This window comes from Scophthalmus maximus, chromosome 22 (assembly GCF_022379125.1).
Source record: "Scophthalmus maximus strain ysfricsl-2021 chromosome 22, ASM2237912v1, whole genome shotgun sequence".
Classification (NCBI taxonomy): Eukaryota; Metazoa; Chordata; class Actinopteri; order Pleuronectiformes; family Scophthalmidae; genus Scophthalmus; species Scophthalmus maximus.
Window position 1 is genome coordinate 14305407 of NC_061536.1, and position 69451 is coordinate 14374857.

At 42.4% G+C, this 69451-nt stretch overlaps 6 protein-coding genes across 16 annotated transcripts in view; 1 reads left to right on the forward strand and 5 right to left on the reverse strand.

The window, feature by feature from the left end:
* Positions 1-2945, reverse strand: part of LOC118292253 (B-cell receptor CD22-like) — a 21154-nt gene extending 18209 nt beyond the window's left edge. Inside the window, exons 1-5 of one of the 4 annotated variants that reach the window (XM_047330338.1) lie at positions 2797-2945; positions 2615-2667; positions 2117-2170; positions 1557-1750; positions 360-510 (exon numbers count right to left, since the gene is read on the reverse strand). In XM_047330338.1, the coding sequence (XP_047186294.1) occupies positions 360-510; positions 1557-1750; positions 2117-2165 (394 nt within the window). In that variant the 5' untranslated portion in view covers positions 2166-2170; positions 2615-2667; positions 2797-2945. Of the gene's footprint in view, positions 1-359; positions 511-1556; positions 1751-1900; positions 2091-2116; positions 2555-2614; positions 2668-2796 lie in introns of those variants that run through there. The other 3 variants (XM_047330339.1, XM_047330340.1, XM_047330342.1) reach the window with 3 other exon arrangements.
* Positions 2946-5456: 2511 nt separating this feature from the next.
* On the reverse strand, positions 5457-13369 carry si:ch211-171h4.5 (sialoadhesin). 4 transcript variants are annotated; one of them, XR_007030346.1, is made up of 13 exons: positions 13239-13369; positions 12773-12826; positions 12318-12556; positions 11484-11634; positions 10534-10691; positions 9473-9620; positions 8482-8618; positions 7968-8106; positions 7420-7525; positions 7236-7254; positions 6503-6580; positions 6297-6394; positions 5457-5730 (listed from the first exon to the last, which is right to left on the reverse strand). XR_007030346.1 is itself a non-coding variant. In XM_047330368.1 (12 exons), the coding sequence occupies exons 2-12, from the start codon at positions 12819-12821 to the stop codon at positions 5635-5637; spliced, it is 1320 nt and encodes a 439-aa protein (XP_047186324.1). In that variant the 5' UTR covers positions 12822-12826; positions 13239-13368; the 3' UTR covers positions 5457-5634. The 4 variants fall into 4 exon arrangements, 2 of the variants coding, with proteins under 2 accessions (XP_047186324.1, XP_047186325.1); XR_007030347.1 differs by having other exon boundaries at positions 6293-6394; XM_047330368.1 differs by lacking the exon at positions 6297-6394 and having other exon boundaries at positions 13239-13368.
* A 3110-nt stretch (positions 13370-16479) lies between these two features.
* On the forward strand, positions 16480-22554 carry LOC118292264 (C3a anaphylatoxin chemotactic receptor-like). 3 transcript variants are annotated; one of them, XM_035621052.2, is made up of 3 exons: positions 16480-16621; positions 19532-19712; positions 20116-22554. In XM_035621052.2, the coding sequence occupies exons 2-3, from the start codon at positions 19539-19541 to the stop codon at positions 21010-21012; spliced, it is 1071 nt and encodes a 356-aa protein (XP_035476945.2). In that variant the 5' UTR covers positions 16480-16621; positions 19532-19538; the 3' UTR covers positions 21013-22554. The 3 variants fall into 3 exon arrangements, with proteins under 3 accessions (XP_035476945.2, XP_035476946.2, XP_035476948.2); XM_035621053.2 differs by having other exon boundaries at positions 16533-16707; XM_035621055.2 differs by lacking the exon at positions 16480-16621 and adding an exon at positions 17349-17752.
* A 2255-nt stretch (positions 22555-24809) lies between these two features.
* On the reverse strand, positions 24810-37294 carry LOC118292251 (chitin synthase chs-1). Its single transcript, XM_035621018.2, has 22 exons — positions 37142-37294; positions 36030-36165; positions 33871-34059; positions 32870-33749; positions 32508-32691; positions 32170-32271; positions 31687-31848; positions 31424-31598; positions 31092-31193; positions 30835-30976; positions 30379-30579; positions 30016-30131; positions 29355-29523; positions 28929-29108; positions 28550-28828; positions 27988-28168; positions 27389-27426; positions 27184-27248; positions 26773-26883; positions 26465-26679; positions 26293-26371; positions 24810-25520 (listed from the first exon to the last, which is right to left on the reverse strand). Exons 1-22 carry the CDS (start codon positions 37165-37167, stop codon positions 25416-25418), a joined length of 3837 nt encoding a protein of 1278 aa, XP_035476911.2. The 5' UTR covers positions 37168-37294; the 3' UTR covers positions 24810-25415.
* Positions 37295-45923: 8629 nt separating this feature from the next.
* Positions 45924-55961, reverse strand: LOC118292256 (chitin synthase chs-1-like). Its single transcript, XM_035621037.2, has 22 exons — positions 55744-55961; positions 55117-55249; positions 54727-54915; positions 53742-54621; positions 53260-53443; positions 53029-53124; positions 52557-52718; positions 52254-52428; positions 52054-52155; positions 51807-51948; positions 51518-51718; positions 51290-51405; positions 50588-50756; positions 50269-50448; positions 49890-50168; positions 49620-49800; positions 49505-49539; positions 49352-49416; positions 48569-48679; positions 48262-48473; positions 48076-48166; positions 45924-47477 (listed from the first exon to the last, which is right to left on the reverse strand). The coding sequence occupies exons 1-22, from the start codon at positions 55767-55769 to the stop codon at positions 47325-47327; spliced, it is 3882 nt and encodes a 1293-aa protein (XP_035476930.2). The 5' UTR covers positions 55770-55961; the 3' UTR covers positions 45924-47324.
* Positions 55962-67900: 11939 nt separating this feature from the next.
* Positions 67901-69451, reverse strand: part of slc39a7 (solute carrier family 39 member 7) — a 6634-nt gene continuing 5083 nt past the window's right edge. For all 3 annotated transcript variants that reach the window (XM_035620628.2, XM_035620631.2, XM_035620630.2), the window contains exons 7-8: positions 69250-69446; positions 67901-68308 (exon numbers count right to left, since the gene is read on the reverse strand). In XM_035620628.2, the coding sequence (XP_035476521.2) occupies positions 68054-68308; positions 69250-69446 (452 nt within the window). In that variant the 3' untranslated portion in view covers positions 67901-68053. The remainder of the gene's footprint in view (positions 68309-69249; positions 69447-69451) is intronic.

Genomic DNA, 69451 nt, shown 5'->3' on the forward strand with positions numbered 1-69451 from the left:
ACAGCCGCAAATACATCTTGGTTATGAAGCTCATCGCAGGGTAACGGAGACACATTCTGTTCCGAGAGGTCGACGGACTTGGCAGCTGCTAATGTTAAACATGTTCACCGTGCTAGTGAAGCTTGTTAGCATGCTAACATTTGCTAATTAACACGAAACACACACTACACTTGAGGAAGATAATATTGTTACGTCTTACTGCCACAAGGCCAAAGACGAAACGAACAACCAAACCTTTTTCTGTCACCAAACACGAAGGCTGACCTTCTCCTGACCAACTCATAAGTTCGGTCAAATATTTGCACATTCGAATGTGGAGCCACAACAATTAGCTGGAGGCTAATTCATCTCTGTCGTACCTGTCCGAGGGGTGATGAGGATGCTTGAAGTGTATGTGTACATGACTTTGGGACATTGGAGTCTGAAGAAGTAGAAGTTCTTGTCTGTCTCCGTGAATGGATTGAATATTGTGGTGCAGTTCTTTTTCCTTATATCGCCAACAATTTCTCCCTGCGAGAGTTTTGAGAGAATCAAGCACAGCATTTGTATCTTTATCTATCCATCGAGATAAGACACATAATGGTCTTTCATCGCTTCACACTCGGTTGTTCACATGTACGTTAGGGGGGAAGGAGCAGGACCCAAATGCAGGATTCTAATTAAACAAAAAGACAGACTCTCAGTCTCTGCAGATCAGGAAGGCAAAAGAAAAGCTGGAATCCAAGCTAAAAAAATAACCTAAATTAGGAAAAACAGGAACCGAGCCGACAACTGACTCGGACATACAGACTGGAAAACCTAAGTGGAGACTAACAGGCTGGAACTCAACTGGCTGGAAACAGGCAGAAACTGGAATCATCACAGGAACAGATTGGAACTGACAGAGGCAAAGGGAAGCACAGAGTCCAGAGAGACACGAGAGGACACAGGCAACGAGACACAGAGGGACAGGTGTGGACGGGAGACGGCAGAAAAGTCAAGACACCAAACACAAGAGGAGAACAGGAAGTGCAGAAGAATGAGGAAACAAAGAAGAGACAAAGAAAAATGACAGAAACAATTGTGAAACAAATGGAAATTAATTATTATCAATATAAGTTCATTTCCCCCAAAATGTTGAATTATTCCTTTACAGTAATTCCTAAATTACATTAAAGGCAAAAGAAAGAAAGAGAAAAGAAAATTGATCCTTTTCATATCGTTTCTTAGATATTACCCTGCTGACTTTGACCTTTGACCTTGGTAACCCAAAATTGATGTGAAAACGATTATACATATTAAGTCATGCCACAGGTTTCATGAAGATCAGTCCACGAGTTATAGTCTAATATTGTAGATGTCGACAGACACGCCTCGTCTCGTCACACTTCACCATTTTAAGATTTAATAAATGCACCTGAGTATGATGTATTTTCACTTTGATTATTTCTGATGCTACAGGATGTAACTTTTTAGGAAAACTTTCTTTTTCCAATCCCACTTTCAATCAACTCAAGTGATGCTCACGAGCTTTTGGTCGCCAGGTGAAAACAGAACAGAACAAAGACTCAACCTACTTGTGCGACATCCACACCAGTTGCTGATCCTTTCTTCCACACGGCGCTGTGTTCCAAGCAGGACAGGAAGTCAAAGTCCTGAGTGCCTTTGACTTCAAATGCACACGGGACAGTGACGCAGGATTCACTGATGCTCTCGATTTTTTCAGGCTTGCTCACAACAAAATCTTTTTTTAATCGCAAAGCGTCGACAGCTGCAGAAGAAAAACACAAGTCTTTAGATTGGTGGCATGTAAATATACAGCAGAGTAGAAAGAAGCTCGTCTAAAATATCTTTTGAAATCATCTTTTTTTTCCTTTTCAACATTTGAGGTTTCCACAGAAGCGACAATGAATAGTCTCACCTTCAACCATCCACAGCAGCAGAATCCTGCCTCCACATTCGTGCATTAACAATAACAGACTGATGATATTGTCAAAGTAGGTCTTGTAACAGAATTATTTTTCTATACTCTCATATTAGTATTTTTCCACCACTGTTGATTTGACTGAAAAAAACTACGACTATACTTCTGCATCTTACAGACGCCTGCGGTGTGAAAAATCCAGGAAGTACCGACCTTGCATCATCACGATGAGCCAACCGATGGCCGCCAGACCGACGGCCATCGCAGCTGAAAGTGAACAAGCGTTTGAATCCCAGACGAACCATCGCACATAAAAATAAAAATAAACAGACAAGGAAAAAGAAATATCATGACATTAAAAATTACAATTTATTTTCTCAGAAAATGGATCAAAGTTCTGGAGAGCAAATTAAAACAAGTGGTATTTCTGTGGATGCTGTCGTCCAATTCAACGAATAGCAAGACAACTAAAATTGAGAAATTGAACCTACATCCCTGGCATTTGGTTTTCATATTAATAAGAGACATGTGAACAGCAGCAAATTCTCCTGAGATTCATCCAAACTCGTCATCTTCACGTCATCAACATTTAGTGATTCACTCACACAAAGACACTTGTGATTTTACTCCACAAACACACACACACACACACACACACACACACACACACACACACACACACACACTTATTCATATACATTGTAACTGTACCTGCTGAGTGATTATGAGCAGTTCATCCACAGCAGTGAGTGTTATTGTAAATTCTGTGAAAGAGTAGAGAACATTTTTTTAAAGTAAGTGTTGTTGGCAAAATGGCGAAATTCTGACTCGCTTCTGCAAAACATGTTGTCACAGTTCAGAGAGAGTTGGTTCGCCCACGTCACCAAACTCACTTAGTCTGTTTCATTCCCATGACTTCACACGAAGCGTCGCAGGGAGACGAAGATGTTGAAGATTCATTTCTTAAATTTAAGATTTTCTCTGCTGCGTTTGAAACACACACAGCGGAATTCCTTCCACCTCGATCGTCGTGGAGATGCCACTGGAGGGGAGAGGCATTTCAATTTTTCCTAGTTTGGTGGAGCTGGTGCCTCAACTTAACTCAAAGCTGATTCCAAAGGACAGTTTGATGAAAATCGGAGGAATCACAGTGCAACAGATTCACTATGTGCCACTAGATGGCAGCAGAGCAAGGACACACATTTGCACACAACTGTTTCACACAGCTATGGAAGAGTATTAGTGCCATGCACGAGAAGAAAATGAGCGGGAAGAGTTTGAGAATAAAGTCGAAATGTCGGGAATAGAGTTGAAACAGCCCTAAACGTCCGTGTTGTGGTTCCAGTTCAGCTGTCACACATCCACGTTAACTAACATTAGCAGAGCTACGCTAGCTTCGCTAACTGCGCGCCTCTCAAAATTCATTAACGGTTGTTTGCAAGTGAACGTTATCGTGTCAGGACACACGTTGACCCCTTGTCCTGCATCCTTTCTTCCAGATTCAGCCTGTCAATAATAATATCGCAACTTTCCAACTTGGTTAGCACCTAGCGTTAGCTAGCAAACTGGCTAACAAAACATTAACATCCGGTTGTCTGGTGCTGCCAGAAAGTCCTTTGGGGTCACAATTTGTCTTCTCAATCAACCGCAATCAACCCCGCCACTATCTACTAGCTAGTAACTACTGTTAGATGCCATCTAAGATAGTGCTGTTGTTTGAATTTCGTTGTAACTATTCAGTTATTAAACTTGATTGTGTAAAGCTTATGTGACTCTTTCATATGACTTTATAGCATAAGAACACCGGTTCCCTGGACCTGGCAAAAGACCATGTCAATCAAACATTTCAACTTCATTCTCGAAATGCAAGATAAAAACAAATGTACCTCCTCTCATTTATTTCCTTATTCCTGGGCCTTATACTCTTCCATAAACATCAGGTGAAACACTGATAACTTGAAATCTATCTGTCTGTCTGCCTGTCTCTCTATCTAAACTCTTATCAAACACGCAACGACCTAAAAAACGGCGTGTGTCTGTATTAATTTGAAATGCAAAAATGAACAGGAAATCTCTGTCTGAGTCAGGGGTCAGCGAAAGGAGGAACTGGTTCCTCATTCATTTCTCTTTAGAGGGAAGGATGAAAAACTGATTTGCGGTGCTGAGGAGCAGCGAACCTCCTTGTAGTAGGACGCAGTTACTCAAGAGGCAAAGTGTTTTAATCTTCTTGTTATTTTTTAAATGTATGTTGACAACAAACAGCAGGTTCTGCTTTCTACCTTTCATAAAGGGTCTTCTTAAACGCAATTGTAGGCTCCACTTAACTGACGCTTTACAGATCAGTTATGAAACATTTCGAGCTCCTCTCCCTTCGGCACATTGTGATCTAAATTTGCACCTTCCCCTGAGCAGGAACCTTTCAACCTTTCAGGGGTAAATCTTCCCTCCGAGGATTCTGATGTAGATCCTGGTTCGTCTGGTAAAAACTCTGTCAGCTCCTCCTTCGTCTTCTGGAAAGAAGAGCTGCAAGATCTTCAACCGTCAACCGAAGCAGCTAAAGCGCCCTGTACCTCTCGGTCCTCCAATTCCCTTTTTAAAAATTGAGTTTTTGTTCATTTACCCCTTGCAAGACTGGCCTTTTGATTAAATACATTTTCCTCCATACCTGCATTTTGGGTCCTGCCTGACTCACTCTTTCTTCTTTAGAGAGATGAACTTCACTCACAACCTCAGTACCTTGTGTTTGTCGTACTTCGTTCTTCTTCTTGTGACCATCCATCGTTATGGAGCTAGGTGTTCTTACGAATGTGGGAGCTGAGATCCATTGGTTTCCTCAGGTGGACTCGTGTACACTAATAGTCGTAGCGAAACGCTTCACAGTACTGAAACATTTATTCCACAGTTTGCGAAACCCCTTACAGGAGCATCCGAAGCTGAGTAATCTTCGTACAGAAAGGTACAGGTTCCTGAGTCTCAACTGAACTAACTAGTTAATTTATGAGATTACAATCTTCAAAGGCACTAAGGGACTTCAAAGCCATGCAAAGAGCTCTTTCTCTTAAAGCGACAGTAACATGCCTACCTGTTTGAGAACGGGACATGGTGAACCTCAGACCTGTGCACCAGATTTGAAAAGCTCCTCTCTGCTTCAGCTGCAGTGACTGAAAGTGTCCAGTGACCGAACATCATAGTGTCACCTGATTATCGCATTTCTTGATTAAAGAACATATTCTAACAGGTACTCTTTAAATTGACTATTATGGTTATTACTGTTTGGGCAATAAATCAACACATGTCATGTCTTTCATCCATTACACATCAAATAACAACCATGGACTCTCCAGCCTCAGATAATAATGACGCTCTGATTCATGATAAAAACAGAAAAATAATTGAAGTTGCGAGAGAGAAGCATAGTGTAGATTCTATATAGATCTGTGTCTAAGTATAACTTCACAACGGTGGTGCTGGTGCTGATCAACCGTCAGTACCGGTAAAACCCCCGACAATGTGTGTCACATGTCAAAGAAGCTGCTTGATGAAGCAGACGTGGTTCAGTGACAAAAAAAATATTGTTTTTAATAGAAATAGGATTCAAGAAATTCTTGTAAGAAGAAGCTAGATAATGTGGAGTCAATATATTTGAATCTGCACAAAATCTTGTTATACCTTAATTGACAAATGCACAATGTATGTTTAAACAACTTGAATCAAATCTTCGTCCCAGGCCTTCAGGTCCGATTTGGCTGTGGCTGATTTTTGACTGTGGTCTCCATGGCAATGCTATTCTCATAGTCGGCATCTTCAGGTGGCGGCTTCGGTTTAAACTGTTGAGATGAAACATGAAGACACAGAATAGAGTAATGCATATGCATATTTCTATGAAAATACAAACTGATCAGCCAAGAAGTGTCTGTAGCCTGCATTCCCTGGAATGACCAGCAGAGAGCGACACCTCCACTAATTGTTTCTATAGAAGTCAATGAGAAAATACCCAGGGGAGACCCCAGATCGGAGTCAAACCGCCAATCACTATGTGTAAACTCAATATGGACGCGATTCAAGAGGCTCACTGACACATCGCCTCCTTCGACTAGATTTCTTGGCAGCTATATATCTACATGGATTAGCGACAGCCAATCAGACTGCAGGACTACAGTGTAATCTGAGGTTTCACCTGACATGAAGTCATACAGTGACTGAACTTGGCATTAAGAGGCGTTTTGACAGGATGTGCCCTCAGAGCAGATGAAATGTTCTCGAAGATGAAGAGGGGACGCCCAACAGATGAGAACCCTCTGGTCTACGACTTCCTTTTACACAGGGACGGCATTGCCAGACTGACGGACTCAAGGCTTGCGTGATTGAGTTCAAACTGGAAGCAGAGACCTACACGTCGCTGTGTAGGCAAAGATTGCATGAAGGGAAGTTCGCCGGGAGGGCAATGCAGTCAGTATCTTTGACTGCATTTTAGATGGCGTTCCAACAAGCCTGAACACGAATAACAGATTGCAATCGGTTAAATGAGTCTTGTCTTCCTGCTCCAGCTCGTCTTGTTACGCTCAGTCATGAAAATATTCCGCGAAGGTTTTCAGATACCTTGAGATGGTCATAGTCGGAGGTGAGGCTGAAGGTCTGCAGATCGATGTAGGTGTGTTCCCCCTTCTGCTCAATCTTCTACAAAAATAAATTAAAATAAGATCTTATGAATCACAAAATGACATACGCACAGGCTTAATATCACTTCATGGCATTCATGTAGATAAACTATGTTTGTGAAACAAAAATCAGAGACGACCCACAGAAAGGGAGGGGAGACAGGTGTGACATCTTAGCCTTCGGTAGATGTTGTCAACGAGACCGCGACGGCCGAAACCAAAATGAGACGGTATGGTCTATGGCGGATTTCCTATTTGCCCTCACCAGCTTGTTCCGCCCTTACCACTGTCACCTAGCAACGAAGCTGCAGTTGCCCACAGATGTCACCAACCCGCAATGTATTCTGGGATAGGTGGATCCATCCGCTGGATCCTTCGTTACTCGGGAATGGAGGGACGAATTGCCGCTGTGACGCAATCGCAATATTGAGGCATGTTGTGATGAAGCGACTCGCTCATTAAAAGGGTAAAAGACGTGTCATCATGTTTAACGTTCAGTCGGTGTTAGTCAATGCGACTTGCTGCCTCAGTCGGACGGAGAAGACGAGACTCTGACTCGGCTGTGACGTGCTCAGGATTAAATAAATCCTTATCATGTCTAGTCTAGTGTGTTCACACCGTCTCTCGTCTGGCTGTCACCTTCTCTGTTTAAAGAGGAAGAAGGAAATTCTTACCTTCAGCCTCTTGGAAAGACTTGGCAGGAAAAGAAAAACAAACAGAAGGAAAATGAGTCAAAGCTACGAGGACGTACTGAGGAGATACATTGTTGTGTATCTTGAACATTTTAAACTGCAAAAACTGTTATTTAGGCACGAAAGGAGAAATGAGAGCGTTACAAACTGTACAATGTTTTCTGACCTTTGATATTTGTACAAATCGACAGCAACAGTCAGAACGTAGAGAAGCAACACGGCTCCACAGATAATGTAGGGAATCATCACCGAACCCTCACTGCTGCCTGTGGCTGAAACAGAAGGGAAGACACCTTTCATTTTGCAATCGAGGACTTTCTTTTCTACAACGTGCCTTGTTTGCACAAGTTTGTAGTTTCCTCCATTTCCCAGAATCCCGGCCTTTTTCCAGGCAAAGTGACCGGTGGAGGAAAGATTTCACTATTACTTAAAACTCAAAACACAACATCGACAGTGGGATTTAATCTAGTTGCCAGATGCTTGTTTCGTGTCTTGTGGATGTTTTCTTGTTTGCAGATAGATTTAAATGGAATACATTAGATTTCCTCCACTGTTCACTAATCTAACCATCCGTCTCTGAATCACACGTCACAACCTGCAGCTCGATTCTGAGAGTTAGAGCCTGATGGTGCGGCTTTAAAAGTTAATTCATACAAATATATATATATATATATATATATATATATATATATATATATCGTGTTATGAGTTTACCTTGAATGGCGGTGACCTCCAAAAACACAGGTCTGCTCCTCTGAGAGCCCCTCAGACTCTGAGCTTCACACAGATACTCCCCGCTGTCCTTCGGGTTCACCTGCAGGACCAGTGTTGCTCCTTGTCCAATCCTGGTGAGCTGTGATGAGGACAAGTGTGACAAGGCTTCAGTTAAAGTAAAAAACAAACAACAACTATTCATTCAATCGTCAGTACATTTTTTGGTAAAAATAGATTTTTCTCTGTTGTATGTCAATGGATGGAAGAAGGTGAATAAAGATGAATGAGTATGAAGTAAATCCTTAGAGAGCAAAACTCTGGGTTCGCTCAAATAGAAACATAATGTCACCCTCCCGCCTGCCTACCAGGCATCATCCCTAGATTCTGTTTCTCCTCCTGATTTTAAAACCTGTTCTGAAGTGGTTTCTTTTCATTCAGCTACAAGAACAACAACTCTTGTAGCTTGTAACTCAAATTAATGAATCAAATAAGAACCGGCAGGTTCTGTCGTCACCTTCCCGCGGTCGCCTCTGAACCAGCTGTATCGTCTGACAGGAGGGTTGGCGTCGCTCGAACACGCGAACGTCACAGTTTCTCTCTCGGAAACGGGACCGGACGTGTTGATCGTTGCCGTAGTGAATCTGGGAGCATCTGTGGGACGACAGACAGATACCTGGTGTTCAAAGCAGGAATAAGAAACTGAAAATGGGCGGCCTGTCTGGATCGTCAGAGTTCCAGAGTTTCAGGGTTTGTTAGCTGGATCATCCCTCCAAAAAACTACTGAACATTTTCCCAGTAAACTCAGTGGACGGATGGAACATGGGCCAAGAAAGGATCCGGAAACAAAGTCGCAGATCCAAGATTTCTTTTTTCTTTTATTTGTTTTTGTCTTTGTCTACTGACGATATCCATCAAGTGAGGAGTAGAGTCATTTCCTCAAAGACTTCTATAGAATAGTATAATGTATAATATAATAGAGTAATGTGCATTTTCTGCCACTTTATTCTTCAAGTTCAGGATTTTATAACATACTTAGATTACCGATACAAAATAATCTACTGATAAAGTGTAAATTATTATGAAAGTTCTATAAACTTCACAGGCTACGCTTTGAAAGTTAATGAAATTAGTTCCCACTTTTTCCAGCTGCAGCATGAAAGTGATACATTAATACTGTTGCTGTAAGTGACTTATACTATTGACACTTTGCACCAAAACTTTATTTTCAATTAATGCCAAGTAACATTGTTACCTACTGTCACTGTCGTGCTTTTACTGTATTGAATGTCACTTATTATTTCTCTTGCTTGCCCTTATTATTATTATTTTATTTTTGTTTGAACTACAGAACTGCTGCGGGCCTCGTACTAAGTATTCGATTGCCCAGTGTAACCTTGTGTTCTACTGTACATATGACAAATAAACTGGAAACTGGAAACTCAAGGTTTCTCCTCTGCGTGTTCGCCAGCAGAGGACGCTGTCTGTTCGGACAAACTGAGTCTCACACAGGACGTTGAGTCTCCGGGTTCCTCTCGACGTCCTTCTGCCCTCCGACAGCAGGTAGGAGGCGGAGCACATGACGCTCTGGTTGTGATGGTCGGCTGAGGCCATGAAGGTCATCGTGGATGTCAAGGTCGTCTGCCCGTCTTCGTTCTGCTCTTTCAAAAGAGAGAGGAAATAATGAGTAATGAAATAAAAACAGTCTGGGCGAGTCTTCCTTTTATCCCGTTGCATTAACAGTTACATTACTTTAGTATATTGTTGTAAAGAAACAACATGGAGAGGAACCCATCACTGTGGACTCTTTGTTTGAAGAAATCTAAACAAAAGTTTTATCAGACAAATTATCATACACTTTATGCTCTATTAATATCATAATAGTATATAATGACTCATGTCCGTGGAGCTTATTTGAACTTCTTAATATGACATTGGGAGTTTTTTAATGCGTGATGATATGTTGTAATTGATATAATTGCGTTATGACAAATTGTACGTCTGAACGAGTGAGTCGCTCTCTCACAAACAATAACACCGATCTTCGTCTGAATCATTTAAAAAAATATGTAAGTAAGGTGTCCTAAAAGACAAATAAAAATATTCTGCATGTATTTTTATTTTGGATATGCTTGTACAGCATAAAATAGCATGAAAAAATTAAAATAAGTATTTTTTTTTATTATTGCTTAATCATCAATAAATCCACTTAAAAAAAGTCCAAAAGCATCAATTCATTGATGTTTATTGATTATGTGTGAATGCAAAGTCTGATACTTTATTCCTCTAAACCATAGAACTCTACACACACACACAAACACATACGCACCAAACGTAGATTAATCTGCAGCTGAAAATAGTCCCCCAAAAATGCCTTATTTAATACATTTTGCATTACAAGGCTCTGTTTTTTGGAGAATAATTTAGCCATTAAAACAATATAATATTGATAATAATAAATTTGTGTCAGAAAAATATTAATATAATAACATTGGCCTTTAGCTTCAGGAGCCTGAATGTATTTTCCCTCTAGCGATGAAACCGAATGAGTAGGTGAGTGACACGTCACCTGCAGCATCTGTGACTCCTCCCGTCTGGAGCTGTCCTGGGGGGACCAGGTGAGGGAGGGGGGCAGGGTGGAGCAGGACACCGGGGCGGAGCACTGCATCCTCACCTGGTCCCCCTCTGGCAACTGATCCACGAAGGTGAGCTGGGGAGGGGGCGGCTCTGAGGTGGAGGACGCAGACGGGAAGCGACAGTTGTCAGTCGTTCAGAGTCGCCTGATGATGTCTCCGACTGATGTGGTGCTCACAGGAGTTTTTAGCGCCTCTTGACTTCCAAACAGCAGCTTGTTGGGGAGATCGTTAGACTGGCCCCTACGCTTCCTGTCTCTAAATCCCGTCTTGAAACACATTTTTACTCCTTGGCTTCCAATTCAGTATAATGTTTTTTCGTCCCTGTCTCTTGTCTGTAAACCTGGTCCTTGTGTTTCATCGTTTTGTTTGTTCTTGGGTTATGAGCCACGTCATAGCTCATCGCAGGGTTAACGGAGGCAAACTCTGCTTTTTCAGTTTTGTCCCTTTCCTCTCGTGTGTTACACGTGTTTTTTGTGGATGTTCAAGTTAAAGACGAGTAGTCGACGGACTTGGCAGCTGCTCCGTGAGGACGTGAGCTAAATGCTAATGTTAAACAGGTACGTTTAGCATGTTCACAATGTTAGTGTAGCAAAATCTTATAACAATCCATCCCATAGCTGTTGTGATATTTCACAGACGACTACAATTATCAACGTGAAGCTGGGTGGAAGGTTCAAGGGGTCGGATTCAGGAAGATTCATCCTCTGGGAACCATGAACGTAGCAAAAACTTCATGGTGACACTGTACATCCTGTAGTTTTTCTGTCGCCAAACACCAAAAGTCTGATAATCACGTGACAAACTCACGACTTCGGTCAAATATTTGCACATTTGAATGAGAAGCCACAACAATTAGCTGGATGCTAATTCAGCTCTGTCGTACCTGTCTGAGCGGTGATGAGGACGCCGTCGCTGAAAGTGAACTTGAGGTTGGGACAGTCGAGCCTGAAGAAGTAGACGTCGTTGTCGCTCTTCGAGAAGCGATGGATCATCGTGGTGCAGTTCTTCCTCTTCAAGTCGCCGACAACTTGTCCCTGCGAGAGTTATGAGAGAAACAAGAACAGCATTTTATCTTTTATCCACGACAGATTTGACTCCATGAACACATCGAGCTGATGAATGAGGACTGCTAAAAAAATATTTCGTCAATTTCTTTATGGCCATTCAAAAATGGTTCTCAGAAATTGCCACTGTGACCTTGACCTTTTACCTTTAAAGGTCAAATGCGGTATATGACCTCAGAATTGGCTATCGTTTCCATACGTGTGGTCACGTGGTCGATAGATCACCTGTAAATGCATTGTTCACCGAAAGGTCAAATTTGATGAAAACTTATGAACTTTGAACAAATTTTTCTGCATGAAGATGACATCAAATCAAATGTGACTCACCTGCCTTTTCAATAAGCATTCCAACGCCACCCGTCCCATCTCAATACGAACTTCGGTTCATGAGTTATGTGAGATAATATATTTTGAGGGTATTTGGTTCTGGTGACCTTGACCTTTGATGCTTGGTAACCCCAAATGTATTCATGTGCAAACAATTATCAATATTAGCTTATGCAGCGAGTTTCATAAAGATCTGTTCGCGACTTATAGTCTAGAAGTCCTGAGTGTGATGTATTTTTACTTTGATTATTCTGATACTTTAGGATTTGAATTTTTTTTTTAACTTCCAGGAGTCACCACCTTCAACCAACTGAAGTGATGCTCACAAGCTTTTCGCCGACAAAGACTCGACCCACTTGTAAGACGTTGGCGGAAGGATTGAGTGAGTTCAGGACGATCGGACCGCTGAGGCTTCCCCTCCTCCACACGCCGCTGTCGGAGCAGTTCAGCACGTTTGCTTCCTGGTTGCCCGGGACCTCGAAGCGACACGGGACGGTGACGCAGGAGTTACCGAGGCTCTCGATGCTCCGAGGCAGCGTTATTTTCCAGGTTCTGCTGAAGACACCTGGAGAAGAAAAACATGTAAATATACAACAGCAGATCCTGTACTGCCCCACCCCTCATGGGCGGGACACTGTGAGGGTGTTTTCACTTTGTGCCACTAGAGGGCAGCAGAAGCAAGAGTATATCTCCCTCTCAATACATTTGTGTATTTCTCCACCACAGTGGCTCTAACTACAACTATACTTCCTACGGTGTGAAACATCCAGGAAGTACCGACCTTGCATCACGGCGATGAGCAAACCGACGTCCGTCAGACCGACGACCATCGCAGCTGGAAGTGAAGAAGCGTTTGAATAAATTAAATTAAAGATAATTAAAAAAACAGACAAGAAAATAAAGGATCAAAACATTATTTAGGAACAAAGATCACAATTTATTTTGTCAGACATTGGTTTTTAAAATTCTGGCGAGCAACCTTTCTGTGGATTCGTCGAATGCCACGAATAACAAGACGACTCAAAGTGAGAACCTGCACCTGCAGCGCTGCCATTTTGTTTTCATATTTTAAGAAACATGGAAAAACATGTGGTGCAGAAAAGTAACAAATTCTCCTGAGAACATCCAAACTCGTCTTCTGCACGGAAGCCAACAAGCACCGAAGATTTATTAGCAAGAAAAGAGATTAGGTGATTTGTTTTTTAACACCACAAACACAAACACATATTCATGGATCATAACTTTACCTGTCCAGTGATTGTGAGCAGTTCGTCCACAGTCGGCGTCTGCGAGTGTTTGTGTATTTACTGTGAAAGACGAGAGGATATTTTTAAAAAGGAAGTGTTTCTGGAGAAGTGGTGAATTTAGTGATGAAATTCCGACGGCTTCTGCAACAGATGCTGTCACAGTTCAGAGAGTTGGTTCACCCACATTACAAAAGTCCCACTTTGTAAAGGTTTTGATTTTCCTCACATTGTTCTGCCGCCAGATTGCGCGAGGAGAAAAAAGATGTTGATGTTTTAAAAAAAAGGCCTCTGGGCCAATAGCTGAAATCTATCTATCTATCATCTATCTATCATCTATCTATCTATCTATCATCTATCTATCTATCATCTATCTATCTATCATCTATCTATCATCTATCATCTATCTATCTATCTATCATCTATCTATCTATCTATCATCTATCTATCATCTATCTATCTATCTATCTATCATCTATCTATCATCTATCATCTATCATCTATCATCTATCATCTATCTATCTATCTATCATCTATCTATCATCTATCTATCTATCTATCTATCTATCATCTATCTATCATCTATCTATCTATCATCTATCTATCATCTATCTATCATCTATCTATCTATCTATCTATCATCTATCTATCTATCTATCTATCATCTATCTATCATCTATCTATCTATCATCTATCTATCATCTATCTATCATCTATCTATCTATCTATCTATCATCTATCTATCATCTATCTATCTATCTATCATCTATCTATCTATCATCTATCTATCATCTATCATCTATCTATCTATCTATCATCTATCTATCTATCTATCATCTATCTATCATCTATCTATCTATCTATCTATCATCTATCTATCATCTATCTATCATCTATCTATCATCTATCTATCATCTATCTATCATCTATCTATCATCTATCTATCTATCTATCTATCATCTATCTATCATCTATCTATCATCTATCTATCATCTATCTATCTATCATCTATCTATCATCTATCTATCATCTATCTATCTATCTATCTATCATCTATCTATCATCTATCTATCATCTATCTATCTATCATCTATGTATCTATCCATCCACCTGGGGGTTTATCTGGGGGATCAGGGAACCACAGCAATGACCTGGGAAGGGGTGGCTGCTTCCCCACATCTCATACAGAGGCAGGGTGCTTATCATTAACAACTTGGTAGCATCCAGCCTCTGGCACAAACTGAAATGTATGGAGCCCCCTGCTGGTCTTTTAAAGAGTCTCCAGTCGATCATTCTAAGGTTTTTTTGGGACGATCTACACTGGACTCCTCAATGTGTTTTGTACCTGACAAAGGAGGAGGGTGGGCAGGGATTGGTGGACTTAGTGAGCCGGACTGCTGCTTTTAGACTCCAGTTCGTACAGAGGTTTTTATTTGGGACTGATGATGTCGTCTGGAGGCCGGTGGCCAGCATCGTTCTGAGTGGGGTGGCAGGTCTGGGTCTCGATGCTTCATTGTTCTTAGTGGACTGTGGTTTTGTCCCTTTGTGTAAACTGCCTCACTTTTATCAAGGACTTTTTACAGCGTGGAGACTTTAAAGTTGTCCAGACTAGGACCTGCAGCGTCTCTGTTCTGGCTCCTGGAGGAGCCTCTGGTGTGGGGGGCCCGGCTGGATCTCCACGACGGCAGCAGACCCGGACTCACCGACAGGCTAACGGGAGATGGAGTGACGACACTTGGGGGGATTGTGGAGGCTGCTGGTCCTGGTCTCCAGAACACGGAGGCAGTGGCCTCCCTGCTGGGCCTGAGGTCAGCCCGCCACACCAGGACCATTCTGAAGGAGTGGAACAGACTGGACAGTGAGGAGAGGGAGATGCTGCAGGACTATTCTGATGGAACTGAAGCAATAGTACGTCATGCTGACCCACCGGACACTGCTGCTGACTTTCACATGCAAACTGGGAAAGGTTTGTACAGACACTGTGTTCTGGACCACAGGAAGTCGCTGGGTGGGAGGAAGGACATGGTGTGGAAGGACAGACTCCCACGGGACAGAGCCGGTGTGGAGACTCTTGTGAACAAGAGGTCTGGAGACCTGCAGTGGAGGATCCTCCACGGGGCGCTGGCGGTGAATCTCTTTCTGTCCAAGATGAATCCCACGTGTCCTCCACATGTCCATTCTGTCCACACCCGGAGACCATCGTTCACTGTTCTCTGGACTGTCACAGACTCAAACCTCTTTTTAACTTGTTACGGACCGTGTTTTTCGGAGACTGATTTTATTCTTGGTGCTGGCTACAGAAAACAAGACGCAGAGAAGTGGCAGTTGTTGAATTTTGTGGTTGGTCAAGTCAGACTGTGGATTTATAAAAGCAGGAAAGACGAGATAGGAAATGTGTCCGGACAGATTGTATCATTATTTATTAACTTATTACGCACTGAGACCTTAAATGAATTTCATGCTCTCGTGTAGCTGCAGTCGAGGGTTTTGTTCATAACCAGGCAAACCAAAAGGTTTTCTCATTGATGGCTAATAACTGATTTATAAAGCAAAAGTACAAGATTTATTAACATTAATAGTAGTTAGAAAATGGTGCCCAATTTGAAAACGTTTTTTACTTTCACTCTTCATTCGTGTCAGAGGCTTTAACCTCGCCGCTGTTTCCTTAAAAGTTTCCTCGTGGTGTCGTTCTGTGGAGTCTGTCAAACTTCACCACATTCAACAGAAACCGCAGCACAAAAAGGGCGTTGAATGTTCGTCGTGGGGACAGAACCCGCTGCAGGGACGAGTTCGTGTGGGAAAAGGGAGAAAAGCTCCAGAGAAGCTTGTGAACTTTTCCTTAAGGAATAGTTGTGATTATGTACGAGGTCGTTGACCCAGTTCAGAGAAAACTAATCGGAAGTCGGTCATCAGCTGTGTGTGTGTGTGTGTGTGTGTGTGTGTGTGTGTGTGTCTGTGTGTGTGTGTGTGTGTGTGTGTGTGTCTGTGTGTGTGTGTCTGTGTGTGTGTGTGTGTGTGTGTGTGTGTGTGTGTGTGTGTGTGTGTGTCTGTGTGTGTGTGTGTGTGTGTCTGTGTGTGTGTGTGTGTGTGTGTGTCTGTGTGTGTCTGTGTGTGTGTGTGTGTGTGTGTGTGTGTGTGTGTGTCTGTGTGTGTGTGTGTGTGTGTGTCTGTGTGTGTGTGTGACAAGGACAGAGAGATAAAGTGAGTGTGAGAAAAAGAGGAAGGCGAAGCCAGACACACATGACATGACAATAAAACGAGGGGGAAGAGGAAGGGTCACACACACACACACACTTGCGGCTCATGATGCGTCTTCACTTCTGCCTCTGATCACTGAGACTGACGCCGTCGACCTCGGAGTTCTGATCTCGGTCAGACATCTGCAGGTAAGTTAAACCGCTGGGAGGACCGGACATGGACCAATTCCAAAGGACCAGTCACGTCGGGACCAAAGGGAATTCTGGGATGCTAAATTTCCCATTCTGTAAAATTGTGTTTGTACTTATTCATTTACTTTTGGACAATTTCACGGAATAATTCATGGATCTTGGTTGGGAAAAAAACACAAACAGTGAGACGTGTTTAGTGATCTGATTCTACGAGTGTGTGAGATTCTGTGTGCAGCTTGATTGAACTTCTTGAACACATTTATTTTTTCTTGCTGATTTGAGATCTTTAACACGGCGTCTTGCTGCCGAACAGTGGTGGAGTTCCACTGCTTTCAGTTCGCCGTAATATTAGTTCCCAGCACTGTTTCGCACTAAAGCAGCTCACACAGCCAAGGTCGGAGGTCGGAGGTCAGAGGTCGGTAGGTCGGAGGTCTGAGGTCGGATGTTTGTGGCTCGTGGTTTTTTCTTCTTCCGATGGAGCAGGACTCTGAGATGAATCTGTTTGCGGTGCAGATTAATGAGCAGCTCTGGGTTCACAAACCTTCTCATCCTGTGTTGTTTCGATGAACTTCCTCTCAACATGTTCACAGACGCTTCCCCTTTGTCTCCGTTTTCATTTTGGTTCTTTAATTAAATGTGCTCGCGCTTCATGAGAAAGACTCCTCTGGTCGAAGCAGCCGCAGGATCTGCAGGATCTGCAGGATCCAGCTGCAGGGTCCAGCTGCAGGATCCAGCTGCAGGGTCCAGCTGCAGGGTCCAGCTGCAGGGTCCAGCTGCAGGGTCCAGCTGCAGGATCCAGCTGCAGGATCCAGCAGTGTGGCACTGCTATTTTTACTCAAACGTACTCCGTTCTTTCTGTATCTACATTCGGTGTTTCTCAACTCAACTTGTTTTTCATCCCTTGGTCTGTTGACCCTGACGTTCGTGTCACACTTCATGGTCTCCTGGGTTCCTCATCAGGTAACTGAGATCATCACACCATCGGCTGCTGCAGGGCACAGGACGGCTGGAGGTGGAGGTTTCACTCATCTTCTGCGTTTCCCCTTTGAGGGCAGCAGCCGCCTTCCTTCTGTAAACTGCAGAAAACTACAGAAAGACCTTTTCTCTTCAGTGCATTCGCCGCTACTGGTGAGGTCACTTTAGACTCATGAAAAACATCCCCCGCTTGTTGTTCTCGGCCTCCTTGAACAGAATCTCTGTATCTCCTCAGGCCATCTTCTTTTTGAGGAAACTAAATGCAGGTTAATTCTGAACTCCAACATCTATTTCAGACGCTGGTGTTTTTAGGTTCATGAATGCAGCGTGAGCTTCGGGTCACTTCCTCTTTTCTTCTGCGCTTCACGCTGAAAAAATACTCGTCTGTCCCCTGAAGGAAAATAACATAAGTCAGTGCAAAGTAAAATTTTCTGATCACAAGATTTAATCCGAGAATAGACACGAATAAAGGCATGCAAGGTGTGTGTGTGTGTGTGTGTGTGTGTGATGTTGACAAGTCAGATGTACCAGCTGAGTCATTGTGCTTCAGTGTCTGAGAGCGTGTCAAGGTGTGTGTGTGTGTGTGTGTGTGTGTGTGTGTGTGTGTGTGTGTGTGTGTGTGTGTGTGTGTGTGTGTGTGTCTTCTGAGACTCCAGATGGATTTCTGTGTAGAAAAAAATCAATTAACAATCACAAACTTCCACAACAGCTTAAACAAGGTTCTGGGTTTTATATTTAAGATGTGTATGTGGAGTAAAAGTCGCTTTATATACTTTATTTTCAGATGAGAACAAACAATTAAATTCTAATGATTATATGAAGTATATAAGGAGTGTTTGAGCATTGTAATGGACATGAATCACTTTGTCAAAAATGTAACTTTGTCTGAAAGACAACTAACTTCCATCTGCTGATGACGATCATGTGATAAGGTCGAGTTTCGTCTTTGGTGAACATCGAGTACATGAGAAATAAATTCTGACTCAACTTGGAAACAACTTAATTATTGTTTTCGCCTGATGATGCATCACAAACATTCGTCATGAAACACAACAGGTTCAATGAGATTCCGTGTGTCATTGAAATCAAAGTGAAAGCCGAGTTCACAGATTCTCTCAGACATTCGAGGTCTGAGTAATAATTTCATAATGTCTTAATGACCGATGACTGCTCAACATAGACTATAAATAAAGATAGACGACGCCCCTCCACTCCCTCCCACTGTACAAAAATGGAGCCGAAATGTCTCAGATACGGGCCCTGACGACATCGTTACACTGAAAAATAAAGTAGCTTACCAACACTTACTTCAACTGGCAACACAAATTAATAAGATGTGTTCAACGTAACCTTTTTTAACTTGTTAATTTGTTAAATTTGAGTTGAACAAACTTAATTCATTTGTGTTGAAGTAATTGTTTTCAAATTGGTGAGGAAGTCTGAGTCTGAGTGGTAGTGATAGTTGAAGTCCCGCCCACACACGCTCTCGACCAATCACGAGTCAGTGTCCGCTATCAATCTTGACGTCTCGGCAAAGTGATCATAAACATGAACACGTGAATAAACATCAGTGTGATCAGAAAGACCTCGTCTACATGTCCGTTCTGCTAACATGGAGGGGGCGGGGCTTATTGCCTGTACCGCAGCCAGCCACCGGGGGGCGATCATGATGATTTGGCTTCACTTTTGGGAGCTGTCATGTCATGGAGTCTTTCTCGTGAAGAGCGAACACGTTCAATTAAAGAACCAAAATGAAAACAGACAAAGGGGAAGCGTCTGTGAACCTGTTGAGAGGAAGTTCATCGAAACAACACAGGAGGAGAAGGTTTGTGAGCCAATGTCAACTACTTTGCTCAGGAATCATTCGGGGGAACATATTATCGTAGTAAATGTATTCCTTTCGATTTTTCTTTCTCCTCTCTGTGTTTGCAGTCGCACAATGTCTCCCAATTCCTCGGTCCACGTCCTGAAGTCCTCCGAGGACGACCAGGCGACAACGGCGGACATCGACGCCATCATGGACAACGTCAGCATCGTTCTCTACACGCTGACTGTGGTGCTCGGCATCACAGGGAACGCCGTGGTGATCTGGGTAGCTGGATTCAAGATCAAGGTGGACACAACATGTCAAGTCTATGAGCCTTTACTGCACAGGTGTACTGATGTTGAGATGTTTGCGTAATATACCCTTCGATATACTGTATACAATCACAGTCTAGCATTACTTGTCACTACAATACTGAAACTGCTTTTACTGACGAGCTATACAAATGTTTGGATCATTTGTGATTACCCAGACGAGGAACGCCAGTAAACACAATTTCTGAATATTCACCAGTTCTCTGTCTGACATGGAGATCAGCGACATCGGGGGGATCTCAACGCTAATTGGCATTTGCGGATTCTTGTGATGACAATATTTCGCCGTCTATTTGCGTCTCTGCGTTGATATTTGTGAAACCTTACGCATCTCTTTGTTTGTTCTCGGTTGTGTTTGCTCTGTTTTCCCTCCTCAGCCAAAGGTGACCAACGTGTGGCTGGTGAACCTGGCGATAGCAGACCTGATCTTCTGCTTCACGCGAGTCCTCTCCCTCACCAAGAAGTTATTCTTTGACCACTGGCCCTACGGCGTCTTCCTCTGCAAGTTCAACGGCTTCTTCAAGTACGCCAACATGTTCTGCTCCGTCTTCCTCCTGGCTGTCATCAGTCTGGACCGGGCACTCTGCGTCTGGCAGCCCGTCTTCGCCAAGCGACGGCGCACCCTGTGGGTCGCCAGGGTGGTGGCTGTCTGCCTCTGGACGATGGCGATCGTCTTCAGCACGCCGTACTTCGTGTACCGCCAAGTTTACCAGGGGAAGAACAACCGGAGCAAGTGTTCTTTGGAGGTGAAGGAGGCAGCAGAAGGGAGCCAAAGCACCAAACTGGCTCTTTACTCCCTCCGCTTCATTTGTGGCTTCATGCTGCCTTTCGTGGTCATCCTCATCTGTTACATCCTGGCCGGCGTCGGCATCCGGCGCACGCGCCTGTCTGGGAAATCGCGCCCTCTACGTATACTAGCATCTTTAGTCATTGCGTTCTTCGTGTGCTGGGCACCGTACCACTGCCTCCTGCTGGTGAAAATGGTGGACAGTAAGAACAAGGTGGTGAAGATATGGCACCCGATGGCGAAGGGCGTCGCCTACTTCAACAGCTGTGTGAACCCTCTGCTGTACTTCTGCATGGGGCTGGATGTGAGGGGGCGGGTCAGGCAGAGTCTGTCGGGGGTTTACAGGAGAGCGCTGGCAGACGACATGGACGCACAGACGACCCAGTCCAACGAACGCTCGCTGGACGATAGCGGCGCCTCGAGACACCCGACTGCTGGTGTGGCGGCAGGACGGAGTCGGGTGGATACGCATGTCGCTAAAGTGTGAGTCTGATCCCTCAGACGGAAGCAACAAACAAGTGGTGTTAACCCACAGTGAAGTGGAAGTGGGAAGTTTGAGCATTTTATGTTTCTGTTTAATGACAGGATCAAACGTATTTCAGAGAGAAGCTTTATGAACGTACAGGGGATAATTACAAAAAGAGGTTAAGGGTCAGTCAGGTGTATTCTGGGAAAAGCGCTGTCTTACTTGTATGAACTGTTGTGAATTGTACCAGGGTTATTTTGCATAACAGGAAATACTCATTGAAGTCAGAGTGAAAATTCGACGTTAGAGCATTTCTAACTTCCTTTGGACGTCAGCGAGCGGCGTAAAATCAGATCCTGCAGATATGATTGGATGTTAAAAACCGGTCAGTAACCTCCTGGTAAAAGATTAGAAATCGATATACACCTGCAGATTATTCTTACAACAGCACAGGCTTATTGAAAATAACCACAAAGAAAGAGATTCATACTGTATAAATAATGTTTATCATGATTAAACTGTTCATACTGGTGTTGGTTGACTGGATAAGCTGCAAAAAAGTGTTTTGGGTGACATCATAAGTAGTAAAAAGATAACAATTCCCCTTCTGCAAGACGACTGCTGATTTAATCTGAAATTTGATCACATCAGGATTATATCAGGAAAACAGTCATGTGGCTGCTATTTTTGTACCAAAGGAGGATGAAGTCTTTAATTATAGGCTTGTGTTTAACGGCAACTTCTGGTATTCAACTCCCACACTGGTCGCCAGGCGTGTCTGCTGTCGTACGTCTTACAGGTCAAAGCGTGTGTAAATAACCTGAGGGCAGGGCGAGTCTGTTGTTCAGCACCTTCCAACAAGGCATTTCAACATGATACACACGGTTGTGTTTGATTTCCGATTACATTTCTTTCGTGCAACTTGTAATGAATACGTCAATCATTCTCTACAGCTTCTCCGTCTGCTCAAAGAAACAAACCTTTCATAAACTCCCTCGAGCATTTGTGCAAGATAAGCGAACACGGGTGACATATCTCATTTCCTTTAGTCTGGGGACTAAGCTTCTTTCTAATGTTGTGCTGTAAGTGTTATTTCCTGCAGTAAATACTTGTAGCTGTAACTGAAATGTCTCTGATACTGCAGGAAATGATGGACCGGGGCATCGTGTGTATGCAAACCTATGTATGTAGCCATCCAATACCAGGTCTTTAAAGTACATCACCTTCACCAGATAAAACTGCAATGTTTTGTTTGTTTCCTCACGTCTGTGAGATGAGACTGTTTGTCTTGGACTCACTGTTCTTGAGGTTTGATGATGTGACATGTTAAATGTCATGGATTTGAACTAACACTGTTACACTTTGATTTAAAATTCCATGCAAAGAGGGATTATAATCGTAGTTCTTCCTTGTTTACCTATTTCTGTAACATTGCTTTACTACATTACTCTGTAAATACTGCTATACGATCAAATCATGAAGATTTAAAGTTGCGTTTAAACTGTTAAATTGTTCACTTCAAATGACGAGATAATAAAGTAAGTGATATGATTTGAACTGAAATCTTGTTTGTCTTAACTAAAACTAAACGGTTTCCCAAGTTGGTTTGTGCTAGAAACATTTTTTTTTTCTTGAATAAATGAACTGCTTTATTAAACCAGAGACCGAGGGTTTTGCAATTTAACTAATAATATTTTGAAAATTATTATTGCAGTAGATTAGGAAAATATTTTGATTTGGGGTAGATGTAATTGATAAACACATTGAAGTCACTGAATTTTCTCTGTATCAAACCAGAACTCGATCTTTGCGAGTCAAAACATAAACAGAAAAATGCTGGACAAAGCTCAAAAGCTTCAAAATATGTTAACTTAAACCCATTTATCCTGAAGAAGAAGATGGAAGAAGATCCTTAAGAATATTGTTTTCACCAATATATAATTTCGGGGTCAATAAAGTACATCTAATTAGTTACTTAGTTACTAAGTTAGTAAGTTAGTTTGTTAGATAGTAAGTTAGTTAGTATCAGGGTCCAGGCTTTGGTGTAACCTCCCCCCGGGTTTGAAATTTGGTATGTGACATGATTTAAACTGAAAGGAGAAAAAGTGAAAAGAGGAAATGATCTTCCTTCTTGTAACTGGGTGAGTTAAGAGGTTGTGAAACTAACATATTAAAAGTATTAATATGAACTTCTGTCTGTGATCAGCAGGTAGAGGAGCTGAGTCCTCAGTTTTTTGACTGTTTTTTAAAGGTTTAAATAAGCAGCAGGATTTACACATGATGACATAAGAGACTCCACATCAGACACACACACATTCACTGCTCGTGGAGATGTACAGAGACATAATGCTATATTGAAGTAATAATAATACATACAAATAAAACAAGTTCAAAGCAATTACCCACCACCCACCTGTGTCAGTAAACTAAAAGTGCAGTGACGTGTTTATTAGCAGCAAAGCAAAACTGTGCATGAATGTAAAATGACACCATTTTACTGTAATTGTATAAACAAGAAGAGGATATCAATCAGACTTCATTTATAATACATATCCGGAATTTCCCAGTTTGAGATCAATGGAGTATATCTATCTATCGATCTAACTGTCAATCTAAAGTTTCAAGAGTAGACAACAAAGGTGAAATGTATGAATATGGAATAACCTGATATAAAGTACAGTATATAATATAGTATAGAATATAGAGTATGGAAGATATAATATGCCATGAGCATCAGTTAATACTAAATATAGTACAATATAGAAAATATTAGGTGTGCAATATTTGCAAATTAATCCAACGTAAAAAAATATACATATAAATTCAAATTACATTTCCAGCAGCACCCAAATTGTCCTGCACATAATGTTACGTGATCATGACATGTGGCCTAGTTCCTAGACGAACAAGCAATATGCAAAAGAGTGCACATTCCGACTTTGGAATTTAAAGATTAATCTTCACCCTTCAACTAAAACATGTTCTTCAATTGCATATACAGCTGTAATTATACACCACAGAAGACTCTGACGCCAGTTTACAGGCATCACACTGACATTTTAAAAGCAATAATTAAAGCGCATCGATGTGCTTGACGCGGCAAAGGTTAAATAAGTTTGAGTTAGTTGTATAATTTCCAAGACTGTGTGGAAACCAAGAGAGAAACTGGGGATTCGTTTTTTTCCCACTTTCCCATCATCTTTTAGGTCGTTTCTTTTTCATTCACTTCATGTAAGAATTACTTTTAATATATTCCAGAGGTAGTGAAACGTGCAAACCATTACAGGAGGCCAAAGATACATTTTCCTATGATGTGTGACGCCCAAAACCCAAAAATATTTGATTCACATTGCCATAAAACAGCCAAAAGCAGCAAATGATCACTTTTTAGACGCGTGAATGAGTGAACATTGAACATTTTTGCAGAAAGATCACCTCCAGGCATGTTTGATGATGTATGAAAATACACTCATATGGTTTTTCCATTTAAAAAGAAAATTCAACTCTCTGCTTAAAAGCTCTTACATTTGCATTTACTCCTCCATTTAATTTTTTTAGTTTTTACTTTGTGAATGTGTAAATATTTCTTTGGGGTAAATGTTTGACTGTCTCCTTCACCCAAACGTCCATGCTCAGTGGAACACACAGTGGAACACACTGAGCATGTTTGAGGTTTCGAGTCTCCATGAACGGCTTCTGACGAATTGTGGTGCTAAAATCATCAGGTATGTACATGTACGTCGAAAAGTTGGACTGAACTTTTATCATTTTCTTCTTCTTTCATCTTCTATTTGAAGATCACACAAGATTAAATCAGGGAGGTTCATCACAAAGTGCTTTATTGAGATACAGTTAATCTTAAAGTGATCACAGCTTTCCACAAATCACCATCATAGAATATTAAATAGTAAGTGAGAAATTCAAGTACAGTACTTCATGAAAAAAAATTCAGGATTAAAGTGATTACAGTAATAACTTGGCAAACTTGTAGGTAATTGCTATGTTGTGCATTGACAGCATCACAGTTTACAGTAAGACACCTGAGATTAAAGGGTAAACAGAAAAAAGTGGCTGATCAAAGGCCTCTGATGTGACCTGATATATTTGTTCTATATTCAAATTTAATAATTCCCACGAAAGTAATGAGTGTAAGATGGCAGTCATTTGAATAGTAATTCATTTTCTGCCTTATAAGTGTTTCCTGAGTTTATTTACACAAACACACATTTTTTTTAAAAAAACCTCAACAAACACAACACACAAACATTTTTCACAAGTGGCCTCATTGATACACACAGTACATGGTTGTTACATACAGTACATGGTTGATATACACAGTAAATGGTTGATACACACAGTACATGGTTGATACACACAGTACATGGCTTCTTCAAAGTGCAAAAAACAGATTTATTTCCCCCCGTTCAAACTAGGGTTCCGTTGCCGTGATTTCTGACGAGCAGACTTGGAAACAAGATATCGTCAGTGTCGTCAACCTCAGAGTCACTGTAGTCATTGTCCTCATTGACCTGCAGAGAATTCAGATAGATTACTACGAAGCACTGTCACGCGGCCTCGCCCTGGAACAACAAGTTATGTTTGGCACCATTCGCCTGCCTATGCAAGTTTTTGTAGACTTATCAGAAGGGTTGTTCGCCTCTGGTGCTTCCAAGATAATTGGCCCTTTGTAAGAAGCTCTACTCTCTCTATTGTTTGGGTTAATGCTCCGAAAATGACACATGCATATCTCAAGCATGAAAATAATTTGCATAATATGCAAATGTCACTTAGCACATATGTCTAAGAAGGGGTAGAGCAACATTTCATTGTGCTCATTCAACGTAAAGCTATCTGACAGTTCACGATACTTACGCTTGGTGCCCTCAAACCAAACAAGAAGGGAATTTTACTACAAACAATTGCGCGTTGTGTTTACTCGTGTTACTTGCGCGAGAGGCAAGAAACGCGTCAAGAAAATTTGCTTCGCATTTGGTCTGAATGCCAGAACAAGTTCAATCCCTGCATGAGTCTGATGTGTAAAATCATAAGACTGTCAATCAAGCACGCCAAAAAACCGTGAAATAAAAACGAAATGACGTATTTTCCTGATGTGCAGCGGTAGCCATGGCGAACGTTGTAAGAGTAATAATCAGCAGTAGCATCACTGGTTATTGAGGCAGTAGTAGAGTATTAGTTGTAGTAACTGTGGTAGTCGGAGTCATACAGTGGTAAGCAGGTTAGTTGCAGTAGTAATACTTCTAGTAGTGGTAGTGGCAGTAGAGATGTAGTAGTTGTACTTACCTCTTCTGTTTTCTGTTGCGGTGTATCATACTTGGACTCTGTGTCCAGAAAGGCCACATAATGGATCAAGGTGTAGATTCTGGACGGGGAAAAAAAAAGTTTGTGTTGAAAAGGAACTGATCTGTCAAGAACATTAAAAGCGGTTTTGGTTTGAGTTGATGTGATTGGTTACCTGTGGTACAGCATGCCGAAGAACTGGATGACAACCAGCAGGGCGAAGGACAGAATGAACATGAAGCCCACCGGGTCGATGTAGATGTGCTCTCCTGTCGCCTGCAGGTTGCTGTCGAGCTTCGGCACCTTGATTGAGAGGGTGCTCGATGAGAGCTGCAGGCTGAAGGTCGCTGTGAGCCACAGGGCATTGCACAGGAAGTAGATAAACACCATCTGCAAACCAGGACGAAGAAATACTGATTCATTTATATGTGCCACAATGAGATATTGTGGGATTCCACAGACGTCTGAGCGACGTCTTTGTACCTTGTTTCTCAGTTCTCGGAGGTTATCAGTCATTTCCTCCTGTTTCTTCTTGTTCTCTTCCAGAGGCTCCAGGTATTGTTTGGTCAGCTGTCGGAAGAATTTCTCTTCTTCCTGCAGAGAAAAACAGAAACTCTTTTTTATTTTTAATAAAATGTATACGTAAGCGTTTCCATGAACACGGTCATTTATCCAGTAACCAGCTATTTAACCGGTTCAGAAAGTGAATCTGCAGCCTGTTGACTCAACGGCAACAATCACCATAATCACGCCAATTTCCTGCTAATGATGTTTGGTTTACAGACAACAAGTAATACAATACTATAGTAAAAGGCAGGCCCAGGTTTTATACAAGCATTAATCAGAAGAGCACAATTATGCAATGTGATAGAATTAGAAAAAAACTAAACACACCAGGTCCAGCGTATCCTCTCGCAGGCACATGTCATCAGACAAACTCTGCAGCTGTGAGACCCAACCTGGAGAAAAGAGCAACACAACGGAAATATTGTTTGAAATCCTTCACCAACAGATTTCAAATTATGATATATTTATATATTTATATATATATATATATATATAAATATATATATGATATTTCTCTCATGTTTGAACTTACACTGGTTTGGGCAGGTTGAAGCAGGCTCCACCTGTTGCCTGAAATAAAATAAAACTTTACTTGAAAAAAAATTCGACAACATTTCAGTGATGTGCAATGCAACATACGGTTTTGATTCACCGATTGATCAATCAATCCACCGATCCAATAATTCTAACACCCGCTGAACCAACCACTTACTCATTCATATTTACTTGTAACGTGAGTAAACACAACTCAAGACTATCTGCCCGTCCTCAGTCGGACGTGGGCGTCAGTGACGTCAGGAGGAACTCAAAGCTAATTGGCTTTCATGACATCGCGTCATACGAATATTCGCTTGAGGATCAGTCGTGTCACCCGGCGACTTTGCACTGACTTTAAATAAAGTCACTTTAAATAAAGTCAATGCAAAAAATTGCATTGCATTTGGTGTGAATGCACCATTACACTTACATACACAGAACACTGGGCGATTTCCCCTTCTTCACTCACAGTACATATTTTGCATGGAAAAATGCCATTTAGAATTATGTGTTTATTTATATTTTCTTGATTAGGTCAGAGATTACAATTGGCAGATAGTTCAAATATTCAACGGTTCCAGCTTCAGATCTTACCTCTGCTCTCTCTCAGGTATATTTTCATCATCTACAAATGTGTTTTGCGGCTGAGGTTCAGGCTCCTCTGCTCCGGAGACCATGTTCTCCTGGCTGGCTGTGACCTCCGCCTGACTGCCGCTGCCGCAGGGTTTTCCACAGCATTTCACCCGCGAGAAGAACTGTCTGATTTTGCTTTTTGCTGCAAAGGTGAAAATCTGTTTCAGTTCAATGGAGCAGCGTTGTGTCACTGGTTAATGGGGATAGTAGCAGTTCACAGAAGGAAGCAACCTTAGTAAAGACCTGTAGGACTGTGCAACTGAACCATTAACAACCAATTCCCAACAGTCGGAGAACAGTTGATGCTACTTTGATGGATTCACAAACGTCATGCGAGTCTAACTGACAATTACCAGATTAACCACAAACATTCCTGAAAAGTTGCTGGATTACTCAGCAACTGGTTCAGTGTGGCTCAGCATATAAATATGCAAATTGGTTAATACCACAAGTAAGGACAGCTGTATTTCCTCAAACATATACATGCCAGGAATCTGTTTTTAACCTTTTAATTACCATTTACCTTTCTGGGCTGTAGTGTGTTGAAGTCGGGCTGCAGGTGCGGGGGCCCCGCCAACAGGCAACGTCTCCCTGGTTCCCCAGGACACATTGTTCATGTTAACCATACAGTAAATAGCCAGCAGCAGGTAGGCGCTGGGGATGCAGATGATGTAAAGCAAGCCGAAGACCACCAGGCCAACCTCCTGCGGATGCAAGAGGGCGGTAACGAGGTAGAAGCAGGCGAGGGCGATGATGAAGATGCTGCTGGGAGTCAAGATGGTTTGTTGCTTCACCATGTTGCCTAAAAGGAGGATAATTAGGTGGAAGATGAGATTTGGGAAGCAAGGAACCTTTTCAGTTTCAACATGCTCGTTGGATTGTCGAGTTTGTGTCTGACATACCAACTATCACAAGTGCCGATATCATCATGAGGAAGGCGTAAATGGTGCTCATGATGCCTGCTATCAGAATCTGAGTGTCGGACTTGATCTTGAAGCTGATGCCGAGGAAGATCGCAGGAGGAATCACAGCTATGATCAGGGCACCGTTCGGATGAATGTCAAGCAGAACAGTCAAACTACCTGGAACAGGACACCATTACAAGAATTGGTTTCAGAAGCAGACAATTGTGTTTCCATGACCTAATTATACCAAACCACATCCTCGTTAACCTTAATTACCTGAGCGATAATTGCTGTTTTTTACTTTTGTAATTTCAAAAATGATGATAATCGAAGTATTTGTAGTTTGTAGGTTCAAATGTTAGCAACTGTTTAACTGTTTAATGACTGAATGAAGAAAATAAGCCCTCAAAAAAGAAGCTGGACCTGCTATCATAAGGACGACAGTGGAAGGCGACAGGATGGATGAGGCCAAGCTGAAGAGCTGGTAGAGCATGTACAGTCTGGACATGGAGGTGTTCCTTTTGACAATCATGTTGCTGCAGCCCAGCAAGTCCATGACGTTGGCCATGGTGGAGGGTGCCCATCGACGGCGCTGAGGGTAGGCAAGTAAACGTTACATGTTTCTGCAGCTTGATATAGGTTCAGGTAAATATCCAGCATGAATTTGGACAAAGGAAAGACGGAAAAACATTTGCACAATAAAAAGAAACTCTTGAACATACATTCTTTGAAGAAATTACCTATTCTTACTTTGAAGACCTATACTTCCTGTTCTACAATCCCATAATTATCAAGACAAAATGTGGCTTTACTGGAAGGAGATAATTGCATGTTGACATTTAATATTGTGACCGCTAATGATCTACTTGATGATGAAGACTTTGCACAATAGAGTTAAGCTATTTTCAGAAACCAGAACTGGTGAGGCTCTTATGCAAGTCACATGCAGGCAACATGTGCTGACTGGAGACTGTTTCAAGAGCTGCACCTGTACATTAGCAAGCCAAGAGCGAGCAGATATGTGTGGCCCCCCAAAAGAAAAAATCTGGATTTGCAAAAGACTTCAGGCAGTTCTCCTAATCACCTGGTTGTAAAACTCTTTAAACTCCTCTGGGGCATTCGTGTAGGCATCGGATGCTGCGTTGTACTCCACCCTCCATCCCTGCTTCAGCAGCAGAGTGCAGAGCCAGCGGTCCTCACCTGCACAAACAATTACAGAGGCTGTGAGTCCCAATCTAATCCAGATCTGTTCAATTTTGTTAACAGCTTGTTTCCTTAGTAGTAGCAAACCAATCTAGAAGCTATCAGCAGTCTTCCAATCATCTCTTTGGTCAGGTCAGCTAGCTAATGCTAAAGACAGATGAGCCACCAAACCAATGACTTTTCCTCGTGGGTTTTTCCTGTAAAAGCAAAACGAGTCTTTATCTCCTCAGGATTGCTCTGTTACCTTGGTCGTACTGGATGTAGTGTTGGGCCCTTGAGGCCTTGATGGTGTATTTTTTCATCACGTTGTCGTCCATCAGTGCCGCCCCTCTGAACAGACTGAAGCAGCCGGGGCTGCACAGCACGCAGCCAAACACGTGCTCCGCTGTTTTGTGAAGCCAGTGACCCACAGCATATTCAAACTTCTGGTACCAAACCATAGGACCTGCCGAGGAAATTACGTATTCATTACGTAAACTCGCGACAGTTTGTTATTACTCTGTCTCTCGTAGGGCAACTGGAAGCCTCCAAAAAGCACAAGGTACGAGATATAGTGATAAATTTGGTTTAGCAGCTAGCGATGACACTGATTGTAGAGCACTATTTTTGGCTTTCCCTGTGAGCCAATGATCCAAATTACCTTTGGGTTTATGTTTATTCAACGTACAATGTACAATAAATTCTTGTCCGTTTGACCAACCTGATCCAGTGGGGTGAATCCGGCCACACGCCGCCCCGACCAGCGGGTACAGTTTCAAACGATCGATCAGCAGCATCACGGCCACCGGCTGGAAGTCCGTGTCCCCATCTAAAGCCAGGATGTAGGTGTTGTTTTTCTCTTTCTGGAGAAACAGAAACACTTTTATATTTAGCGACATATTAATGGTGAAATATATTTAGTTATCTGTATCAGTATGCACTGGTTCACACGTGTCTGCCTGTTTTCTCTCATGTCACCTGAAACTCTTTTCTCAGCTCAGACTCGTCCTCTCCTTTCGCCAATCTTTTGTAGAACTTGGTCGCAACTTTCCAGCCCAAGAGGTAGTACAAGTACATAACCTGCAAAAACAGATAATAGTTATAAAAGAACTCTGACAGAAAGGTTATGATTTGACTTAGTCCTTTTCATGTTATCACCCAGTAATTTGAAAATGCTTAGTTGGATATGGCAATAATATAATAATAATTAAATCCACTTATCTCTCTGTACAAGTGTTTCTGACAGCAAAGCAAATGTTTTCATGACTTAAACAACATCTTTAAGCTAAATAAGACCAAATGAGACCAACCTGAGACCATCTCTTCTTGTGGCGGATGAGTTGCCTGTCCTTGAAGTGAACCACCAGGCTGTTCCCATGAGGCAAGGTGACCACCACACGCCCTCCGTACGGCGTCCTCACGAGCGTCTGATCAGGGACCTGCTGCTGCTTTGTGAACAGGTTCTTATCCATGTTCAAAAAGATACTAATGACAGAGATAAAAGATACTTCAGCTTCACTTCAGAGGACAATGCCTGAAAACTTTAGCTTTTACTCAGTTACTCATATCATACCTGAAAACTTCTCTGATAATTCCCACAAGCATCTCTGCGTATTCGTTGACGTGGCGTCCTTGACTCCCGGCAACATATCTGAAGGCATCGTCGAAGTAGATGTGGCTTTCAAAAGACACATCAGTGGTTCCTGCTTCCTTCTTTGGCTTGTACTGGTCCAGTCTGTGGAGTTACAACAATCACATGAAGTTATGGTGTTGAAGTTGAATTGGAATTAAATATAAAGTCCAAGATAGTTGAGGGAAAGTGTCTGGATGGCAAGTGAAAAACTGAAGTGCCCTTGAGCACAAGATCCAAAGGTATGCTTCCTCTAGAGTCAGAAGCCTTTTTCATCTGATGCTATACACAGAACATTTTGAAGAAAATCTAAATCCCTGCCAACCTTCATGGACGTCAGTATGGTGAGAGACAAACTCCTCAGTTAAGAAGTTATTTTGCTAAAAGACAAATGATGCCTACAAGGATACTGCATGTGAAACTTACCGAAATATGGAAACAATCATCTTCATCATCTCTTCGTAGGTCTCGTGCCACATTGTCGCACAGAGGAACACCTTTACAGGGTCCATTCCTTTGAATCTGGAACTGAATTGAATTTTTGATAATTTACACTGAATCCCTGACCTCCAAATCCTGACTCATACCACATTGTATTAAAATATTAATGTCACAGCAGAAACTTAAACACCCTGAATGCTGCTGCCAAATTGGGTTTTTCTACACATTTGAACATGATTTTGAATTGAGAAATCTTAATCTTAAAATGACCAGAACCAGAACCCTGGCTCAGAATCTGACTTTAAGCTCATACACACACTTACTGCACGGGTCTCTCAGCTATCTGGATGTCGAATCGAGTGTTCAGCAGCAGCGATTGCTCTAAAAAGCCTCCCTCGTACAGCCTCCTGATGAACAGGTTCTGGGTCCTCTGGATGCGATACAGACTGAGGAACCAGAGGTGAAGCGTGGCCAACACAAGGCCGAGCCACCAGGACACTGCTGAACCTGGAGGCAGGTGAATGAAAGTATTAACGGAAAACATTTTACAATAAAATACTGAGATGTTATTGTATTCCTTCAAACTTCTTCTGCTCCAGTTAGTTGTTCCCTACATCTCCCAAGATGTCTTACAACAAGAAAGTAAGAGAGAACCAACAAAAGTCACATGCTTTGTGTTCATTACCTGTCAGTAGGCCAATGTCGGTTATGCTGGACATGTCCAGGAAGCACAGAGTGTGTGTAACATCCAGAACCAGCTCGGGGAACACGCTGCCGTTCAGGCCCTGGCTCCTTCCATCCACAACCACATCGCAGTAGCTTGTGAAGTTGATGCTCGAAGTCCCATTCAGACTGATTCTGTAGTCCTGATAGTAAACGATGACGGGGATGACTAGCAGAGCCATGACGGCCAGAGAGGCCAGGTACAGAGGCACGATGAAGCACCGTCGCAGGGCGTGCATCTTGCAGGCTGCGACAGCGAACCAGTGGCAGAGTGCTGACGAGATCAGCTGCACCCCGACGGTGATGGCTATGATCCTTGTCTCGCGGCTCGGGATGGAGGTCACGACGCTCCAGTCCATTTTTGCCAGAGGAACGTAGGCTCCGAGCACACAGGCGGTCACCACAATCCTGAGAAGGCTGGAGAGGATGTGCAGGAGGTTCTGGCATTTTCTGAAGTCTTTACACAGGTCCTTGAGGAAGACGGAGCTGCTGTTCTCGCTGATCAATCGGAAGTAGTTCTCCCACCAGTTGAACGACACCAGGAAGGACCCACCGACAGCCAGACCCACCCAAACGGCCATCTTGATATCAGAAGGATTCTTCATGATGTACAAGACGAGGAACAGGACATAACCGAGCAAAATGAGGAGGAAGGCGGTGATGGACGGCAGCAGGAAGCGGTTCCTTTCCTTGGCGGTGCACTGAGCGATCATCTGCAGGAGCGAGGAGAGGACGGCTACGCCGTTCAGTATCGTCACGTTGGTCACAATGTCCAAGTGTGGCATCGCCACGATGGTGAGGATCGCTGCACCGACAGACACCAGAAACTCGAAGAACAGAACCTGGAGCAGATGCAGAAGAGGAAGGTGTTTGAATTTGTGCATTTGTCGCTGTCAATTTAGCGTAAAACCAAGCAAAGGTGCTAAAAGAAGGAGGCGGCTGACATCGTGTCAGGAATCTCACCAAAGCTATTGTTTTTGTGGCTGGCACTTTTGATGTTTTGTAACACGCCTTCCAGATGCTCTTCTGCAGGAGAAGAACACTGGAGGCGATGAGAGAACAGCCGATGCACAGCAGAGCGACGGGTTTCTGCTCTGCTTGGAGCGTCTTGGTGCCCTCATTGGCCAAGGTAATGAGGAGGAGGAAAGAAGCCTGGGATGTCCAACAGAGACGAGACAAGACAGATTAGTGCTTCATGGAATGGCAAAAGGGAATTACATATTATAATTAAAGCTGCTGTCGGTAGGATTGAGAGAAGTGGGGACATAGTCTCAGAATTCAAAACCCAACGACCCCAACGACTCCGAGCTCTCTGCTCCCTCCCCCTCCCTCTCTGCTCCTCCCCCTCCGTCTCTGCTCCTCCCCCTCCGTCTCTGCTCCTCCCCACCGGTAGGAAGCAAACCTGAAGCTAACACGGACTACTGTCCACATTGATAGACTATAAGACATTTTTTTAGTTATCGTTGCCTCGCGTTATTACCTGTGACTGATTATGAAAACAACATCGTCAGTGTTTTTGAACGTAGTTGACCGTCAATCAGTTTATGTTAGCTTGTTTATGTACCTAGCGTTAGCTAGCACATTAACTAGCACGTGAGCTACTAAAGTGTTTCATGGTAGGCCTGTAAATGAACATCTTCATCTTCACATACATCATTTGTTGCTTTGCAAGATGACTGACGCTTTTTAACATTATTAGAGTTTTCAGACTGGTACACTGGACTCCGATGAGGAAGTGAACACGGCTGCTTCGACGAGCAGTTGAGCGAGGAGAAGAGGGAGTCGCCTACGAGGCGCACCGGGCAGCGGCCGTGGGAGACGGGGCAGAGGTCGGCGTGTCGGCGTGTCGGCCTGACAACCGAGGACCTGGGAGCCGAAGACACAGCTGATCTTCATGTGATGAGCCAGTTGGTCCCTGTCATGATCTCGTGTTTTTTATTTCCTGTTTTATTTTGAATTAGTTTTGTACTTCCCTGTTTCCCTGGCTCGTGTCTGTTCACTTTGTTTTCTCCTGTGTCTCCTGCCACAGTCTCACCTGTGTTCTATTCGCCCTGCCCTCCTTGTGTGTATTTAGTCTCTGTGCTTCCCTTTGTCTGTGTCACGTCGTCTGTTGTTTTTCCCCAGTCTGTCCTGTGATCTCTGCCCCTGTTATGTTCCCTGGTCGGCCTTCTGTCATTTTGCCACAGTTTGTCATTTTGGCCCTGGCTCTAGTTTTTTCAGTTTATCGGGTTGCTACATGTCGTGGACACCTTTAGTTGGATTTTGTTTCTTGGTTTGAAACTTCGTAAGACTGTTTTCTTTACTATTTATTAAAGACTATGTTAAGTGCACCTCTGCATTTGGGTCCTGCTTTCTTTCTCGTCGTGACAGTCCCTGCCTCTTGCACTGGTTTCATCCCAAGATGGTTTAGCTTCAGAATGTGCTCTATGTAAATACTGTGCTGTGCAATATATTTTTTTCATTTCATTTATTTATTTCAAAGTTATATTTTAATATTTATGCAACTTCAGTATTTGCTTTGCAATAAAGTGTATTTTGAAAGTGATTGGTTTCTCATTGCATAAATATACAACAATGTGAAGATTACTTACTACTATCAATATACCTTTTGAATCAGTTCAAGGCATTACAAATATATTTATTTGGGGTAATCAGAATCACTGGTTCAGCAAAAAAACATTTTTGCTCGGGCGTGGTGGATTCTGGCAAATGGCATTAAAGGCAGTAGGGGGAGCTGAGTGACCCAGAGTCTGTCACAGACCATCTGTCTCACATATTACTACCAGGATATAGCAACAGTTTCAGCAAATATGAAAAAAGTAATTTTTGCAAATCCTACCGACAGCAGCTTAAAAGACTATTTATTGCTATCTTGGGCAATTGGTGAGTTGAACTAAAAATATTGAATTGCATCATTAAGTACTACTACAGATTAAAGACGCAAAAGATTTTCACCATTTCTGATTTGTAAATGAAGTGAAAATGTTGAGGTACATGAATTTCATACTGTGCTAATTCAACTTAAATGCCTTGACCACAATACAGCAAAAAACATAAATTAAATTATAGTCAACAAGGAAGGAAAATATATACATATCTATAAATATAAACGTATGACAAACCTTGCTGCATAGCGCCAACCCAAACACAAGCACAGCGACTAAACACAGAGCGAAGAACTTCAGGATTTTGATCAGTTTCCAAGGCGTTTGTTCGTCTTCAATGACAGGAATCTCTCGACAGAAATCCCATGACCTCCTAAATAATGACACAAAAATGTTCTTTTAAAAAAGGACTGATGTAATGTTTATTAGTTAAAGTAAAATAAATCCAGACAGCAGATGAGTACATAAAACTGATAACTGATAACTTCCTTCATAAATAAATGTCAGTATGAATATATTAGTCAAAGTCAGCCATAACGGGATGTGGTCATGATATAATTTAGCAGCTACGACAATCGACTACAACAAAACCTGAACATAAACTGAACATAAACTGAGGCCACAAGAATCTCTCTTGCACAATATGGATTTAAACGAAAATTAAAATGCCTATATTCTCATTGCACGACAAGATTAAACAGCAAACCTGCTGTCACACAAATCAGACAACACTTGAAAAGAAAGAAAAAAAAATAAAGAAAATTTAAAAAAACAACCACAACTGTTCCTGTGATTATTTTTAAATGTTGTATATAAAAATATTAAATATTAAAAAAGATGCATAACTATAATACAATAAACCACACACACGAACACACACTTATTGCTGAATAAACGTTTCTGACAGTGTAATAATAATAATTGTGTCCAGTTTTTATATATCTTGTATTAAAAAAGAAGCTTTGAAAAAGAGAATTTCTGAAATATATTTTAATTTCTCTTCATTTTATAAATCCCCACAGAGGGAAAATAGATGTTTGTGCTTTAAAAGCAACATACTGCACTGGATAATGAATAAACTTTTGAAAAAATATCTGCTCTAACTTTTTGGAGTTAGACAAGTTTTTTCCTCAAATCGTAAATTCATTAAACAATCATTGTTTATTAAAAGGAATATACACACATATTGTGACTGAGTTTGTTTCAAAATAATTAACTAATACTTTGGGTAATAACATATATATCGTATATAGTAGCAGTATTTTTTAATAATTGTAATAATATAAATAAAGTAAATTATATTTAATATGATGTAAAATAGGTTTTAAAAGAAAGACAGGTCTACTCACTTGGGCATGGCCCTGTCTTCGTCCATGTTTCTGTCGTGTGTCACCTAGAGTCACCTACGTCTTGGCTTTACTACTCCAGCGTCAGTTATGTGCTGAGCAAAAAGTGGTTCATCTCCAATCAGACGCCACAGTCAGCTCAGCCTGTTTTGAAATGCCAACACCCTAAATATGAGAATAATGCAGGCTGGACAAGGTGAAGGGAGAGTTAACTTCCTGAGCTGTCACCTGGTTTAATGTAACGTAAACCTGAGACACACAAAATCTTTTCCAAAACTTAAGTGCACTTTTTACTTTTGGTAATATTGAAATATTTAAAAATGAAATATTGCAATATCTAAAAATCAACATGCAAACACTGCGATTGCTTTCATGCAAAATGAAAATATTACGTTTATTTAAATGTAGAACTTCACACACCTTAATGGAAGAAAACAATGCAAGTATTTGCATGTGTTATTTGTATTTTTTAATAAGCTGACAGGTCACATTCATCAGTAATGAAAAACATCTTACTCACAGGTGTTTGAGTCGTGTGAAACCACAGCAAACCAAATCCAAGTGAAAGCCACATTATTCACGTTTAATGCACGAATGGTTCAAATTCATTCCAAAGTTTGCAGCTAAAAATTTTTCCATAACAATTAAGTCGAATTGACTTGCAATTTACCTCTGGCGTTCGGGAACAATGTGAGTCTGGGATCTTAATTACGGAAATTTGTCAATTTGTGCCTCTAATACTATTTGATAACTGTTAATGTATTCTGTTTCACAACAAATGCCAAACAATCACTCCTAATGCCGTTTATGATTACAGAGACCATGGGCTACTAGGAAATGTGATACTGTGGTCATTACTCTGAGAGTTAATCGAAGCTTTTTTTAAGTTTCAAATTCTTACTCTAGGATTTGGTTTCATAACTTTTTTTGTCATCATGAATCACACCTGAGGCAACCAGGAATTAAAAATAAAAGCCACAGGAATCAGAATAACCAACACACCTTGAGAAACTCACCACGCATGATTGCTCTGCAAAGATGTTGGTTTTTGCTATCACAACAATTTTCACACATTGTCAGCCGGGAGCTGAGGACGCTGCAGAGGACACGGAATATGAAGGTGTGTGTTCAGGCTGAACCGGTGGCTGCTCGTGACGTAGTGTAGCTCAGTCCAAAACTACAGGTTCCTCAGGGAAGCTGCTGTCAAAGAATCAATAAAGTGGTAGATTATCACCCAGAAGTCAGTCAAAGGTACAAATGAGTGCTCCACGTAGTTTAAATTGCACTACCACTGACTTTGTCAGTCTCACAGTGATCAGTTAAAAGAACAAACGAGCAAAATGATTGCAGCGAAAACAGAAATATGGTGTGGGGTTGCTTATATTTTGGGAGGCTCAGGCTTCATAGGTCTTGTGAGATCTCTTAGTCTTTCTAATTTCCCACCCCCAGTGATTTTGTAATTTTCTCTGCTCTGCCGCAATACAACCCGATTCATCAGGCTCATCTGATGCTCCGATGGTTCAAAAGGCTCACAAAGTTTTTCACTTGTGCTGATGTGTAAAATACAGCAAAACATTTTTCCCCAACAACGCCTACGTGTAAACTGAGTGACCTCGAACTCACGACCTTCGCAGGGAGACGGACGCGCTAGCAAGGAGGGTCAGTCGCTAGCACGTTTCTTGAACTCCACTGTTTTTATAGGAACCATGAACAGTGCTGTTTTGGATGGACTGATCCACTTGAACGGGTGAGATGAGGGGGCGACTGTGGCACTCATGGGCCATTCCAACATCAAGTGGGCTCCGGCCGCAATTGACAGAAAAACCGTCCGCAACTTTAGTTTTTTAGTTTTTTTTTAGTTTTTTCCCCGCCAATATTTTTCCCCTGCAGCCCACAACTGGGCCGAAAAATTGCCAGACGCATGCTGCATGCCATTTACCACATTAACCAGAATCCAATCCGAGTCTGACACTCAGTGAACCATAGATCAGATGTTATCATCCAGAAAGCCCGAGTGACAAAAACAACAATCTGTATTTCCTTCAGTGCCAGTCAACGTGGGATTGGAATGAGACAGGTTGATTAAACAGGTTTAACCTCCTTGGTTACCTAACATAGGTTAAATGATCAGTTTCGTTTCTGAAGAGCAAAAACCAGGACGTGTTCTGTGGGTTTCTGTGCTTAAGTGAATCTATGAACCCTTGATGGTGTCGCTGGAGTCAATCCCAGCTGACATTGGGTGCGATGCAGGGTTCACCCCGGACAAGTCGCTAACGTATCACAGGGCCATTCACTGTCACGTTTAGGCCTATGATCAATTTAGAGTCTCCAGTTGACCTAACCGCAAACTGCATGTGTTTGGACTGTGGGAGGAAGCCAGAGAACCCGGGGAGAACCCACGCAGACACGGGGAGAACATGCAAACTCCACACAGTAAGGCCCTGGATGGTTCGAATCAGGATTTCGAACCAAAAACCTTCTGTGCTGTCTCTTAAATTATTTTTGGATCTTCGTTTATAAGTTTCAGATTGTGTCTATAGTCCTGTGATGTTGAGAGACCTCTAAAAAATGCATTTTTGAACTATGTATAGTAATATATTTATTACTATGCAGGATAATATTATAAATAAATTAATAAATGAGGTCTTGTAAAGGGGGTCGGCTGCGTTGTCTTTCAGGTAGTGAAGTCAATTTATCTTTCTTTTAAAATACCCTTTAATACATTTAACACGTTATGCTATCAAACACATACAAGTCATTCCAGTCGTCTGTCTCTCTGTCTCTGTTTTTTGTCGGCATTGTTCAGAAAACCACATTAAAACTGTTGAAATCCGTCTGGAACGAAAAAATATGAATATGACCTAATCAACACAAGAGCAACATTTTTAAAACGTGACAACGAAGATCTGAAAAGACATTTTGTGGAAAACAACCAACATGGCTGTAGCCATGGTGGCCGAGTATGGAGGCGGATGTTAAGTCTTTTGTCTCTGCCTGTCCTGTGTGTGCCCAGAATAAAACGTCTAACCAGCCCAGTTCTGGTCTCCTGCGACCTCTGCCTATTCGTCATCGCCCTTGGTCACACCTGTCCCTGGATTTTGTGACTGGGCTGCCACAATCTGGAGGTATGACCACCATTCTGACGGTTGTGGATCGTTTTAGCAAGTTTGTTGTTTTTTGCCTCTGCCTAAACTACCCTCAGCCAAGGAGACGGCTGAACTTTTGTTACAGGAAATCTATTTGATACATGGACTCCCCATAGACATTGTTTCCGACAGAGGTCCCCAGTTCATCTCTGCTGTTTGGCAGTCTTTTTGCCGAGCTATAGGAGCCACCGTGAGCCTGACCTCTGGGTTTCACCCCCAGTCCAACGGACAAGCGGAACGAGCAAATAAGGAGCTGGAGGTAGCTCTCCGCTGTATGGTCTCAACTAACCCCACCACCTGCTTTTCTCAACTCCCCTGGGTGCAGTACGCCCACAACACTCTGCCCACATCAGCCACAGGTCTGTCCCCTTTTCAATGTGTTTACAGTTTTCAACCTCCACTCTTTCTGTCCCGGGAGAAGGAGATCTCTGCGCCCTCTGTCCTGCTCTACATCCGCAGGTGTCATCGGACCTGGCATCGGGCCCAGGCAACTCTGTTGAGGAACTCTGACCACTACCAGCGTCATGCTGGTACTCCTGCTCCATCCTACTCTGTCGGGGACAAGGTGTGGCTCTCTTCTAAGGATCTTCCACTGAAAGCAGAGTCCAGGAAATTGTCTCCCAGATTCATCGGGCCGTTTGTAATTGAGAGAATTATTAACCCTGTTGTTGTCCGCCTGAAGTTTTATTTTTCTGCCTGCCGTGTGTCTGGTGTGTTTCAGGGTTGTTTCTCTGTGTTTTCCACCTGCAGGTTCCACAGAGTGTGACCAGCCTCCTGCTGATACTCCCCACACCTGGACCAACTCCTATCAACGCACCTGCTACTCTTCCTGCTTCAGTCACTGCCGTTACATACCAGCGTGATTTTCCTCTCCCTGCCAGATTGTTACGTGCCTCTGAGTATGATATATCGCCAGCTTTTCGAGACTTGTACCGAGTCTAGTTTCTTGTTTAATAATGGCCTGTCTGCTCCAGCACTCCCCCACTGCCGGCTCACACACGCTGCTGCAAATAAATAACATTCTTTTCACCAACTCCAGTCTGCGCCTGAGTCCCTTTTTCCCCCGACCTGTTAACAGTGACTTCACTGAAATAAAAAAAAGCGCCTGCGGCGAAATGTCTCTCTCAGGTTATGTGTTGTGCATCAAAGCAGAAATATCTCGTCAGGCTTGAATTACCAGGTGCGTCAGTTCTGTGCATGTGTGGTGTTGAAGGTTTGTAGAAATGTGCATCAGTGTGCACCTGATTATTATTTCTCTACTGTGCCGCTGCCGCCCTCTGGTAATGAAAAGAGAGTTTGTCCGCAAAAGCTTTTCAGCAACAACATGAAGACAAGACAATCAAAAAAACTAAAGACAATGACAGACAGTCATAAAAACGGGCGACAATATGAAAACGTCATAAAACAACATTAAGCATTACATTACATCACATTCATTTAGGAGATGCTTTAGTCCAAAGCCACTTACAATAGGTGCGTTCAATCATGAAGATAATACTCAAAAAGTGCAAGAATCTCGCGAGTAAATAAACATTTATTAAAAACAGATTCAAGTGCTTCATTCCAGATTGTGGAAAGGACCAAATGATTTGGGTGTCATCTGCATAGCTATGGCAGGGGAAGCTGTGTGAGTGAATAACAGAGCCCAGTGACCTGGTGTACCGAGAGAAGAGGATGGGGCCCAAGACAGAGCCCTGAGGGGCCCCAGTGGTAGGGTTGCACGATTCAGACACAGATCCTCTCCAAGTAACCCTGTAAGTGGCACGAATGCAGGGTTCTTGTTATTTCTGTTGATTGAATGTCACTTTGTGGAGTTAAAAATGCTTACAGCGCTTGGAATGAAAATAGAGCCAGAGCGACTCTATTGCGCCTCCTGGAGCTCAAAGACTCAAACTGGCTGATGTTTTTTTACTCCCTGCCAGAAAGTCTCACCTGTAGACTGAATAATTTAACTAAAATGAAAATGAGTGAGGACAAACGTGTGTCCCCGGAGTCGGCTTGTGAAGACAAACACTTTAACATTTTTCATATAGTTTTGTTGTGATTGCTGTTTTTTTTTTATTTTTATAAAATAGTACTTACTTGCAAAATGTGAAATACTATGAAAAGATAATCTTCTCATGAAAACTAAAGAACTATTATAGGATTTTTATAGTATAGTATATGATAAATCTGGCATTTAGAACAATTTACTTCAATTTTTTTAATGAATTAAAATAAACTTTTTGCATTCATTTATATTTCCTTTCTATTTTAAAATATTATACATCTGCATATACATTATTTATATTTTTATATTCCGTCTATATTATACATGTAATAGCATTATAATAGTATCATTATACATATAATACACATGCATATCATAATTAATAAACGCAATTGACTAATATTTATTTATTTATTTTGTACGTTTTAAATTGTGATTATAATTATGATGATTCAATCTAAACCAATTTGCACAAATATTACATTAATGCCTATAACATAATAATTATATATTTTATACTTTTGTATTATAATTCATTGCATAGTCTTTACTCTCCTCTGCTTATTGCTTGAATGTGATTTATGGATCCTCCATTAGTTGAGCTTCTAGTTTTGTGCTCTTCTTCCTTTTAACTCACTTCATATCTATTTCAGTGATGAGGACATTTAGATTTATATTAAGTATATTAAGTTATGTAATATTAAGTGTTTACAGCCCTATTTGTTTTGAATATCTGATCTGGTTTTATTCAGACTTTAGACAAAACATTTGCTTATTCATATTTATGTGAGGTTTTGGTGTTTTCATTTTTGGCCCGCCTCCTTTTCCCCGCCTCCTGCTTTGTGTTCTTTCCCCTCTGCAGAGCCAGTCTGACGAGGCACACCTGAGATCCATTCCAGTCATCCCCTCCGTAAAGACTCCGGTGTTCACCCTGCTCCCCTGCCAGAAGATTCCCTCCCGTCTTTGCTGTGTGCCTCGTCGCCTCGTCGCCTCGTCGTCAGTGCCTTTTTGTAATGCGCCCATGCTGGGTTGTTTTGTGTTAACTGAGATTTAACCTTTTGCAACTACGCTCTCGAGTCCTGTCTCTGCCCTGGGGTCCAACTCACTACAAGCCGTAACAATTTATCCAAAATCTCTCCTACCGTAACGTAGGCCAGCATTTCATAAACTGGTTTTAGATTTGTTAAAACATCTTTGAAAAACCGCAGGAAGCTGATGAGCTCGGACAAACACAGGAGTTTGTGATCTGTTATTTTTTTAAACCCCGTCAGAAAATGCAGAGCCTTGTGTTAACTTGAGTGATTAATTGATTATCGTGACATTAAAGCGGTCGTTATGGAACTTTTCAAAAGAGTGGGCTTACCAGTTTGAGAAATGCCTCTGCAGCATTTCACACATTCTGGTTCATACACAATCCTGAACCCTATAGCATTTCTGGACCCACACCCATAAACTCTTTACATCTTTCATGTTAGATATGCATCACGTCGTTAGTCATAATCAACAAGTCTTTGATCTCTGAATGTACCACATTTATTGAGGTCATATGTTGAGGGTTGAATAAAAATCTGTGGAATCTGTTTAATGGAATTTTCTTTCCAAGCTGATTAATAAACAAACAAAATACATCCTGCACCACCCAGGGAATAGTCTTTACATATTTACATACAGGAATCACCCTGATGTGTTTCCCCTGTAACAGCAGAAAGTAAATGAATGTGAAATAAAATATTTTTGTATAATAAACTGTTGTTGGCAAGCAGAAAGTCTTCGGCACGATGACTGGGTCATCTGTGTTGATTAAGTAACACACCGAAGATGGCGATAGTCGTTTAACAAACTGTTTCACTCTTCTCTCCTCGGGAGGAGCTGATGATTATCAACTGCCGTGTGATGAAGCTGGTGAATTTGCACACGTTACAGCTATTGTTGGAATGTGAAATAACAGTGTGTCTGTTTGTTCTGCCTGTTTAGTTCTGTACTTAATGTGATTTGCATATCATGACGTTTACTAGGTATGAGGTAACTAGGTTCAGGGAACAAGGCCCAGCCTCAAACAACTCATTTACGCTCAGAAAGTACATGAGCTCACCTGTTCCTTCGACCTTCCAATCCTTCATCTCTTGATCCCTTACCCAGCGACCCCTCATCCCTTATGCCTTACCCTTCGACCTTCCAATCCTTCATCCCTTACCATTTCCCCTCTCTTATCCCTTGATCCCTTACCCTTTGCCCCCTCATCCCTTGATCCCTCATCAATTCCCCTTCATCCCTTGATCCCAAAACCCTCAACCCTCTACCCTCCTGTTTTCTTCATCGTCGCAATATGCATTATATTTAATAAACTTTAATATTGATAACTTTGGAGGTGTGGTCCTTGTTAGTGAAAGAGGTGATGGCGATGCATCCTTAGGCAAACAGGGTCCTCAAATAGTTTGACAAGCAGGACAAATGTGTGAATAACAGGGCGATAACAGCTCAGCTAGCTGCCTCTACTACCTCCAATTGGTCCGAAAGTCCAAATGATCCCAAAAATCCTTTTCATACTGCTAACGAACTGAACCATGGTTAAGTACCAAATCTGTGGTCTGATGAACCTTTCACACCTGCAATTTTGGTTTGGACCAAACTAAAAAGTCAGAAGGTCTGGACCAAACAAGGCAGGTGTGAAAGTGCCGTAAAGGGTGAGTTATTGGTTTACTCAGTACTTCTATCACTCTTGTCTTGATTTCTTGACATTGATTTTTGCAGCTCTATTTGTTTAACTTGTGTGTTTTGACTGACTTCCAGGAGAGACTGTATGTTAAAATGTTCACTGTCATGCCCTTATTAAATCATGTCCCTTCCTTCTTCGTGATGACTTTTCATCCCACACATACTTGTGATGTTGTATAAACTATTTATTACCTAGAATTATGAATAATCAGCCCCTTTTGAAGAAGGGAAATACTGTCTGCATTAGATGGGGGGTGTCCTGTAACATTATCTCAGCTTTAAGGTTGAGGTGTGAAAGTTTTTTTCTTTTCCCTCTCTCAATTGTCCTAAATATATTTTCTTGTAACATTCGACTCCATCATTCCCAGTTTCCCGCACTGTCAGAATCCCTTTCTCGGATATATATCGCCGCGTCTCTGTTGGACCACAGTCTCTCAATCATTGCCCTGAACAAGAGAAGTTTCATGTTATATCAGTTGGGTTTTGTCCAATGCGTCAGTGGGGTCGAATCACCAAAGTCCACATCTGAAGACACAATCACGTTGGAGTTTGAGAAAATCTCTCTCCTGAGTTCATGAGGTGTAACACCGAATCCCTGATTTACCTGTTTAAATCAACATTATGACCGAGTCATGTCAGCAGAGAGGAGGAGCGTTGGCTTTGCTTTTGACGTCATCTGCGCTTGTGTCGAGGTGTATTCGTCCTCTCTGAGTCCTGCAACTCTTAAACGGTAGTATGTACCAGTTCATCTATCTTCCTTTAAAATGGCCAAATGTGCTCTCAGAGGCCAGTATGTGCACTAAGACTAAAAGTATTTCTTAATTATATGTGTTCTTGTTCTGCAGAATAAGGATTACACACCTAGGCGTAGTCGTACGCAGCATTAAACTACAATTAGAGGGACTCCACTCTGAGATGGGGGAGAGGCTGATCATAGCTTAGTTTAGTAGCTACAGTACATTGCGAACAATGTCATCACAGTCTTACAGCGATTTGTTCTAAATTTGGATTAGTGAGGTTAAACCTCAATGTCTAAAAATATTTTGTGACTCAAAAAAGAACAAAATGTAAAACTATTTGATTCTGTCTGCTTTCACTTTTATGTTGAATATGTTGGGGAGAAATATTGCACATTTACGACTAAGAAATGATTAGTATTCTGTTTTTGTTCATCTACATTAAAAAAAGTCAGGTTATCTCAAATATAATCATATTTAAAATGTATTTCAAAAACGTCATCATAAAGTACTTCAATACATAAACATAGTAACACATAGCTTGTTATTGCGTAAAAGGTAAAATTACACAACGTAAAAACATATTTTTTTTCTCATTTTTTCGTTCAAAAATAGTTCCTATTCTATATTTTCCAAAGCTCTTTACAGTTTTTGTGGCCAGTAGCCTCCTCAGATGTATAAATTTCAGCTTTAAGCCGACGTGTTCATCCCAGACATCTTACAAAGACAGTAGAAGTAGAGATCACTACACAAAAATGCTCTAAAAAACAGTTTAAAGAGTCAGATTATCAAAATAAAGCATCGATGCATATCCCTCACGTGCATTAAAATGATAGAAAAACATTACACAACAAAAATAGTCTCCAACTTAGTGTTTGTAGAGCTGTGTGCAGCACTCTTTGCTCTCTTTGTCTCTCACTCGCTCGCTCGCTTACAAAAACTTTGACCCATCTGTCGCAGTTAGACTGACCGTTGGCAGCATCGGGACAAATCCCGCCCGTGTCCCCCTAAAACATAGGCTCAGCTTATGATTTAAACACCATGGGGCTCAGGGACCCGCAAATTGTAAGTGCTGACGGGTAGTGGGAGGCCCTAGTGGTTCGCACGCCAATATAAGCATACAGGGGCCTGGTGGTCAGCTTGCACCATGCGCACTAAGGGCCCCGGCCCTTCCTTCAGAAGTCTTGGGTCTAACGCTGTGCGTTCATCATTAAAAGACCTTCATTACGTCGGTGGACACAGAAAGTGTCTTTCTAAACTTCATTCATTCCTCCTCACATCATGCATTAAATACAGAAGCAGCAAACTCAAGAGTAAACAGGTCCTTCATAAATAGCTCTAACATTGTTGTCTGGTGCTTTCATTCACACAACAACAACAACAACACTGTTTGTGTTTCTTGCTCTGACCCTGAGTTGTTTTCATATTTTTCTTTTCATTCAGGTATTTTCTGCTTACTGGTTCAATAAAAGCTTCTATGAATAAATTAATTAGTAAAAAAGTAAACTTTACTTAAATAACACACGCTAGTAAAAACATCATTAAAGTGGAAAGTTCAAAGTGCTAAAGTGTTCCGGTCGTGCAGAGAGTCTGTTTACTCAAACTCGAGAGTCAAAGTCGCTGTCCTCGACCTCCGAGTCCTCCTGGTAGTTGGCGCTGGAGGTGGAGTCGGCGCTGGAGATTGAGTCGACGTTGAGGGTGGACTCTGCGATGGAGTCGGTGTTGGAGTTGGTTTCAGTGACCAAATTGACCTGGCGGGAGATAAAAAGAAGCATCAGTATAATTGCCACCACACCTGGATGACTGCTGGAAGCTGGATGAACCACGGCAGCAAGAGGGTGCGGCGTTTTCAGCATTCAAGGTAATTTGAGTAATTGCCTGCCAATTGCTTGTTCTTCTCTTACAAAGGTAGCTTATGTAAAATCAAACCCGCCCAATTAAGGTGAGGTCAATTCTACACACCGTGATCTTTGCGTACATGAAAATTGTTTTAAAAATAACAATGATTGCGGTTCCATACAGAACACGATTATGAGCATGATTATGAAAGTAACTCATAAAAGTTCCCTGCTTTTCGAACCAAAGGAGTAAAGAAGAACGAGTAAAGACGGAGCATTTCAAGTATTTATAAAACGGGGCTAAAATTTGTAATATTGACCTCACTATGTAAAGTGCCTTGAGACAATGTATGTTGTGATATGGCGCTATACAAATAAAATTGAATTGAATTGAATATGAAGAACCCTTCACTGACTTTGCAAGTAATGTCTTGTTGTTTTGAACCACACAAGATTTAATGGACTGGTTTGAATAAGTATCAGTGCTAAAAATAGAAACAGAGATGAATACCTTTTTGCCTTCCAGGTATTTTTGTTTTCCACGATTTTGCTGTTTGGCCTCGGTGTCCATAAAGGCGACATAATGGATCAGGGTGTAGACTCTGGATAAACAGAAGAGAAAAACATTATTGACATCATGAGCATTAGAACACTGTGGAGAAAAACAAACAAGGTATCTGGTGTAAAAAGTGGTCACCTGTGTGAAAACATGGCTAAGAACTGGATGATGACCGATGTAGCAAATCCAAAAATGAACATGAAGCCAATAGGATCGACTGTCACATCTCCGTTTTTTATGAGGTCGAGCCCGACTTTTGGGAATTTGATGGTGAAGGCGGCTTCAAAGACTTGGAGGGTGAAGGTCGCCACCAGCCACAGGGCATTCAAAATGAAGAAGGCAAAGTTGATCTGTGTGTTATGAGAAGGATGAGATGAGTGTAAGATAAAAACTGCACAGTGGTTTCCTGTTCGACAGGAGCTGCATTTCAGCTGCACACACGCACCTTGTTTCTAAGTTCCTTCAGGTCACTGGTGATCTGTTTCTGTTTTTCCTTGTCAACGGGCAGAGGTTTGAGGTACTTCTCCTGAAGATCCATCCAGAACTGCTTCTCCTCCTGCAGATAAACACATAAACACTTTCATTTAGTTCATCCCTATATTTAATTCATATTCCTATAACTATAGATATGACAGGAAACTAACTTATGAAGCCACGTGGCTGAAAAAGATCTATGTAGTGTGTCAAGTGTCCACGGCATATATTAAAGGAGACATATTCTGCCCATATTCAGGTTCACAATTGTAACGTGGGTTATGACTTGAAAGGTTTTACATGCTCTAATGTTCAGTAAACACATCAATTTCACTGCAGCTCCTCTTTCACAGCTTCTGTCTGAAACACTTGGTTTTTCCCCTGTCTCTTTACGGCCCCTCTCTCCTGATAAAGCTAAGTGTGCTCTGATTGGCCAGCTTGCCCAACTCTGTTGTGATTGGTCAACTGCTTCCAGTGCATGTAGGAAGTTCTCTCTCTTCACCTAGCAGTGTTTGGGGGAGTCGAGAATAGCCGCTAAGCGTGCGTTATTTCACTTCCAGGAACATCGTGACATTACGACGTTAGAGAACTTTTACATTCACAAAAAAAAACTATAACACTAGAAAAAAAGAGAAAAACTGAAAAAGCAGAATATGTCTCCATGAACTCTAGGCCATAGTGTGTTTGTTCATATTCAGACTGCAAAAAAGGCCTGAATATCTTACAAATCATAAATCAAAAGAGTCATATGCACCTCATTCAGTGAGTCCTCCTGCAGGGGCATGTCTGTGGACAGCTCCTGTAGTTGTGTGACCCAACCTGGAGATAACAGCGAGACATGAGGGTGTTAGATAACGTCACATCTGCAAGTGTGTTAAAGCTCATTCGCAGCTTTGTCAGAACTTACATTGGCTCGGAGAGTTGACAGCAGCTGACATTTGCCTGGAGCACAAACAGAAAAAGAATATTAGTATCATCTCACACTGTATGATTCCAATCATCGTTTCACCTTCAGAACTCACTTTTGCTCTTCCTCTGGGATCCTCACATCTTCAACAATGGTGTTTTGGGGCTGTGGCTCGGCCTGTACAGGCTCTGGGTTCATACTCTCCTGACTGACACTGAGCTGTTGTTGTTGAGGCATCTGATTGGATTTTTTACAACATTTAATCGACGAGAAGAACTGTTGGAGGGTGCTTTTGGCTGCAAAAAAAAAATTCCTTTCAGTTCAACAAATTAAAAACAATAATACTGGTCTCCTTTTGCACTGGGATCAATCAATACCAATTTACCTTTCTGTGTCTTTGTCTGCGTGGTGGTGACTGCGGTTGTGGCAGCCCCAGCAGCAGGTTTCGTCTCCCTGGTGCCCCAGGACACGTTGTTCATGTTGACCATGGAGTAGATGGTGAGCAGGAGGTAGGCGCTGGGAATGCAAAGGATGTAGAGCAAGCCGTAGAACACCAGAGGGAATTCCGCAGGATGCATGATTGCGGTGATGACGTAGATGCCGGCCATGGTGAGGATAAAAATGCTGCTGGGTGTCAGGATGGTATTGTCCTTCACCATTGCACCTGAAGGATGAAGAGTTTTTTTTTAAGATTGAAGCACCTTCAAGCAGCATTTGACAGTAAAAATAAAGTAGCCACATGTGACTGCAAAAGTTATCCTTACCGATAATGGACATTGTCACCACCAACATGAGGAATGCATAAATGACACTTAAAACTGCTGCCACGGAGATCTGGGTGTCTGACTTGAGCTTGAAGCAAAGAATCAGGTAAATGATTGGAGGTATCACAGCTATGACCAGAGCACCACCGGAGTGAATTTCAAAGATGAAGGCCAGACTACCTGGAGGAGACAGTGGACGAGGAATGTTACATGTCGCTCTTCCCTTTTGAACAAAGGGCTTCAACAACCATGTGATCAATGGACACCAGTTGATCTCAAACAAACGTTACATCCTCAAAACCAAAATATAAAGACGAACCTGCAACCATAAGGCAGATGGTGGCGGGCGCCAGAATGGCCGAGACCAGGTTAAAGAGCTGGTAGAACATGAAGGGTTTGGAGATGGATAAGTTCTTCTTGGAGACAGTCGCGGTGGCGCCCAGCAGATCCACCACGTTGGCCAATGTGGATGGTCCCCATCGCCTTCGCTGTAATTGGCAAATGAACATTAGCATGAGGCTGTGGTTGTGTTTCATGTGGTGGAGCAGGTCGTCCTCTAACCTGAAGGTCAGCGGTGTGATACCCGCCTCCTCCAGTCTGTTTGAGCAACACACTGAACCCTAAATTTTGTCAGTGTGAATGTGTGAAAAGCAAAGAAGTGCAGCATATAGTAGCGCTGTATGAATGCGGAATGAATTTTGATGTAACGTTACTTGGCTGCAAGATCATTTTTGTTTACCGGCGAATATCCATCCCTTCTCTGTTGGACGCAGTCGTCAATGACGTTGGGAGGATTTCAGCGCTGACGGGCTTTCGCAACAATGCGTCACACAAATATTTAGCTCTAGTTCAAATATTGCACCCTGAGCATGTGAAGCGTGGATTGGACTTGTCATTCGGGCCACCCAGTCTTTACATTGACTTTGCATGTAAGGTGCGGATATGTAGTGAATGTCTGTGTCTCTGTGGGTTTTTCAGTGGCGTCATATCCGTGAAGGGTCTGATGAGCTGCAGCACTCACCTGGTTGTACAGCTCTTTGAAGTCTTCAGGTGCATTGGTGTAGGCATCAGATGCTGCGTTGTACTCCACCCTCCATCCCTGCTTCAGCAGCAGAGTGCAGAGCCAGCGGTCCTCACCTGCAAAGAAAAACGGAACACGTGTGAGACAGGAGGAAGGAGAAACCCACTGAGGAGGCTACCGCCGAGACTGAGCGACAGACAGGACGTTCTACCAGATGACATCTGTTACCTTGGTCGTACTGGATGAAGTGGCTCGCCTCTGTGGACTTAGTGGAGTATCTCCTCATCACGTTGTCGTCCATCAGCGCCTCTGCTCTGAACAGACTGAAGCAGCCGGGGCTGCAGAGCACACAGCCGATCACGTGCTCGGCCGTCTTCTGCAGCCAATGACTGATGGAGTACTCAAACTTTTGGAACCACACTGCAGGACCTGCAAGAGGAAATACAGTTATTTTAAACCTTGACATATCTTTATACATGATCCATTTCTTCTCCTAACAGTTTCTTTGTGTACCAACCTGATCCAGTGGGGTGAATCCTGCCACAAGCTGCCCCAACACGCGGGTACATTCTCAGACGATCGATGAGCAGCAACACAGCAGCCGGCTGGAAGTCTGTGTCCCCGTCCAGAGCCAGGATGTAGGTGTTGTGCTTCTCTTTCTGAAAAGAACAGTTGTTTTACATTTTAAAAACAGCCTTTTAAGTGTCATTTAGAAATGATCTGCATGCATGTCTAAGATCAAGATCAAGTTTTTCGTATCTCACCTGGACCTCAGCTCCCAGCTCTATCTCTCCTTCTCCCTTCTGCCAGCGAGCGTAATATTTGGACATGAGTTTCCAGCCCAGAAGATAGTAAAGGTACATGACCTAAAAAATAACCAAAAAAAGAATCAAAACCAGTATTTTTAACACAGTTTATAATAAATAATCCATGATTAATAATCTTGGGTTTGTTATTTTCCTACCTGAGACCATCTCTTCTTATGGCGGATGAGGTCTTTGTCCTTGAAGTGAACGTTGATGAGGTTCCCGTGAGGCATGGTGATGACGAGACGACCTCCGTACGGTGTCCTTATGATCTTCTGCTCAGGGACGTGATGCTGCCTTCTGAAGAACTCTTGATCCACATTTGTAAAGATGCTAATGACAAAGAATGAGAGAACACCTTGATCGTCATTTGCAAAATTATTGTGCCAGTTGCGTCTCTCAGGACAAACCTGGACTAATACTAAAAGGGGATATTGACCATCAATGAGCAAGGTTCTTACCCGTAAACCTCTCTGAAGACTTGCACAAGGTTCTTTGCGTATTCGTTAAGATGACGCTCCTGACTCCCCCCGGCGTCTTCAAATGCATCGTCAAAGTATATGTGGGCTTCGAAGGTGAAATCATTGAATGTTGGCTCGGTCTTTGGTCTGTACCTGTCCAATCTGCAGAGATCAGAGAAACAAAAAGAGTAAATATCAGGAAATAGACTGAGATACAGTTATAGAACACTGCTGAACACGTGGCTGAGCCAAAGATATAAAACATCTGCGACAACAACCTTAACTGACCAAGATGGTCAAAAATTAGCAACTCATTTTGTGTTTTCCACAACAGGTAACATTTACTTGTCCGACCGATGGTCGAACTGAGGATCTGCTGCTCAGTCCACAAAACGATGAACATCAGGGACTCAACAGATTCTATTATTGAACATTCCTGCTTAAAAAAAACAACCCAGTTTGCTTAACTCACCTGAATATTGAGATGATGATATTCATCATCTCGTCATAGGTCTCATGCCACATGGTTGCACACAGATACAACATCACTGCTTCCAGGTCCCTAAAACTTCACAAGACAAGATTCGCACATTTGAGAAACAAGATAACCACATCCAAAAAAGTCCAAGAACATTTTGTGGAACTAATGGACCAAAATGGAATTGGCCAAACACACACACACACGCAGCACACACACACTTACTTCTTCATCCTGTTTTTGTTCTGGATGTTGAAGCGGGTGTTGAGCAGCAGGGACTGCTCGATGAACGCGCCCTCGTACAACCTCCTGATGAACAGGTCTTGGGTTCTCTGGATGCGGAAAACATTGAGGTACCACAGATGCAGAGTGGCCAACACGAGCCCGATCCACCAAGTCACTGCGGAACCTGAGGGAAGATAAACGGAAATTCCAACATCAGATGAAGATGACTTTTATCCCGACTGCATGACGAAGTTTAAGCAAAAATTGAGCACTTAGAAAGAGGCTTTTCCGGATGGATCTTTCTTCTTCAACACAACACATAACTGTGGCTCACATGTATGTAGAACAGGGTGCGGTGCCCTGAGGACCTGCACACTTAACCCTAACCCAATAAACTAAATAATGCGTGAAATGCATCTCTTTAGGAACTTGTTTTGTGGAAGTATTGTGTATGTAATTAGTGAAAGAATCTGGGTCATTACCTGTCAGTAGGCCAATGTCGGTTATGCTGGACATGTCCAGAAAGCACAGAGTGTGTGTAACATCCAGAACCAGCTCGGGGAACACGCTGCCGTTCAGGCTCTGGTTCCTTCCATCCACAACCACATCGCAGTAGCTTGTGAAGTTGATGCTCGAAGTCCCATTCAGACTGATTCTGTAGTCCTGATAGTAAACGATGACGGGGATGACTAGCAGAGCCATGACGGCCAGAGAGGCCAGGTACAGAGGCATGATGAAGCACCGTCGCAGGGCATGCATCTTGCAGGCTGCGACAGCGAACCAGTGGCAGAGTGCTGACGAGATCAGCTGCACCCCGACGGTGATGGCTACGATCCTTGTCTCGCGGCTCGGGATGGAGGTCACGACGCTCCAGTCCATTTTTGCCAGAGGAACGTAGGCTCCGAGCACACAGGCGGTCACCACAATCCTGAGAAGGCTGGAGAGGATGTGCAGGAGGTTCTGGCATTTTCTGACGTCTTTACACAGGTCCTTGAGGAAGACGGAGCTGCTGTTCTCGCTGATCAATCGGAAGTAGTTCTCCCACCAGTTGAACGACACCAGGAAGGACCCACCGACAGCCAGACCCACCCAAACGGCCATCTTGATATCAGAAGGATTCTTCATGATGTACAAGACGAGGAACAGGACATAACCGAGCAAAATGAGGAGGAAGGCGGTGATGGACGGCAGCAGGAAGCGGTTCCTTTCCTTGGCGGTGCACTGAGCGATCATCTGCAGGAGCGAGGAGAGGACGGCTACGCCGTTCAGTATCGTCACGTTGGTCACAATGTCCAAGTGTGGCATCGCCACGATGGTGAGGATCGCTGCACCGACAGACACCAGAAACTCGAAGAACAGAACCTGGAGCAGATGCAGAAGTGGAAGACATGATGAAATTCAACAACACTGTAAGAAAAAAATCCTGCCAGATCAGATAATGTTTGCAGATGTCGACTCTCTTCTTACCAGGGCCATCGTTTTTGTGGCTGGCACTTTTGATGTTTTGTAACACGCCTTCCAGATGCTTTTGAGAAATAAAAGGACACTGGAGGAGATGAGGGAGCAGCCGATGCACAGCAGAGCGACGGGTTTGTGCTCTGCCGTCAGGGTTTTTGTTCCTTCATTGGCCAATGTGATAAGTACGAGGAAAGAAGCCTGGAACAGAGGGAAAAAAATCTTATCTCAAGTGATACTTGAAGTCTGAAATCCTGTAAGTCAACATCGTTTCTGTCCACGACGCAGAGATTTCCTGCAGCGACGTCCAGACTTCAAGGGGTCATTCTCCCCGTGTTGTAGCTTCACTCCTATTTACATCATTAATGTCATTATTGGAAAAAAAGATTAAAATGATCATACCTTGCTGCATAGTGCCAGTCCGAACACTATCACCGCCACCAGAAAAAGAGAGATGATCTTTAGTAGTTTGATCATTTTCCAGGGGGTTTGCTCATCTTCGATGACGGGGACTTCTCGACAGGTGTCCCACGCCCTGCCGGAGAAAAGACACAACGACGATCAGAAGAGTACGAAGGTGGGAGGGTGATACGGTGAATTATGATACGAAATTATGATAAATATGCCATAAAAGTAGTAACAAATAAATGAATAAAATAAGTTAGATCGACAGATAGATAGTAAGATAGGAGTCAAAGAAGTGCCCATAGCAATATGAAAGGATTCATTTAAAACCATACATTTGTAATGATGTGAAATATATTTTCAATAACAGGGTAATTGATAATTGTTGAACGTATTTGTCATTATATCTTCTCATACCTGCATTATGATGTGTTTAAAATAATTTGATAATAATTTAGTTCATAATAATGTACGCACTAATAAAGAGGAAAAGTATCAAATTAAGTTTTAAATCTCTAACTAATATTTCATTATTTTCTCACTCGTTCTGCTGAAACATTCACATTCAGGTAATATCTATCATTCTATATATATATAAATAATCATATTAAAATGTGGACTTACTTTGCAATATCATTGTCTTCTTCCATGATGTTGTGTATTGTGGCAAGTGACTTGTGTCTGATGAAGTTCCTTTTATAAAGCACCTTGATGAGTCATCAAAAAACACAAAGCCAGTCCCATCAGCAACACCCAAAGTGCCGCCTGCAGGAGAGCAGCTGCACTCACTGTTCGGGAATGTGGTTCAATTAAATATTCCAATTATAATAAGAAAAAAAGTCACTGTTAGAGAAGGTGAATGCCCTCCCAAGATGTTCAGTGTCAAATGTTGCTGCTGCATTTGCTGCAAGACGACGTGAGGCAGCGTTCAGGTCGGGGCTGCAGGTGTCAAGGGGCGTTTGGGAGGTGATGGGTAATTTTGGAAGATTTGCAAGCATGTGCAGCAAAACAGGTCAGACTCCCCCGCAGACAACATTCCCACCATTTCTCGAGCAAAGAGAGTTATTGTGAGGCTGGTGTGCAGATAGAACTGTTTACGTTGTATATTTTTTTCAGTTTTATTCCTTATTTTGCATGTTTACTTATTCTTTTTTATTCGTCTTGACTCTCCCATTCGCAGCTGTGAACCGCCAAATGTCCCTGTTGTGGGTCTGATAAAGTATTTGACTTCTCTTATTTAAAAGGAGGGAATGGCAAACACCTGGTGTGAGGCACGTGACACAGTTCATGTTTGAGTAAGATACAGTAACTGGGGCTTAACGGTGATGAAGTAAACAACTAACACGAGTGAAATCAAACCTCTTCTGTCAGAAATCTGTCACTTCTTATTATCAAACCAAAAAAACAACCCCATACTCTGTCAGAGTCTCGGCAGGCGTCGGCCTCAGGTTCTGCTCTGAGGCAAGTTTCAAGTTCATGCACTTGCCAAAAGCGGTAAAGAAGGAAAAGAAATGGGTTCATCCTCCTCCCATGGTCCCCAGAGGATGCACAGTACGTCTGTGACCCCCTTGCCAGACCTCCTCTCCACCTGTGTCCCGCAGGATTGAAAGGATTTTCAAGTTGCCAACACTTCACGTGCTCACACAGTGACCTTGGAAAAACAAAACAGTTCGACCTCGGGGACTTGTACGCAATGACCTGCACAGGAGCAACTCGCAGTAACGGCCTCCAGCGCCGCCCCCGATATACAGAAACTGGAAACTCTTGAACCACCCAGGAATGTTTATCTGATGGTTGTTGTTGTGACTTTGTTACATGACGTTCCGCGTGGCTCAGAACACTTTGGCATAAATCTTCAAGTCGTGGTTTGTTTCGACCTGGAGGCACATTCGTTCAACATTCTCGCCGCGGTGTCTGAAAAGATCTTTATCTGTCGGGTTTCTTTCTCTCTCACATCACCTCAGATGTTCATGTACACAGCAGATGTGACCATTTGCGTGATGTCATAAGCATCGTCAACGTTAACGCTAGCAGCTCTTCTCAAGGACCTCGTTTCCTGCTGCGACATCGTGTAAATCTTCTTCTTCTTCTACGTTAAATAACATTGTTTTGCGTTTATTTACTCAAAGTCTCGATTACTCTTCCTTGTTCATGCTTCTGTCTGACAGTAAGTGACACGCCATACACAGCCGCCACCAACAAAAGGCACAACAAAGAAGCTTGTGAGCTGCCGCCGCCACTGCCGCCGTATCAAATGTCCGTCACTTTGCAGCTACAAATGACTGCCTGTCAAGTGCGATCGTGAGGTGACACGCGGCGGCAGTTTATTTTACCCTGCAGTCTTTTCTCGTTCGTCTGCGAGCTGGATACAATTTCACTTCAGTCAGGTCCGTTACTGTCAAAATAGATTCCTTTCAATAATAGCCAATAGTTTATGTTTGGCGGTATGGCTCTGGGATAGGGAGAGCACATCTCCCTACCACTCCTTGAGCCACGATTTTTGGAGAGAGCTTCTCTCTCTCGAAAACACAGATTTTTCTTCCAGTGGGGAAATGTATTCGCTGACTTTTACAAAACGTGTGTCGCTTTAGAATCGCTCACTGCCACTTTAAGCTAATCCCCAGATACAGTATGAGAAGGAGGTGCTGGGATGGGGGCGCGTTGTGAAGAAGATCAGAAGAGGATGAGCTGAGCAGTCGGCTGATGTGGGCGGATGTAGAGATCTCTGCTGTCAGCTGATGTGCTTCTTGAGTTCCGACTGACAGGTCGGAGCATCCAGGCATCGTAAAACACACAAATATAGAAATATGCAATAAGCATCACTTGCGTGAGTGTTTAAGATAACAGCTTTGCCCCAGAGGAACAAAAACCTGCACAAGGAAATGAAAAAAGGGAATTTGCCTTCCTCATTGTTGTGTTTGCGCTCCTCATAAATCAGTCACATATCTTTCCTTCTGATGATTCAGTTGTGGATTGCAGAGTGACAGGTAACTCATCATGCAAATTTTACATCATGTTTTGTCAACTCTTTCTTCGCGGGACCGAAAGATTTTCACATTGTGTAAGAAAAAAATATTTGATTTGAAAAAGGTTAAATTAGTTTAAGTTCTTGTCCCGCAACTGCAGGGGTTTTCAAGAAGACTGGGGTCTCCTGATCATTGCTGCAGGGGTTTTCAAGAAGACTGGGGTCTCCTGATCATTGCTGCAGGGGTTTTCAAGAAGACTGGGGTCTCCTGATCATTGCTGCAGGGGTTTTCAAGAAGACTGGGGTCTCCTGATCATTGCTGCAGGGGTTTTCAAGAAGACTGGGGTCTCCTGATCATTGCTGCAGGGGTTTTCAAGAAGACTGGGGTCTCCTGATCATTTCTGCAGGGGTTTTCAAGCTCAATGATGAACTCTGATCCAGTGAGTCTCTTTGAAACGTGAAGTTTTCCAAACCTTTTTTTCTGCAGGGTGTGTTTTCGTTACTCGCCTGGGGTTTGTAACGGGCGTCGCCGGCGTGCTTCTGCTCTGATGATTAGCAGGCGGAGACACGCTAGATACTCTGATGATTAGCAGGTGGAGACACGCTAGATACTCTGATGATTAGCAGGCGGAGACACGCTAGATAATTCGAAGGAAGCCGCTCTGTCATGCTCTTTGAGTCCCTGCGCTGAGCTTGTTACCAGAGACAGGGATCAGAGAAACTGGCCTTACCTTCCGTCTTCTTTTCTTTCATTGTGATTGGAGTGTGAGATTTTCCTTGAGAGATGTGGTGGCACGTTTTTTGAGTCTTTTGAATGAAAATCAAATATGTTAAATATTCTCAACAGGAATGAAGTGTGGTCTTAAAGATGAAACAGATACTGTAACAGTGTTATCACACTGAGGCCTCGGATGTCACTAATAAATAGAAAAACTAGAAACCTGGAGGATTCATTTGATTCGCCTTGTTTCTGGTTTTCTTCAGAGCTTGTCTTGTGAAGCTGTTGAAGGATGTTTTGCTTTGTCCTTATTACTTTGCACTTAAATCATTTGTAAACCACGCCCCAGTTATACAAAGCAAGTTATTGGTACTAAACGTGTTACCAAAGCTCTGACGTAATGAATCAACCCTAATGTTAAACACAGCTTCCCGCACCCGCCAGCGCAAATGTCGAGGATGAAGTAAAGTGAAGTGTGAGATGGAAAAATTGATGGAGATGACGCAGACACGGGAAGACGGAGGCCGTGGATTCTCCCTTTAACCCAGATCACAATCTTTTTCCCCCGTCAGATACCAACCATATGTTTATTGTTGTTACCGTGACAACGAAGACCAGCTCCCATCCTACGGGTCGTAACAGAGGTTAGAGCGTAGACTGTATGACCTTGTTGGTTAAGACCGGAGGACTTGAACTGACACCACTTTGACTGCAACTGGTTTCAGGTGGTGGATCAACCAAACAAACACTGATGGTGAGCTCCCACACACTTTTACACCATTTGAAATCTTTGCAAAAAAATCTGACGTGACCTCGAGAAACGTTGCAAAGACGTTGCTCGTAAGATTTGAATTCTGGATTCATACGGCAATTCAATTCAATTCAATTCAATTCAATTTTATTTGTATAGCGCCATATCACAACATACATTGTCTCAAGGCTCTTTACATAGTGAGGTCAATATTACAATATTACAAGGAAAACCCAACAAATCCCACAATGAGCAAAGCACTTGGCGACGGTGGAGAGAAAAAAACTCCCTTTTAACAGGAAGAAATCTCTGACAGAACCAGGTTCAGTTGTGGGCGGAGCTTCTGTCTCGACCGGTTGGGGTGAGGAGAGAGAGGAGGAAGAGAGGAGAGAGAGGAGAGAGAGAGAGGAGGAAGAGAGGAGAGAGAGAGAGAGATGAGAGAGAGGAGAGAGAGGAGAGAGAGAGGGGGAAGAGAGGAGAGAGAGGAGAGAGAGAGAGAGAGGAGAGAGAGGAGAGAGAGGAGAGAGAGGAGAGAGAGAGAGAGAGGAGAGAGAGGACAGATGTACAACCGCCACTGTAATCTCTACCAGACTGATACTTATAATTAAAAAATACAATTACGTTGTTGTTATTATTAGTGATGATATTAATATTAATATTAATAATAGCAATAATAATAATGAGGGGTTTGGGTCCTGCAGCTCTGGGGTCAGAGATACACTAGGAGAGATAGAAAACACAAACAGGGTTAGTGACATGTACTGTAAAAATATCGGGGGATGGGGGGGTAGTATAACAGTTGCTTTAATTTCTACCAGACTGATACTTATAATTAGTGAAAACTGATACTTATAAATACAATGATATTATTAATAATAATGATAGTAATAATAATAATAATGAGGGGTTTGGATCCTGCAGCTCTGGGGTCAGATCTACTAGGGGAGAGAGAAAACAGAGTTAGTGACATGTAATGTAGATACATGGGGGCAGAGAGAGAGAGAGAGAGAGAGAGATTGAAAAAGTGGGAGAAGGAGAGAGATATAAAGGGAGAGAAAGAGGGAGAAGGAGAGAACGGGAGAGGGAGAGAGATGCTCATGATATAAGATCCCCCAGCAGTCTAGGCCTATATCAGCATAATAAAGAAATGGTTTATTAAACACCTGAGCAGCTCGAACTATAATCTTTATCAAAGAGGAAGGTTTGAAGTTGAACTCTAATGTAGAGATGTCGTCTGCCTCCTGGTTCCAGAGGAGAGGAGCCTGGTGGCTGAAGGCTCTGCCTCCCATTCTACTCTCACAGACTCTGAACCACAAGTAGAGACAAGTGACCTATTGGGATGAAATGAAACTAGGAGCTCTGTGAGATATGATGGAGCTTGGTTATTAAGGGCTTTGTAGGTTAGGAGCAGTATTTTGAATTCAAACAAGTCTACAGCCTTGCTCGCTGATCTGCACATTATCAAGTTGTTGCTTTGGGAGATACCCTGAGACACTTTGGGAGAAATGCTAAGACTGTTGGCTGTTGTTTGTGTTGGAACAAATTCAAAAACCACCAATTTGGTTCGGAAGGCGTTGTTTGGTTGTTGATTTGGTCACGAACTTCATCATCAAAAAAAAGCTTAGTGGTTAAAATAAAAATGAGGAAATGTGCCTGGTTTGATAAGTCTGCCAAGACTGGTGTGTCTATTCTGAATTTTTAGGTGCAGTCGCTTCATGACTCAGCCGATCGAGACGGAGTGAAGAAAAACAAAGATGGAGCCTCAAACCATGAAGGGGGATCAAGAGAAAAACAAGCAACTTAACACGTTGCTTTGCCGTTACACATACGGTTGATTAACGACTATGGTGCATAATGTAGAATTACATGATGACATCTACGCCATGATGTGGATTTAGATTCTGCACTGTCGCACTTCACTTTTTGACCTTGTTTGTCTTAAGTAGGTCAAGAGACCAGGAACAGTCGTGCAACAGCTCCTGCGGTGGCGTCGTGTTTTTGAAGCAGCACAATTATTCAAATTATGTCTCAAAGGGCTTTAAAGTCTGCAACGCCGTCAGTTCTGTAAGATAAAAAATTCCCTCCAGCAAGTCAAGTGAAAATACTGTGAGATTCCTGAGCTTGTTACCAGAGACAGGGATCAGAGAAACTGGCCTTACCTTCCGTCTTCTTTTCTTTCATTGTGATTGGAGTGTGAGAGTTTCCTTGAGAGATGTGGTGGCACGTTTTTTGAGTCTTTTGAAAGAAAATCAAATATGTTAAATATTCTCAACAGGAATGAAGTGTGGTCTTAAAGATGAATGCAAACAGATACTGTAACAGTGTTATCACACTGAGGCCTCGGATGTCACTAATAAATAGAAAAACTAGAAACCTGGAGGATTCATTTGATTCGCCTTGTTTCTGGTTTTCTTCAGAGCTTGTCTTGTGAAGCTGTTGAAGGATGTTTTGCTTTGTCCTTATTACTTTGCACTTAAATCATTTGTAAACCACGCCCCAGTTATACAAAGCAAGTTATTGGTACTAAACGTGTTACCAAAGCTCTGACGTAATGAATCAACCCTAATGTTAAACACAGCTTCCCGCACCCGCCAGCGCAAATGTCGAGGATGAAGTAAAGTGAAGTGTGAGATGGAAAAATTGATGGAGATGACGCAGACACGGGAAGACGGAGGCCGTGGATTCTCTTCAGCAGAAGTATTCATTACAAGGAGCTGAATATTGAGGGGATTTCTGGTCGTTACACAGATCAACAGGTGGTCAGTGCATGGTGTCCCCCAATCAAAAAAAGCTTCCTGTTATTGTGAATCCTTCAGATTAGAACAAATGCAAAAGAAGAATGACTCAAACAAACATGACACCTTTGTCTGCGCGTTAAGAGTGAGAGTCTTAACACGCAGACGAACAAAAAACACAGTTCAGGTAAATGCTGTCAGAGCAGAAACATTCATATTCATGGTGTTGGGGATGAATGTGCTGACTGGAGAGGCCTGAACTATTGTGCTATTTGATTTGTTCTGCCACCCGTGTAGAAGTAATCACAAGAGTGATGTGACTTTACAACCTTTTCAGAGAGTACAAACCATTTTAATCACCTGTTTCTTTGGCCGTTCTTCTCCGTCCTCACGTTTCAACCATCAAAATGTTCAGCTCTTTTTTTTTTTTCACAATTTACACATTTTCACACTTTTCATCGCATTTTCAATTCTTATCTACTCATTCATACGTTCAGCTACAAACTCCGTTCAACTCTTAAAATCTTTCAGACATGCACGTGTCATTCAACTTTCAAATCCCATGTTTGTGCTCTTTCATACAATGTGACTGTGGAAGTAAACAGTAATACTCAATACTCATAATAACAATACGTTTTAAAGGCCTTTATTAAGCATTATGCCAGGTAATGTAAATATAACTGTCTTTCTACTCCAAACGTAATGTTAAGGCTCATTCAAACAGCCCAAAGCGAAAGAAAAGAGTGGTTGTAGTGATTATTTGTTTGAAACAAACAATATATTGTTCATTTTGTGTACATTTTTCATGTTAAATTTAGTGTGCATCGACAACAAAGCTTTTCCTGACTCTTACCCTCACAGGAGAGTGTGTGTGTGTGTGTGTGTGTGTGTGTGTGTGTGAGTGAGTGTGAGTGAGTGTGTGTGTGTGTGTGTGTGTGTGTGTGTGAGTGAGTGTGTGTGTGTGTGTGTGTGAGTGTGTGTGTGAGTGTGTGTGTGTGTGTGTGTGTGTGTGTGTGTGTGTGTGTGTGAGTGTGTGTGTGTGTGTGTGAGTGTGTGTGTGTGTGTGCGCGACTTTGACCATTGCATTTTGACATCACATTTGCATCATAATGGAATGCTTTGACTTGATATTTGTTTTTTAATTTTACAACAGCACTAAATTATAATTCATATACAGGCTGCGGAATGAAGAGACGGACTGGAGGAAACCGGGAATTCTAACTGTAAAAGTCCATATAGACTGTGTAAAAAGATGGCGGACGCATATCCGTTTTCCACCTGTTGTACAAAAAAGAAGCCAAAATATTAATATTCTCCTTATGCATCCTAAACGTGCATGAAAAGTACCCCAAGATTTGCACAATTGCCAAAAAAATGTGATGTAATGTGCATAAAATTAAGCTTGGGCATGGGCATAGCAAAATGTTTCGATAGAGCCCCAACCACATTTCAAAGTCAAGGCCCCCAGCTTTAAATATTAACATTAATAATAACTCATATTTACATAGCGCCTTTCAAGGGACCCAAGTAGTAGTAGTACTGTAGTAGTAGTAGTAATAAACAACCATGTCATTTCTGAAAATTAAGAGAAATCCAGCCACAAAGGCCAGAGAATGCAGAAAAAGCATTAAATAAAAAAAATAAAATTATTCTTTCAGGAATTATTTGTAAAATGTCCAGCGTTCGGTATCTTTAGTTGACAGCTCCTTAAATAAAATAGAAACAGAAGAATTCCTTTAAACGTGCAGGCTGTCGAAGCACCTGTCAACCTATGTAGACATGACATCTGTGTATCTGAGTACAGTGAGTCCACAAACAGACCACGACTACGCCTCAAATTAATCTGCCGCCATTGTGGTTTTGATTGGATGAATAAGGACACATGAGTCACCTAAACTTAATTGTTTTTAGATTCTATATTTAAGTATGCTTTGTGCCTTCAACCCTTAAAGTGTGTTTAATGGTTTACTGTCGTACTTATGATGGGAGACACCACGAGTCGTATGGCGTGGTGCGTCGTACTCGTTCGGAGGCAGCGGTCGGATTGGAGGAAACAATAAAACGTAGGACTTTCACACTGTTTCAGTTTTCTCCATGACTGTTCCACAACCACAACCATGTGTTTATTACTGTCAGCAAAAGTCCTCCACTTAAAAAACCCCACTGAGGAATAAGTATTGCCACCGTCTTCGTGATGCTGACCGGATCTGAAGTCCTGATCTGAGGGAATGGGAACAGAGCTGTAACTGCACCAGCACTAACCTGTGCTCATATCAAAAAAGAAAAATGATTTATTTTTTGTAAACGCCAAAAAGGTTTTGAGTTTGCTCCAAAATAAGTCTTGAAACACTTTTTTCCCCCAACAGTTATACTGTACTTCTACTGCGCGTCTCATCCCACCATGGGAATTACAAATATGAAAGTTTGTGAAGGATGTTCAAGCAAACACATTTGTTTCCTGCTTCCTGGTTTGATAGATGATTGGTCCTAATCTGCTCTGGATTCCTCAACTAGTTTGTTTTCCCCCTTCTAGCGTCTCATGAAATTCTCCCTTTAACCCAGATCACAATCTTTTTTCCCCGTCAGATACCAACCATATGCTTATTGTTGTTACCGTGACAACGAAGACCAGCTCCCATCCTACGGGTCGTAACAGAGGTTAGAGCGTAGACTGTATGACCTTGTTGGTTAAGACCGGAGGACTTGAACTGACGCCACTTTGACTGCAACTGGTTTCAGGTGGTGGATCAACCAAACAAACACTGATGGTGAGCTCCCACACACTTTTACACCATTTGAAATCTTTGCAAAAAAAATCAAACGTTGCAAAGACGTAGCTCGTAAGATTTGAATTCTGGATTCATACGGCAACAAGTCTACAGCCTTGCTCGCTGATCTGCACATTATCAAGTTGTTGCTTTGGGAGATACCCTGAGACACTTTGAGAGAAATGCTAAGACTGTTGGCTGTTGTTTGTGTTGGAACAAATTCAAAAACCACCAAATTGGTTCGGAAGGCGTTGTTTGGTTGTTGTTTTGGTCACGAACTTCATCAAAAAAACGCTTAGTGGTTAAAATAAAAATGAGGAAATGTGCCTGGTTTGATAAGTCTGCCAAGACTGGTGTGTCTATTCAGAATTTTTAGGTGCAGTCGCTTCATGACTCAGCCGATCGAGACGGAGTGAAGAAAAACAAAGATGGAGCCTCAAACCATGAAGGGGGATCAAGAGAAAAACAAGCAACTTAAAGAACAAAAAAAAAGTCATCAAACACGTTGCTTTGTCTCAAAGGGCTTTAAAGTCTGCAACGCCGTCAGTTCTGCAAGATAAAGAATTCCCTTTTCCCTAAGATGAGCATAAATCATGAGTCGTGTCAAATGTGCTGGACATTTTTTGTTTACTTAAACTAGAGCCCGGCCGATATCAGTCGGTCACAGCCGAGTCTTTAAATGTGTATTTATGTTTTACATTTAAGGTCAAATAAAAGTTTATTTTCTTGATTCAACATTTATTTTAACCATCGGTTTTCCTGCTGCCTTCTCACATGGGCATCACTCGTATGGAGCCAAATCAGGGTCGATACTTTTAGTTTGAAGAAAAGTTTAAGTTTTGATCTTTAACCTTGAAAAATACAACAGTGTATTTTTTTCCAAATTTAAGTTTCATCATCATTCAATGCTAGAATTCTTTTGAATAAATTGTTTATTAAAATCTTTCAGTTTCATGAATATTTTTAAATTTGAGGGATTCTTGATTCAACATCTATTTGTGGTTGTATTTGTATTTTTTTTTCAATGTATAGTTATTTATGATAAAGTTGATGGTGAAACTAAAATATCAAGCCTCAATTACATTTCTTTGTCATAAAGTTTAGATAACAAAATCTCTGAATCATTGACAGATGCATCCACATCGGTCAGTGACTACTCCTCCACAGGAATTTTACCTGTTGTCCAATCACGTTGCTTTGAATTGGCTTATAGCGCGGGTCATTTGCATATTAACAACAGTATAATTATCGTGTGTCACATTGCCACAGAAGTGTTTAGTCTTTTTCAGTAGTTATAATAACTTGGAAGATTACGAAACTTTATTGGGGATTTTCATCAGTGATTTCACTTTATTTTTTTGAATCATCCATGAGTTATGTAAAAAAGAAAGAAAAAAAAGACAAGGATTATGTGAAATGTAAAAAGTTCATAATCAAAAAAACCAAAAAGTTAAATTCTGGAGGGGTCTGTGCAAAAAAGCACTTCTGTAGAAGCCACAACATTTACCTTTATTATTTTGTAGAATGTAAAAGTATGAACATTCAACCATCTTCAAAGGAAACGGGACATTAAACACGTAAAACTTCCGAGCCGGACCGTTGCTTCCCGCCGAACCGACTCTGAAATGTAGATTGAAAGGTGACATATTATGCTTCATATTCAGGTTCATACTTTTTATCTGTTGCCACTAGAAAAGGTTCAGAAAACACATCAGTGTTTCTCATACTGCCCATACCTGCAGCTCCTCTTTTCACCATCTGTCTAAAACGCTTGGATTTCTTATAGCCCCCCCCCGCCTGGCGATAAAACCCCCAGGCTGCTCTGATTGGCCAGCTGGCCCTCAGTCTCTTGTGATTGGTCAACCACTTTCAAAACGTGTAGGAACTGTCAGAGCTCCTGGTTGAGGCCGTGGTTCTTGGGCCACAGAACCGTCTAAGACATCGCAACGTGTTAAACGCTTTTGAAAGTGTCAAATCAAAAGAAAATATGTGCGATGTGGCGTCGTCGCCCGCCATCTTTGCAATTCCAGGAGACGTGACGACGCGCACGCGAAAGCGTTGAACCAATGAGCTCATTCTTTTCGTGTGTGTGCTCGTCCTCAGACGTAAACTCAACTTGTCACGCCCCCTTCACGACAGAAAAGTGGAGATTTGTCAGACTGCAGGCGGGTTTACCCCCAAAAGAGTCCAACTGTGACATCACAGTCTGAGAAATCTGAACTAGTGGTTCAGAGCCAGGCAGCAACAAAAAGAAAAATGACAGGTGGTCTTTTTTCAGTTTTGGGGCCGATACCAACTCTATGTGCACAAACGCTGGATTTTCGCATAATATGTCACCTTTAAGACGCAATCTCTTTTCAGATGACAGAATGTATATATGTTTTTATTGTTTTTGTCTGTGAATGGATTTTTACTTTACGCCACTTTTGAAATGAAATCTGTCCGTTTAAGCTGCAAGTCAAACTGCAGACGAACCGAGAAAGTGAAAGTGGCTTAAGTGAAGGTTGTTTGTGTGTGTGTGTGTGTGTGTGTGTGTGTGTGTGTGTGTGTGTGTGTGTGTGTGTGTGTGTGTGTGTGTGTGTGTGTGTGTGTGTGTGTGTGTGTGTGGGTGGGTGGGTGGGGGGGGGGGTCTCCTGTCCCGTCCCGACAACGGCAGCACATTTTCCGTCCGTCACTTTCCTTTCCAGCTCTCAAGTCTCTGCTCCCACCGATCAGTTTTCAAGATGCCAAACTTTTCCTCTCAAAATGAAAAAGTGACAAACATCAGGGGAGCGTGAAATGCTACAAAAACCAAAAACAAGAAAACAACAACAAAAAATAATCAGCTCGGTCGTCAGTGGTTGGCGTTTGTCCCTAAACGGAGCACAACGATTAAAAAAAAGAAAAAAAAGAAAAAACCCTCGACAAAAATAATCCACTTGAATTCTACTTTTTTTTGTATTAACCTTTAACCTTTGACCTGTTCCCCTCCCGTCGTCTCTCTGGCCGCAGCGCCGCTCACTCGTACTCGGCGATCAGCACCATCATGCCGACGCCAAACAGCAGCGCCAGGATCTCCAGCAGCGACTGGCCGAAGCTGGAGCGCCCCGCCAGCAGCTCCGGCAGCACCGTCACCGTGGCGATGTAGACGAAGCCGCCGGCGGTGAAAGGCAGGATCCAGGCAGTCGCCGCCGCGCCCACGCCCTCGGCCAGCAGGGAGCAGGCGGTGCCGGCCAGGGCGCCCAGGGCCGTCAGCAGCTGTAGACACATGGCCTGGCGGGAGAGAGGATCGTCAGGACGTCAGCACGTTGCTCCACGTTTTCTTTTGTGTGATTTAAAAAGGTTTGTGCTCGTGAGTCAAACTCTGAGCATCTTCGTCTCTACTCATCAGAACTCTTCTTCTAACATTTCATTTTGTGTTGTCAGTTTATCAGATTCTTCTTTCGAGACCTAACTGCTGCCGACGGCAGGTGACAGGGGCGAGCCCAAACTGCCGGGTTGTCACGCTCTCTGCCCCGTTTTGTTTCTTTTGATTCATCACAAAGTACAATCATTACCACGTGAAGAAAAGGAAATGACCGCTGTCGACGCAGTTTGTTCCGGTCTCGTGTTGAGCAAGGGTTTGTTTGTTCTGCTTCAGGGAGGAGGTCAAATGAAAAAAAGTCTTACCAATAACTCGCAACATTTAAACCTTTAAAGGGACAGGAAGCGAGTTTGTTTCTCTCTTTGTTGTCGTTGTTATTATTATTATTTTACTGCTCTGGTCGGGACTGGAACCCGCGACCTCGGGTGTGTGAGACTTTCTTTTTTTTGGATCTCAATTCACAGAGTTTACCCTTTGGCTCGTTCTGGATGTTCTCACACTCGAACGGGAAGTCTTTCTGTTTAATGAGAGCTGCGACTAACGATTATTTTCATTAATCCACTAATATGTCAATTATTTTCTTGATTTAATCGAAAAGTTGTTTGGTTCATAAAATGGTGAAAAATGTCGTTCATGTTTCCCTAAAACCTCAAGATGATGTTTTCTTTTCAGTCACAGAGGAGCAAAGAAACTAAAATGTAAGAAGCTGAAATCAGAGAAGTTTGCCTTTTTTTTGTCATTAAACTACTGGAACCGATTTATCGATTTTTAAAATAGTTGCACATTAATTTAGTCGTCGACTACTCATCGATTAACTGTTAGAGCTCCTGCTCTCGTTATGGTTATTCACCTTCTTCTTGGTGCAGCCCGACTGCACCAGGATGGCGAAGTCTCCGATCTCGTGCGGGACCTCGTGCAGCAGGATGGTGACGGTGGTGACCGCGCCCACCGCCGGGCTCACCAGGAACGAGGCGCCGATCGCCAGGCCGTCGGTGAAGTTGTGCGTGAAGTCCGCCGCCAGGTTCAGGTAACCCGACACCTTGATGTCTGCA

Excerpts from the sequence above, each read along its gene's own strand:
- si:ch211-171h4.5 (XM_047330368.1), bottom strand. The coding sequence starts at position 12,821 with ATGGTCGTCGGTCTGACGGACGTCGGTTTGCTCATCGCCGTGATGCAA. Across the intron at positions 11,635-12,317 it reads TCTTTGTCGGCGAAAAGCTT|GGACAAGTTGTCGGCGACTT; the intron begins GTGAGCATCACT and ends TAACTCTCGCAG. Across the intron at positions 8,619-9,472 it reads CCGGAGACTCAACGTCCTGT|ATGCTCCCAGATTCACTACG; the intron begins GTGAGACTCAGT and ends GTCGTCCCACAG.
- LOC118292264 (XM_035621052.2), top strand. The coding sequence starts at position 19,539 with ATGTCTCCCAATTCCTCGGTCCACGTCCTGAAGTCCTCCGAGGACGAC. Across the intron at positions 19,713-20,115 it reads TAGCTGGATTCAAGATCAAG|CCAAAGGTGACCAACGTGTG; the intron begins GTGGACACAACA and ends TTCCCTCCTCAG.
- LOC118292251 (XM_035621018.2), bottom strand. The coding sequence starts at position 37,167 with ATGGACGAAGACAGGGCCATGCCCAA. Across the intron at positions 30,580-30,834 it reads GATTCACCCCACTGGATCAG|GTCCTATGGTTTGGTACCAG; the intron begins GTTGGTCAAACG and ends TTTCCTCGGCAG. Across the intron at positions 27,427-27,987 it reads ATACCTGAGAGAGAGCAGAG|GCAACAGGTGGAGCCTGCTT; the intron begins GTAAGATCTGAA and ends ATTTTATTTCAG.
- LOC118292256 (XM_035621037.2), bottom strand. The coding sequence starts at position 55,769 with ATGGAAGAAGACAATGATATTGCAAA. Across the intron at positions 50,169-50,268 it reads GGTGACAATGTCCATTATCG|GTGCAATGGTGAAGGACAAT; the intron begins GTAAGGATAACT and ends TTCATCCTTCAG. Across the intron at positions 48,474-48,568 it reads TGAAGGAACTTAGAAACAAG|ATCAACTTTGCCTTCTTCAT; the intron begins GTGCGTGTGTGC and ends CATAACACACAG.